This window comes from Hyperoodon ampullatus (genome assembly GCF_949752795.1).
Source record: "Hyperoodon ampullatus genome assembly, chromosome: 10".
Lineage (NCBI taxonomy): Eukaryota > Metazoa > Chordata > Mammalia > Artiodactyla > Ziphiidae > Hyperoodon > Hyperoodon ampullatus.
Genome location: NC_136923.1, coordinates 74,723,421 through 74,794,470, shown reverse-complemented (window position 1 = coordinate 74,794,470; position 71,050 = coordinate 74,723,421). Strand labels below are relative to the sequence as shown.

General features: G+C 53.2%; 1 protein-coding gene across 3 annotated transcripts; it reads right to left on the bottom strand.

The window, feature by feature from the left end:
- Window positions 1-47,535: 47,535 nt before the first annotated feature.
- VEGFA (vascular endothelial growth factor A) lies at window positions 47,536-60,708 on the bottom strand (the record flags this gene model as incomplete). Of its 3 annotated transcripts, XM_079712132.1 has the most annotated exons (7): window positions 47,536-47,557; window positions 49,733-49,864; window positions 52,919-52,948; window positions 53,289-53,365; window positions 54,180-54,376; window positions 57,571-57,619; window positions 60,643-60,708. In XM_079712132.1, the coding sequence occupies 7 exons, from the start codon at window positions 60,706-60,708 to the stop codon at window positions 47,536-47,538; spliced, it is 573 nt and encodes a 190-aa protein (XP_079568258.1). The 3 variants fall into 3 exon arrangements, with proteins under 3 accessions (XP_079568258.1, XP_079568259.1, XP_079568260.1); XM_079712133.1 differs by lacking the exon at window positions 49,733-49,864; XM_079712134.1 differs by lacking the exons at window positions 49,733-49,864; window positions 52,919-52,948.
- Between the last annotated feature and the right edge of the window lie 10,342 nt (window positions 60,709-71,050).

The following is a 71,050-nucleotide window of genomic DNA, read 5'->3' as shown; positions in this document are numbered from 1 at the left end:
ACTGACTCCCTCCAGAACGTGTCACCAGGCCCAAGAGAGCGAACAGCCCTCCGGCTGAAGCATCTTCACCAGGTGCGGGAGGTCAGGGCCAGCATATCCTTGGGAGTGAAGGTCACATGGCAGAGGTCACTTGTCTACCCAGGTACTCACATACGCACACATTCACTAAGTGTGTTTATGGAGTTCTGAGCAACTGTAAACGTGGCTCCCTCCGGCTGCCCCCAGGAGAGGGAAAACCATAAACACCTCCAGCTCTGGCCAGCTCCCCCAGCAAGGCAGGTCACCTCCCAGGACTCGGGCACCTCATCATCACAGGGACTGGCTGTACTCATCTACCTTCTCTTTGGCGAACAACACCTAACCTCCTGTCCCCAACACGGGGAGGGCTGCCTCCCAGGATCCTGCTTGTGCGTCTCCTGAGCCTTTGCCCAGCTGTACCTGCCCCTGGGAATGCCTCACCTCTCTTATTCCTTCCAAACTCACCACCCTGAAAGGCCCACATTAAGTCTCACCTCCTCTAAGACACTTCCACTGATCCCTGTCACATACAGGGAGTACCTTCTGGAAGACGCTTTAGAACCAAAAAAGCATCTGTGGAATAAGACCTACTATTTCACTGTTAGAAATTCACTCCTTTGGCTTGAACATTACTCTCTCCTCAGGAAGGGTCCTTGGGTATTTATGCAGATGTGCCCCATCAGAGGCAATCGGTACATAGGGGGCACTACACTGGAACATGCATTCTGGCTCTAACTCTGTCACTACCTGCTTGAGAGGATCATGGCCCCCTGAATGCACAGTGAGGGGGATGGGCCTGGAGATCTCTCGGGCCCCTCAGCTCCAGGAGACAGTGGTTTCTCCTTCCAATCAAGGCTTTTTATTGGGAAATCACACACTTGACCTTCCCACTTTGAAATGTCGCCATAACTTTAAAGGGGGAGAGAAATCCTACTGGGTCAGGCCTAAAGCGGGACAAAATTAAGTTAGCTATAAGGAAGACTGTGCATCACAAAGCTTAGGGAATGGTCAAAGCAAAACCACAGAATGTTGCAAAATGCAAGAAAGATGCCCCTCACAGTCTGAATCTAAATTTACTAGAGGTTAGGGCCTTTTTATTATTATTATTTTTTTTTTTAAAGGAGAGAGAAGGTGACCTCTGCTTGAGCAAGGGGGTGGGGGGCAGGCCTTGATAGAGTTTCCAGTGCCAAATGATAGAGTGCTGAATGGCCCAGGGCCGCACCCCCGCCTCCTCCATTGTCCCCCATTCTGCTTAATGAAGGCTCAAACCAGAACAGCCAATGAGGCTTGGAAAATCCGCCTGTTGTGTGAGAGGATTTTCCATAAATCTCCCTCATTCAGGCGGCGACAGCCCCGTGCCTACGGAGGGAGGGCTGCCTGGCTCCTGAGGACCCTCCTTAAGAACAGGTGCTTTCTGGCCAGCACCTTGCTTCTCTGGGCCCCTTGGCTCCCTTGGGGGAGGGGGTTCGGGGGTAGGAAACCCACCCAGCTTCCCCAGAGCCATCTCCAAGGAAAATAACCTTGGGTCCCTTCCAGCCTGCCAGGGCGAGGACATGGGCTCTGACTCACCAATGGCATGGCAGTATGGAGGGTTGCTTGGCATAAATTTGCTTGCCACCCGTTGAAGTCCCACCTTGTGAAACTTTATAGACCTGCGTTATGAAGTACAGTAGCCACTAGCCACATGTGGCTATTTAATTTTAAATTAATGAAAATTAGGTTTTACAAATTCAGTAACTCAGAATTTAGTTTAAGTGGATAGATTAAGTGCTCAGAAGCCACATGTGCCCATCTAGAACCTTTTCACCATCTATTCTATTGGACAGCTCTGCCTATAACCACTACTAGGCAGAGTAGCCTTGCAGAGGTGAAGATGGACCCATTCAGGGCAAAATTCTGGCATCAACATCAGGAACAGAAATCTGGTACTGACAATGGAGAAGGCCTCAAGGACTCAGGGAGCCCCATCTGGGGGCAGACAGCCCCTGTCCTCAGGGAGCTCTCAGCCCAAAGAGGGTTAACTAATTCCTTGGCCAGATCTTGTTTTCCCCAAGCAGGTGAGGAGGAAAGGGTCCAGCTGTCACTTAGCAGGCTCATTAGTGATGTCTTCTGGGGCCTTGCCCTCCCCATGGGTAATTATTAACAGGCCTCGGGTGTGAGAGAGCATGCAGCCCGGTCCCCCACCCTCCCATCCAGCTGACTGGGCCAGCTGGGCATCTTGGGGGGCCCAGAGCTGAGAGTCCCACCTGGAGACAGCCCCAGGCTGAGTAAATCGCCCCCCTGCCCCCCACTCTGAGCCAAGCCTTGCTTCATGTTCGATAAGATGAACCTCCATCCAGGTACGGGGCACTGACCAGGAAAGCTGCCGACCACTTCCTGATTAAACAATAGAAACTGTTCAGCAAAACTGTTCCACATTTGCTGAGATTTCTGTTTGCCTTCTCCATTAGCTTAACAAGCATGGATGGAAAGATGACTAAGGTTATTAGTGACTGGCTGTAGCTGGGACAGAAGGGCCAAGAGAGGATGGGGTGGCAGGGGCTGGAGTGTGGCCGAAGAGGCTGTGAGTCAGCCAGAAATTGTGAGTACACGGGGCCTGGGCCAGGCTTGGGAGCCTCAGGCCTGAGGGGAGGGGGCCCAGGAACAGAGATGGCAAGTGATGGCTTCAGCCTTGTTACCGTGGAAACAGCATGAAAGAGTGTGCAAGCCCCTGGGTGGGTCAGTGGGCCTGGGAAGAAAGAGGCCTATCCTGCAGCCACAAACGGTGGCCCAGCCCAAGCCCAGCCCTCAAAGGACCCATGTTCGCACATATTGACAAGGGCCTGGGGATGCTACCAAAGAGCCCCACCTGGACCTCTTACTGGTGGGTGGAAAGGGTGGCAGGAGGAGTGAGTTCTTAGAACCTTCTTCCTGTGGCAGATCCCAAGCAGGCCCCCAGCCATTATCCATTTCAGTAGGTTTCTGATTCTTTCAATCATACACCTCTATCGATAAAAAATCTGTGATGTGTGCCCAACAAATGTATATTTCTTTATAATTTACATGTACTCTCATACTAATAAATTATGTACATGATTGAAAAATACACAAAAACTAGACATTTTAAAAAGATGAAAGAAAAAATAAAGTCGGTTTCCAATTCTTTCCCAAATGTTGATGGATCAGTCTTGTAGCACCCTGTTTTGGAGACCACTGATTTACTTAAAGAGTGTGGGTGACACATTGCTAACTAAGCTCGTTAAACAAGCAAATCTTGTGTTTGCAAATTTGACATCAGCCATTCCCCCCAGGTGAATGTTAAGATTAGTTGCTATCTTGAAATTAGTTTGAACATGAGTGAACCCTTGCGCGAGGGTAGAGATGGTGGCAGAGCCGGTGTTGACAGCTGACAACAGGCTGAGAGGTTCTCCCACACACACCCCATCATCACTTTGCCTGTGTTCTTCCTTCTGTGTGGAAGGCCCTTCCACCTTTCTCCACCTTGACAATCACTCATCCTTCCAAACTCCAAATCTCTGCTCTTTTCCAGGATATCTTCCCTGAATCTCAGTCTGGACAAGGGTCCCACCTCTAAGATCCCACAGCCCAGTGAGATCCCCACTGGGATACCTCCATTCTGGCATTTACTACATTCCCTCTGCTCTCCCTAGACTGTGAACTCCTACAGGGCACTGGGTTGCTCTATTCATCTTTGTATCCCCGGCCACCAGCATACACAGACATGGACATACCCACCCATATGCACCCCTTGACTGGTGTTTCATGGGATCACCTCCCAAATCAGCTACTAGTGCTCAAATCCTTCTCTCGGGGGGAACCAGACCAAGACACTGACATATATTAGGTGCTTAACAAATTCTAATTAATGAGGGTCTATTGAGCAACGTCTATGTCCAAGACACGGAGGGTTCAAAGGGGGAAGATCTCACTGGGCTGGAGCAGTAGCGGAAGGTTCCTGAGGAACCTGTGGATAGAGTTGGGCCATCCAGGATGGGCAGGGTGGAACAAGCAGACAGCAGTGGAGATGGAATTCCCAGAAGAAGGAAGAGCACGAGCAAAGGTGGGGATGCTGGAAAGAAGGCGACCAATCCAGAGGGCAATGAGGAAGTGTTGAGTGACACACCTCACCCTTGCCCCAAGGGGTTTCCCTGTTCCATGCCTAGGTCCTGGGTTCCTCCTTCTCCGAGTCTGGAGTCTCGGCAGCTAGACTTGGGGCTTGGCATCTCAGGGGAGGAGCTTCTCAGAAATTCCACGCACTGGCAAGGAGCAAGCCCCCTCCCTGCCCCCACCCTTTGGAGCATTGCTCCCAAGAGCTTTCCCAAGACAGGCAAAGGGATTAGGCTGACTTCTGGGAAGGCTGATGCCTCCACCTGCCCCCTCTCCCCACGTCTGGAGAAGGGAGGGAGGCAGAAGGAGGGAGCCAGGGGTGCTCTCCTTTTCTCTGTTGATCATTAAATGCAATTAAAAGTAGGCAGGAAACAAATCTGGGCACGCCAAGAGTGCCCTGTAAACCCCCTCGTCCACCTTGGCCTCTGGGGTCCCTGCCTGAGCTGGCAGCCATCCAGGCAGTGGTGGCCACAGCAGCAGCAGTGACGTCCATCCTGGGCAGCCACACTCAGCCAGAAAAGGGCGTCCAGGTTTGCTCTGAGGCTAAGCCCCCACCCCTTAGAATGAAACTCAGAGAGGGCTGGCCGAGGAGTCCAGATACCTCATGCCCAGGCTGGCTCTGCCATCTGCTAGTTGGGGGACCTTGGATAAGTTCCTTAACCTACCTGTGACTCAGTTTCCCCAGCTGTACAATAAAGGAACTGAATACAGAGTCCCTTCAGCTCTGATGTGTTATGTTCTAAGTCTGAGCTGCACTCTGCCCAAGGTTCTTCAGCCCAGATATTCGAGGGACTGACCCACAAATCTCAAACTAAACTCCTCTGGGGTCCCAGGCTGGGGCCAGAGTGCTATTGTAAAGACCATAACAATTCGGAAGGAGGGAAGACGAGCATTTGAACACTCAGGCAGGTTCCAGGGGGTGAGGATCCTTACTGGTCCCTTTCTGAGCCAACCAGGCCCCAGCAATACCAGGCCCACATATTTTAGGGTCAGGTTGCCTCTGGTTTCTCTCCTCTCTTCTCTTTTCTGAGGAGAGAGTGGTCACCTGGAGCAAGAATGGGGTCACAGAGAACAAATCATGAAGTTAATCTTCTTTTCTCCTTCAAGAGGGTCTCGGGTCCTGAGAGACACCATGGATACCATGATTCCAGGGAAACCAAAAGGGGCTTAGCACCCAGTCATTCATTGGCACCTCCCATCTTGTGATTCTCGCATGCCACAGAGGGCCAACATGGAAGAACAGCATGGTCTTTGGTGGAGGAGGTTGAACCTCAAGGAAACTTCCCCACTGATGTGAGGTCCCAGGGACCTGGCCACATCCCGGGAAAGCGCTCTAAATTAATACACACATGGCCCCATCCCACCCATCCACAGGCAAGCCGATGTGGCTTTTCCAGGCACGTGGCTTTTCCAGGCACCTTCAGATATGAAGATGACTTGGGTGGGTCCTGCCATGGTTACAGTCTCTCCCTGGAGCCAGTTGTCCACAGGTTAAAGCAAATAAGGTCAGGAGCAAGGGCCCTTCCTGGACCCCTTAGCCCTGGGAAATACTCCACTCTCCGACAATGCATCCATCTCACCCCAGCCAGACCTTGTAAATAAAAGCATGTCCAAATTAGAACTATATTAGGATACAATTCTTCACCTATGAGATTGGCAAAAATTCCAAAAAAAAAAAAAAACTGAGAGCACGCTTTGTTAGGCCAGGCTGTGGGGAAATAGTCACACGCATCCATTGCTGCAGGAAGTTTAATTGTTACAGCCTCTGGAGAACAATTTGACAATATGTATCAAGATTACAAAAGCATATACCCTTTGACCAACAATTCCAGGTCTGGGAATTGATGCTACAGCTATACCTAATAGTGTGAAATGACGCATGTAGAAGATTATTCACTGCTTCATTGTTTGTAAAAGCTAAAGATGGAAATGACCTAACTCAACGAGGGACTGGTTGAATAAATGACAGATCAGCTGTGCAATGGAATACTATGCAGCTGTAAAGGGATGGGGAGCGGCGTCAAGACATTCTTTATGTGCCATGATCCGAATTCCTCGAAGATAAACTAAACTGGAGAGGTGAGGTACAGAATCATGTGTAACCTCCACCTTTTGTGGAGGAAAGGGAGGAAATAAATAAGAATAGAAACTTAAAGATTCATGCCTTCCCTTGTGGAGACAGGGTAACAGCTTAAGAGCGTTGGAACAACTTGCCCTGCCCATGCCTCCACCTTGGACTGAAGAGTGAATGAGGTAACAGGAGAAAGTCAAGATCTCTGGACCAACCACGGGAAAGTACTGCTAGAGCCTGGCTGCAATTAGTCCTGTCCCCAGGCCTCCCCCTCATCCCCCAGGGTCTTCTCATTTACAAGCTAACCTCAGGAAGTAAGTCTGAGCACACTGCCCCTGGCCTCATTAGGTCCAATTGTCCTGGGCCAATGAGGAAAGAGCAGAGGTGGGGCTTAGTATGTAAATGAGGCATTGTATCTGGTAAAAGCAAGCCGTGCCCAGGTCCCCCTTCAAAGGAACAAAACCTTAAAGTATGTTGGTTGTCGCTGGCACTCTTCACACCACAAGTGATGATTTGGCCTCAGCACTAAAGTGTATGTCCTCCGTTTGAAATTGATTGCTTGTACTCTTTTCTTTGTAGTTAAACTGCAAATTGATTCTGGTTTTTGAATCGTGTAAAAGCTGCTAGTGAAAGGTGTTTTATATGTAGTTGTATGTCTGCCTATATCTAAGCGAACCTGATTGAAGTTAATACTGGGGCCCCCTAAGGATATTTTCCCCTTGAAATGAGGTTCTAGTTGGGGAGAGGGGTATTCTCTTGGGAACACAGTAGGTGCTTAGAAAATGTTTGCTGAAATAATTATCTAATTTAAGTAGGAGTCAGATGGAAGCCAGAAGGTCCTGTCCCCCGCCCCCCCCCCCACCACTCCCATTGATTGCAGTTGGTGAGGAAGCTAGGCCTTCATCAAGGGGAAGCAGGTGCCCACACCTGGCCTGTATCCTCCACACACCTGCCTGGGGCCTCCAGTTTTCTGCCTGATCTTGTGGTGGTGGCAGACCAGGGCAGACCACTGGTGACAAGGGGCGTGGTCTCCCCAAGTCGACTAGAGCGAGTTCCTGAGATAGGGATGCAATGGCAGGAATGTGAGGGGCCAGAGGCAGTGATGGACCACGCCAGCCCTAGAGCTGAACAAATATTGACCCTAAGCAAGGCGGCCTCTTGAAAGCCCTCCACAGGATGCCTCTCGCTGTTCTCCTATCTCCAGCCACCCTCACCTAGTGCCTCCAGCTGTGGGGGAGGGGAGTAAAGGGCTGCTGCTCTCCCTTTGGGACCCAAGGCCCAGAAACCCTGGGCGGGGGACACTGTGTCAGCCTTGCTGGTCCTGGTATGAGGTTCTGGGAGCTTCCAGGCCCAGGTCGCACTGCCCTCTAGGCTCTCCAGCCTGGATGTGGGTGGCACCTAGAATAGGATGTGGGCTTCCCTGGAGCCAGGCTGCCCTTAAAATGCCCCATGAAGGCCCTTGTCCCAGTGCATTCATTAAAAAAAGAAACTCACTACAGGCCATGGACAACTGTGTAGCAGTCAACTGTCTTCCCAGTTACTAATAATAAGTAACATTTATTAAGAATCTTCTGCATACCAGGCACTAAATGCTTTACATGTATTAACTCATTTAATCCTCACCATAACTTTAAGAAATGGGTATTATTTTTTTATCCCCATTTCACTGAAGCAGACAGCAAGGCACAGGGAGAGTGACAAATGCCAAGTAGAAAAAAGTCTCTCAGAGATATCATTCGGCCATTCAGGGTGTGGATGTAGAAATGTGGAGATGGGAGGTACTTTGAGAAGGTTGGGTACCCACCACCTTTTACAGATGTGGAGACTGAGGCCCTGAGGGAGGAATGACTTGCACATAATTACTCGGGGCTGCAGAGCAAGGGCGCTGCTGACTGGTTGACATTCCTAGGAAGCTGACCGCTGAGCCCTAGGGTTACCTGAGGTCTTGTCTTCCAAGAATCCCAAATGCTTTGTTTTCTTTTCCTGCAGGCCTGGTACTCTGGGTAAACACCCCCAGCCCCTGTCCCCATTGGATCTCTTTCTCCTCTCCCACCTCACTCATAGTCACCCTGACATTTTCTCACATCACCCCAGCAAATTGCTTTCCGGGTGCCAGTCCCAGGGCCCTATCTTCTGTGGCTTCTCCAGTATGTTTTGGAAAAACCTCTATGGGTCTCCCTGAGGGCATTGGGCTGGCTGATCCCCAAGAACATGCCCTCTATACCTCTGAGGTGCTAGGAATCTCAGACTCTATTTCTGTATTCCACAGAGTGGCTTCTGTCTCCACCTGGACCCTGCTTGGACCCTGCAGGGAGCTGGGGTCTGCTCTCAGTTTCACAACCAAGTTGGGGGAAGGTCAAGAATGGGGACAGGAAGATAGGAAGGGTGGGGAGCTCGGAGAGGGATATTCAAGAAGGGGTTCACTCATCACCACCCCCCAGTCTCCTAACCAGATTTCATCACTCCATCCCCACATGGCTTGCCAGCCTCCAAGGCCTGGGCTGGACCCCTACGACCCCTCTGCTGGTGGGGGAAGAATTCGAAGAGAATGTAAGCTGGGATGGGGTGAGTTGGGGTCTGCGGCTCACTGGCCTCAGAGGCTGGCCTCCCCTCAAGGATGCTGAGGAGTCCTGGCTGGGGATGGGGATGGGCCCCTCCAGCTCTGCCAAGGACAGCGCCTTCTGCTCAGAAGGAAACACAGCCTGTGTGTGTGTGTGCCCTGGCCTGCCACTCCCCAGGCTCGCCCTTGCCTCCCAGGTCAGTGACCTCTGGAACTCTGAGAATACTCAGGAAATCTCCCATCCTTCTGCTTGTCTTCAGGTCAGAATCACTGAACAAGATCCCCAAGCAGGGAGAAGCCTCCTGGGTGCTCGCCTCAGCTCTCACTGCCCACACGCCGCTTGGGAAAAGGGCAGGGCAGCCCCCCAGAGCCCCACACAGACCTGCAGGTGGCCCATGCTCACCCCAGCCCAGCTGGGGCCTCAGTCTGTGTGGTGGTGTAGAGTCCACATCTTGCAGGGGAGGCTCTCAAAGAGGCACCAGGCTCCCCATGTCCCCAGGACATTCATTCCCAGGCTCCAGGAGAGACTGGAGGCAAGAAAAGATGATGCACAGATACCTTCCAGGGACCAGGGACAAGCACTCAGAGGAAAACAATCTAGCGTTGACACACTGAGCAGGCTGGGAACTAAGGAGGTATCTTGGGATGGGAAGGGGAAGCCAGGCCCAGAGCATAAGTGGGTGCTTCAGAACACAGAGGAATCCCTCCATTTCTTTTACCTGATGCAGATGAGCTGGGCTTGAGAACTCCCTAGGGCAAAGCTGTGTCTCCCCTCAGACCAGGGCTCCCTGAGGACGGGGCTGTGTCTCCCCTCAGACCGGGGATTGTCTGAGTTTTTTTCCTTATCAGACTAGAAGTTTCTAGAACAGGGACTAGGAGCCAAGAATAGAAGTTAAAGAAGACCAATTCCAAGCCATGACCAGAAAGAACTCACTTTTTTTTCCTTGTCATTTAAATTATCTTTATGGAAAATAAAGCCCACATACATGCTGGATATCAAAAAATTTTCAGTTTGGTCATCAAGCTCACCTACTCTGAGAAACACCTCTTCATCTACCAGAAGGAAAAGATGAACAGCTAAAATTTCATCTCACTTGCTTTTTAAATTAGACAATATATCCAGATGGTTCTAATATCGAAATAATACACAAGGATACACCTTGAGAATTCTTACCCCGATACTTCCATTCCTCCCCATTCCGGCCACCATATGTAATCACTCACAGCAGCCTCTATGTATCCTTCCAGGGTCTGTTAATGTAAATACAAGTGAATATTCTTGCTTTCCCCTCCCCAGAGAGAACTTTCTGGTAGCTAGAACTAGTCCAGTCAATAGCCCAGGTTTGTATCTCAGGTGTGATGCTGACCAGACTGACTTTCAGGCCCCTCACCTGGATGGGGGTAACCACCTGTAGCCCCACTTGCTGTGAGGAAGGTGGCAGCCTAGGTAATGGCCCAGCATACAGCAAGTGGTCAATAAGTGAGTGCTTATTGGTTGGGGGGGTGGTTAAAGGAGAAATCATCTGAACTCAATCTGTTCCCTATGCCCTTAAATTGGGCTAAGCTGGGCTTGTGGGCAAGTGGATCTGGAGAGAAGAGCTCTCCAAGTAAAGAGGACGGGGAGGGAGGGGGGACCGAGAGGTGGGGTGAGGCCAGCACAGATGTAGAGCAAGTGGCACTTCTGAGGTTTGTGGGTTCTGAGAATCTCCCCGCCAGGCATCCTGGTCCTGGAACAGAAGTCATGCCCGTGTTTCCCTGGTAGCTCAGGCCCAGCAGCCTCGGAGGCCAGGTCTAGAGCCCTATCTAAGGTACACAGCGTTATCTCCACTCCCCTCGTCCAGGGAACCCAGGCCTCCCAGAGGTCCTGGCTCCCACTGCTTCATTAATGTTTACCATCACTGGAAATCAGCAGGCACACACAGAGCGTGCGGCCCTCCCACCTGGAAATGAACGCACACCGGCGCTTGTGAAAGCCACATGCAGCTGATCGCCTCTGAGGGTCCCTGTGAGCCCCTCCCACAGCCAGGCAGGCACCAACATCAAGTCCCTGCACCCCCCGCTGGCAGCCCTGGCTCCTTCAAGCACAGGGAGGGACAGTGAGACAGATCACCCAGACCTCACTTGTCCAGCCCCCATGTGGCTGGTGCAAATCAAGACGTGCTGTAATAAGTGTAGAATGCATTCAGATTGTGAAGACTTAGCCTGAAAAACGAACATTAATTATCTCGATTAGTTTTCATCTATTGATTACCTGTTGATAATATTTGGGGATATATGAGGTTCAATCAATACATATAAGTATATAAAATCTATTATTAAAATTAATTTCACCTGTTCATTTTACTTTTTTAATGTGGCTACTAGAAAAATTCAAAATACAGACATGACTCATTACAATTCTGTTAAACAGTGCTGACCAAAAGCATTACAGGAAATATATCTTGGAGGCTGTACCCTTTCCCTCCTGTCAGAACCAGGATAGGGTCACACCACCTCTTCTGGCCCCTAGAGCCTGTCCCACCTCCTGCCATCAGATTGGGGTCCTCTGAGGTCAGGGGCCAGGTCTCTGTTCTCTACTAATTTCACCCCAGTGCCTAGACAGCTGGGAGGAGGGAGAGGTGGCAACGTGGGAGCCAACCATCCACACCCTCTGCCAAGTCAGTGAGGGCGTGGCCCAGGGAAGGCCCTGCCCCCAGCCCTGTGGCCTGCCATAATCACAAGTTGCTCATTTCATTCAGCTGGTCTTAAGAGGAGGCATCATTTTCCCAAGACTTTGGATGCAGTCATTCAGCAAGTTGTGGAACACACCTGGCTTAGAAATGGCTTGGAATGTTCACAAATGGCAAAATGTCATGGGGAATCCACAGATAAATGTAGGAGAGGTCATGGCACACAATCTGTCTCCTTTCAGCCTCATTCCACCATTTTCTGACACACAAACCCTTCCTAGGAGGGCTCTTCTTGGAATGGATGATGTCCCCATGTCCACTCTCTCCCAAGCTCAATATTTTAGCTCTTTACCCTCACAAAGCCTCCTTTCCAGGTCCTTACCCTCTATGCGCACCCTGCACACACTCACCATGTCTCCCCCTCCACCCTCCCCAGCTGAACCTGGTTCACTTCGTGTGCTGTGCTCAGCAGGTCAGTCACCTCTCTGGCGCTGAATATGTCCATTAACCCAGCCCATAACTGCCTTGCTCTTCAATCACTACACGTTACTGTTGACACATCATGAGTTGTCAACAAGACTCCAAGTCTTTTCCACTAAGTCCCTCTGCTGCCTCCCACTTAGACAGTTGGTGTTGAGGACCCCAGTGCAGGGCCTGAAAGATGCCATCTTGTACCACTGGATTCCTCGTGGCCACCTGTTGCAGCCCTTCCGGGTCTTGATTCCTTCACTGGTGCTTCACCGCTCTGGTCAATTCTAAGGTGAATCCTCAGACTTCAGCCCGGTTGACTTCTCAGTACCATTTGGCACAGTTGGTCACCCTCTTATCAAAACCTTTTTTTCACTTGATTTTCAAGCCGTCACACTCTCCTGGTTTTCCTCCTTCTCCCCTGGCTGCTCCTTCTCAGCCTCCTCCATTGGTTCTTTCTCAGCTCCCCAGCTCTGTAACATTGGAATTCCCCACAGCTATTCTTTGAACCCCTTCTCGTCCTTATTTTCACTCACTCTCCTGGTGATCTCATCTGGATCAGAGGCTTTAAATATTATTTATAAATTAATGCCTCCCAAATTTAAATCTCCAGCCCAGACCTCTCCTCTGAATCCCAGACTCACACATCCATGTGTACACTGTCATCTCCACCCAGATGTCTAAGGGGCATCTCAGACTTAGCATTCCACACCTGACCTTCTGATTGCCCCACTCCCACCAACATGTCCACCCACAGGCTGCACGATCTCAGAATTTCGGTCCCATCAACTCCATCTTTCCAACGGCTCAGACCAAAAACCTTGCAGTTACATTCAACTCCTCTCTTTCTCTCCCATCCCATATCCAATCTGGCAGCACATCCTGTTGGCTCTATATTGAAAACATATCCAAATCCAACCATTTCTCTGTCACTTCCAATCTGGTTCAACCCACTATCATTTCTCGCTCGGATTTTTGCAAGAGCCTCATGACTTTTGCCCCCGCTCTTTGAATTACTACAGTTTCCCTGCTCTGCCCTCCCCCACTACAGTCTGTTCTCAACCCAGCAGCCAGAATCATCCTATTAAAATCTAATTCAGATCCTAGCCCTCCTCTGCTCAGACACTTCAAGGGCTCCTGCCTCACTTGGAGTAGACGCAGAAGGTCTTCACAGGGGCCCCCAGGCCCTACATGACCCAACTTCCCTTTCCGTTTCCTCCCCATCCCCTCCACACTCCCCCTCATTCTCTCTGCTCCAGCCATGCTGGCTACTTGCAGATCCTCCAACACCTGAGCTTGCTGCAGCTTCCAGGGCTTTGCGACTGCCTCCCTCTCTGGATAGCCTCATGCTCCCTCCCTCCTTCAGGTCTTCCCCCAAATGTCACCTTCTGAGGCCTCCCCTGACCACCGCATCTGGAACTGCCACCCCAGCTTCTGGTACTGTTTATCATTCCTTCCCACTTAATTTTTCTCCCTAGCACTTTTTTTCTTTCTAATATACTATATACGTTTCTTATTTTGTTACTGTCAGTCTCCTACCACTAGAATATAAGCTTCAGTGGCACAGGGGTTTTTGTCTGTTTTGTTCACAGCTGTATCCTTGACTCCTAAAAGAAAACCTGGCACATAGTACATGTTCAATCAATATTTGTTGAATGAACAAGACAGGACTAATAACAGATCCCCTGTCCCGGTTGGCATCCATTGGAAACTGAAAACTGTCCTCTTCTAGACCTATGTGGGTTCATTAAGCAATACCCTTGTCATACGGCCTTCTAACACACTACATAATTTACTTAATTTTTCTGGTATTCATTTATTGTTCATCTTTCTCTGTTGAACATAATCTCCATGAAGGATTTTTTTTTTTTTTTGGTACGCGGGCCTGTCACTGTTGTGGCCTCTTCTGTTGTGGAGCACAGGCTCCGGACACGCAGGCTCAGCGGCCATGGCTCACGGACCCAGCCACTCCGCAGCGTGTGGGATCTGCCCGGACCAGGGCATGAACCCGTGTCCCCTGCATCGGCAGGCGGAGTCTCAACCACTGTGCCACCAGGGAAGCCTCATGAAGGATTTTTTTTTTTTTTGGTCTATTTTCTTCATTGATGTATACCAGTGTCTTAGAGGAAAGCCCAGCAAATAGTAGGCCCTCCAAGAATGTCTGCTGAATGAATGGATGACCATTTATCCAGCTACTGATCCATAAAACCACTTCAGGATCCAGCTCTATTTCCCCATCTTGACCATCAAAGTACTTGAGAGACTTTATCAAGAACTCTGTGGAGTTCCCATACTTCCCACAATTCCCACATCTTCCAGTCTCCAATCTTCCTGAGAGTCAGAAAGTCCATTAGTCAGAAATCTTAATATGAGAAAAGTATATGAAAACTAGAGTTTTCTTCTCTCCGATTACCCAACACCAGTAAGACCTGAATGTTTGAAAACACATTGTTAGCCAAAACACAGGGAAATAGACCCTCTCATATATTCAAGATGGGGACAAAAATTGGCACAACTCCTATGGAATTTGACAACTTGATGATATCTATCAAAACTAAACATGCGCATATTCTTTGGCTCAGCAATTCTACCTCTGAGTGTTTATTCTATAGAAACACATACATATCACATATATCAAACATTCAGGAAGTGACATATATGCAAGGTAATTCGTTGTAGAGATGTTGATGAGAGAGAAAGCCTGGGGACTGTGGGGGACTGGCTGAATAGATGATGGGGCATTTGGACCATGGTTACCCCAGGGCATTAAAAAAAATGAGGTAGCTCCACATGCACGGCTATGTAAAAATCTCCAAGATATATTGTTAGAAGAAGAGAAAGATTTAAAAATGACAAGTGAAATATGCTACAATTTGTCTTTTTAAAAGGATAAGTAGGTAGGTAGGTGGACGGATGGATACATACATGGATAGATAGATTAGATAGATAGATAGATAGATAGATAGATGATAGATAGATAGATAGGTGATAGATGGATAGATAATATGCATCACCAATGGTAACACTGGTTGCCTTTGAGCATAGGAACTGGGAGGCTAGGAGTCGGGGGTAAGAGAGAGACTTTTCACTGTATACTCTTTGGTACTTTTTGAATTTTATTCCATTTTATTCTGATCTATTTCTCAACACTCCTGTTTTTAATTGGCCTGACACACTAGTCGCAGTGAGCCCATGCTGGCTCCTGGCGACCCCTTCCTTTTCTAAGTGCCCACAGACCATTTCTTTCCCAGTCTACAAGGATCCTGGCCCAGGACTGCCCTCCACTGTGTAGCTGCATGTTCTGACCTCCTCCTCTTTTTGAAACTCAGAACCACATTTCCTCTTTACTGCGTACCCATGCCTTAAACTTCTTCCGAAGGGGCCAAATGGACCCAGCAGTCTCATTCACAAGCTTCCTTTGTGCCTGAAATGGCATTTTATGCGGGGAGACCTCTGGCACATCCCAGGAGAAGCTGGTAGGAAGAGCTTGTCCTGCCTCCAGGGCCCCTTGGGCTTCTCTTTCCTCTCCCAGTGTGATCCTGTCCTCTGGGTCTGAAGGCAGGTCTCCTGGTCTCTGGAAGAGGAGCAAACCCCAGGAGTGCCACCCTCTAGCCACACCCTGCCCACATTCTGCCACCAGGCCCAGCTGCAGCCTCTTTCTCCCTTGGTCTCCCCCAGGCTCTGGTCCTGGCCAAAAAAGCTTGAGTGGCCCCTAGTATCTTTCACAAAGTTCTGTCAGTTCTTGTCTTCCAGGCACCAGCTTTACAGGCCTGCGGTCCTGTCTTGTATGTGCCCTTCTCTTTTCTGCTCAAGCCTTCCCAAAACAGCCATCTGGCAAAGCCCATGCTGCCCACTGTCTCTTTGGCCACCTCTCCTCTCCCTTCATCAGTGGAACATAAACCAGCCTGTGTGTGATTGCACAGTCTGATGTACATTTTTGGGAGCTTCCAAGCCCTCTTGAGATATCTTTCCCTCCCAGAGATTCATGCCATGGAATCCTGCCTATCTTGTCACTGAAATATTGTCAGGCTGACTTTTGGAAAGTCTTACTACAGGCCCTCAGCAGCTCTCGTCGGGATGTTTGCAAGAACATTCTCGTTTCAGTCCGAGCTCCTCCCAACCTCTCTCATCCATTCTCCGCACCAGCACTGGGTGACCTTTCTAATGCACAGCTAACCAAGCCCCTGCACTGCTGAAAGCCATTCAAGACCCTACAGGATAAAATCCAGGGTTGCCGCATGACTTACAAAGCCCAGCATGGTGTGGTTTCTGGTCACCTCTCCACCTGCACCTCCCACCTCTCTCTCTCTCTCTCTAACTCCATCCTTTAACTAAATATTTAATTGTGCACACTTTCCTGGACTCACTATATTATTTCACATCTTTACGCTTCTCCTGCTGTTCCTTCAAAAGAGGATGACCTTCCAACTGTTCTCTTTTTTTTGTGTGTGTGTGGTACGCGGGCCTCTCATTGTTGTGGTCTCTCCCGTTGCAGAGCACAGGCTCCGGACGCACAGGCTCAGCGGCCATGGCTCACGGGCCCAGCCGCTCCGCGGCATGTGGGATCTTCCCGGACCGCAGCACGAACCCATGTCCCCTGCATCGGCAGGCAGACTCTCAACCGCTGCACCACCAGGGAAGCCCACCCCCAACTGTTCTTGATAGGGGTACTCAAGACCTCGCTCAGGGGCCACCTTTTCCAGGGAACCTTCCCTGACCCTTCCCTCTCCAGGTAGGGCTAATTCTGCTCCTCTGGTTTCTCTTTGCTTCCTGGGCTTGAACTTGGCTCTTATTACACATGGAAGACACTGCTCATTCTCCCTAACAGCCATACCCCCTACCCCTTCCTCCTTGCCACCAGAGCCCATACCTTTTCAGGTGACGATGTATCCAGGCCCAGAGGATGAATCAAGCTTCATCTAAACTATCATGAGCATCTTGTTCCCAGCCACCTGACCGTCACTTTCCCTGCCTCCCTTGCAGCATCCCCTCTCACTCCCAGCCAATGAGTCATGAGAGGTCATTTTCTAAGGGGGCTTCTGGGGAACACTTTTCTTCCCTGATAAGAATACAGCCTCATTACCTAGAGATTGTCATACTGAGTGAAGTAAGTCAGACAAAGACAAATATCATAAGATATCGCTTATATGTGGAATCTAAAAACAAAAAGGTACAAATGAACTTATTTACAAAACAGAAATAGAGTCACAGATGTAGAAAACAAACTTATGGTTACTGGGGGGGAAGCAGGGGGGTGGGGGGGAAGAGGGATAAATTGGGAGATTGGGATTGACATATACACACTCCTATACATAAAATAGATAACTAATAAGGACCTACTGTATAGCACAGGGAACTCTTTTCAATACTCTGTAATGACCTATAGGGGAATAGAATCTAAAAAAGAGTGGATATGTATATACACATAAATGATTCACTTTGCTATACAGCAGAAACTAGCACAACATTGTAAATCAACTATACTCCAAAAACAAATTTTTTAAAAAAGAATAAACCCTATTTTCTCCTTGGTCTTTTTTTCTGCTTTGAATGTAAATGTAGGAGGCACCATAGCCACCAACTTGCAACTGTGAAGCAACAAGCATGTGGACAAAAAGTTAACATGTTGAGGATGGCAGAGCAGAAAGAAAAAGAGGTTTTTTGGGTTTTTGTTTTTTTAATTAATTTATTTATTTTTGGCTACGTTAGGTCTTTGTTGCTGTGCGCGGGCTTTCTCTGGTTGCGGCGAGCGGGGGCTACTCTTCTTTGTGGTGCGCGGGCTTCTCATTGCGGTGGCTTCTCTTATTGTGGAGCACGGGCTCTAGGTGCTCGGGCTTCAGTAGTTGTGGCACACAGACTCAGTAGTTGTGGCTTGTGGGCTCTAGAGCACAGGCTCAGTCGTTGTGGCACACGGGCTCCGTGGCATGTGGGATCTTCCCGGACCAGGGCTCGAACCTGTGTCCCCTACACTGGCAAGCCGATTCTTAACCACTGTGCCACCAGGGAAGTCCAAAGCCAGAGTTTTTTATAACATGGTTGAGTCCTTCCATCAAGCCTGAAGCCACCTGCCCCCAGACTTCCTGCTGTGTGAGATTGATAAATGTCTTTTTTGCTCAAGCCACTATCCATTGTGTATTCTGTTACTTGAGATCAAATGCACTCCAAACTGCCATAACATGGTATATGAAAATGCTCTTGGGCTTCCCTGGTGGCGCAGTGGTTGGGAGTCCGCCTGCCGATGCAGGGGACACGGGTTCGTGCCCCGGTCCGGGAAGATCCCACATGCCGCGGAGCGGCTGGGTCCATGAGCCATGGCCGCTGAGCCTGTGCGTCTGGAGCCTGTGCTCCGTAACGGGAGAGGCCAGTGCGGTGAGAGGCCCGCGTACTGCAAAAAAAAAAAAGAAAATGCTCTTGTTGGACTCTGTCTCCATGACTAAATGGTATGCTTTTTTTTTTTTAACACCTTTATTGGAGTATAATTACTTTACAAGATGGTATGCTTTTGAGGGCAGGAATGGTGTCATTCCTCTTGGTGTTCCCAGAGCCTAACACAATGATTCAAGAAGTGATGGTTCAACTAAACTGAACCAACCTCCCTTTCCTGACTATTAGGAGTAAGGGACAGGTTCACCTTTATCTCACATTTCCTGTGTCACTGTCACTATGCCAACCCAGTCTGTCAACCAATCCTCCTGCCCCCATTCACCTCCCCCAACCCTGTGAGAGATGAAATGGTCCCCAACACTCGTTAAGAGCTAGTCAGATGCCTGGCGAGTCCTGGCAGATGAGGTCCCCCCACCCCTGTGTCCCGCCCTGGGACAGGTGGGCGCTGTGCATCAAGAAAGCACCATCCCATCCCTGTCCTTCTGCTGCCCCAGAAGCCCCACAGGCAGGACACACCCTGTTAGCCCAACCAGAAGGTTCCTCCTTCCCAGTGTCTGGATCCAGATTCCTACTGCTTCGGGGTATCTCACCTTCACTCTCTTTAGGAATAGACGTTCCTCAAAGTCAGAAACTTGGCCTTCAGGATGGAGCCCAGCCTAGCCAAGTACAGTAGACACCTCAGTAAAAAAGAGGGCACTGCATCAGCCACTCCCAATGGCACTACCTACTGCTGCCTTTCCCAGGGCTTGGCTCGGGAAAATGAGAAGTTCCAGAATGAACTGCCAGCCCTGCCAGCTCATTATTAATAGAGGTGCAAAACATACTTTTTTTTTTTTTTACGGTAGGCGGGCCTCTCACTATTGTGGCCTCTCCCGTTGTGGAGCAAAGGCTCCAGACGCGCAGGCTCAGCGGCCATGGCTCACGGTCCCAGCCGCTCCGCGGCATGTGGGCTCCTCCCAGACCAGGGCACGAACCTGTGTCCCCTGCATCGGCAGGCGGACTCTCAACCACTGCGCCACCAGGGAAGCCCCAAAACATACTTTTTAAACCTAATCATGCTGAGCATTTAAACCACTGATAGCATTTCATATTGATTTCCAAGGGCTCCAAATATGTGTACCCAATACTGAACACAGAATTCACCTTCTGGTTAAATGTAACAGAGTGTCACCCTGGGGACAGCTCTCCCCTTTGCCCACATTCTCACCTGGTGACCAGTCTCACCTGGGGCCTCAGCCGATAACCCTGCACTGCCTCTGTGAAGCCTGCAGACTGATGTCCATGGCAGGGAGGGCCCAAGACAGCCCCCCCGACCCCTGGGGGAGCTCTCCTACATGCCCACCCCTTTCTGCTCCCACCAACCAAGCCACGTGTGTCCCAAGAACTGTTTTGTTTGTCCTTAAATCTGTCTGCCAGCTGTGCTTGTCATTGTAATTATGCAATTTAATCAACTATGACACAAAACTATGAAATATGACTGTGAAAAGAGTTTTCTTTTTTTATTAAAAAAATACAAGTTGAATGCTTTGGAAGCTTTGGTAATAGCAAACCACTGAAAAAATTGCCATTGAGTCAAGTGGGAAAAAGACAGACTGTAAAGAGTGGGACTGGCAGGCCTGGGAGGGAGTGGTGGGGATTCTGGGGGGTCCAAACATCTGGAAGAATCCTGCCCTTGATTGGTTCTTTTTTTTTTTTTTTTAAGATGTGGACCATTTTTAAAGTCTTTATTGAATTTGTTACAATACTGCTTCTGTTGTTTATGGGTTTTTAAAATTTATTTTTGCCACAAGGCATGTGGGATCTTAATTCCCTGACCAGGGATCGAACCCACACCCCCTGCATTGGAAGGCAAAGTATTAACCACTGGACCGCCAGGTAACTCCCCTTGATTGGTTCTTAAGAGGTATGAAGTTCTCGCTCTACTTTAAATAAACCAGAACTGGAGCTCAGAGAAGACAAGAGTGTCAGGGGTAGTTTATGCAAGAAAGACCATTCAGCACTCAGGAGAGCCTGGGCCCAGGGGAGGGGGCCTCAGCCACACACCTAAACGCAGGCAAATGTTAGCGCATCCATGAGTCTCCAGTTAAAATGACATATTTACCCTTCATACGTCTAATTATTTTATGATCCCTATGCTAACCAGCCAACTGCAAGCCTTGATGTTATTAGATAGGAGGGCTTCATTGCTCCAAGTATAAACCCTACAGCAGAGGGCTGATCACTCTGCACCTCCATTTCCTCATGGATTATCATTTGACCTGCCTTGGAGGGCTGTGAAGATTACTTGGGAGAGTGAAATAGTTAGTAGATCGCCCAACACATAGGAAGCACTCAACTCACCAGCCAACCAATTAAGCAAGTCGGAAATTTTGGAACCACTTCCAGCACCTCCCTCTCCCTCACCTCCCAACTCCTTCTACCCAGCCCATCGTCGTAATCCTGCCAAGTCCACTGCTAGAAAACTCCTGACTCTGTCCTAGGAGCTCCATCCTCATGGCAACCACCCCAGGCCAAGTCACCACCTCGCTGGAGGATAGCACCAGGTCCCTACCTAGTCCTGCTGCTTAACCTCTCATCCCAACCCAGAGTCCAGCCTCCTCCAGCAATGAGGGATGTTTTAAAAACACAAATCTGGGGCTTCCCTGGTGGCGCAGTTGAGAGTTGAGAGTCTGCCTGCCGATGTAGGGGACACGGGTTCGTGCCCCGGACCGGGAAGATCCCATGTGCTGCAGAGCGGCTGGGCCCGTGAGCCATGGACACTGAGCCTGCACGTCCGGAGCCTGTGCTCCGCAACGGGAGAGGCCACAAGAGTGAGAGGCCCGTGTACAGCAAAAAAGAAAAAAAAAAAAGCCACAAATCCGATCATGGCACTCCTTTGCTTAAAACTCTTCAACAACTTTTCAAATTCCTTCAAATGGCTGAGAAAGCCCTACACACACACACACACACACACACACACACACTCACACACACACACACACATGCATGCACTCAGAGCATTCCAACTGCGCAAGCCACCTGTCAGCTCCTCAGATTGCACTCTGCCCCGCCTGCCTCAGGACCTTTGTACATACTGTGCCTGTCACCTGGAACAGTCCTTACCCCTTCTTGGCCTGGTAAATGCCTCCTCATCCTTCAGGCCTCTTAAATGCCATTTTCTCAGGAATGCTTTCCCTTTCACTTATACAAAACTTATTTATTCGGTACCTTCTACATGCCAGGCACAGTTCTAGAAACTGGGAATACAACAGCAAGCAAGACAGACAAAATCCCTGCCCTCCTCAAGATTATATTCTAGTGGGAGAGAAAGATAATATACAATTAAATACTATTTTCAGTTGGTTGTAATAAAAGCATCTAATCAAAATACAATTCATTTTATTATTAGAAGAAATAAATTATTAGAAGACATGATTTACATTTTTAATTGTTTAAGAAAATTGTTTCAATAAGGCATTTATTTTGATATATATCAAATATATGATACAAAGTGTGATACATACATGTATACATATATATAACAGGGACTGTTAAAATTTAGTTCTAGAATGTTTTTTGTTTGTGTAATTTGGAAAATATGACTCCAGCATGTTCCCTCAATCAAAAGATAAAATAAAATACAATGGCACTGCTCATGGATATACACACATGAACACACATTCCTCAAAACTGACATACAGAGCCCATTACAGGACACAGGCTCACACATGTACATACACAAAGATATACCAGACTTGAAACGACACCCACACACACAAACTGACAGTCATAAACACACAGAGACCACCCCCCAAAAGCCGGCCCTGCCTGCTGGAGATGTGATTACCAAGGGTGACAAATCTCCCCCCTTCCTAAGTCATCATCATTCAGATGATAATCAGCAGCTGGGGTGGCAACAGGAGGCCCTAAATTCTACCCCCATTCCCAACAGTTACCCAGAAACCTGACTCCCAGGCAGAGGCTGAGGTTAAATTAAAATAAAGAGAGGTCAAGGTACCTTGTAATTTTGTGGTCACTCTCTACACTGACCTCTGCTCAGCCCCCAAGCCCAGCATCAATACCAATCCCGTTCCCAACACAGACCACCCCACTCAAGGCACAGGCACCCACGAGCACACACTCTACCCACACTTCACACCATCCTCATCCTCACGTCCCTGCACACACACTTACAAACCACACACTCCTACACAAGCCCATCCCACTCACATGGAGATGCAGGTCAGCTACCAGGCTTCTCGGGAGATGGGAACATCTGGGGTGTGAACCCGGGCTCCACACCCACACATACCCAGTGCCCATGACCTGCCTTCTCACCATTGCCGGAAAGTTGTGACTCACTGCTCTTATACCCAGAGCCACCCAGGCAAGGCCCAAGCCAGTCTCCAAGCCTCCCCATCGTCCACTGGCACCTGACCCACCAGCCACACTGCTCGCGAGCATCAGAGGAAAGGCCAAAGTCTTCAGGGACAAGGTCCCTCCTGAGTGGGTCAGGGCAAGTCACAGGATCTGAGGTGACGTCAGGGGACTCGGGACATCAGGAACCCAGGGAGGGTTGATCCCTGGGCAGAGGGCACAGCTGACTGCCCAGGTCCATGTGAGCCTGGCACCCTGGGGCTCAGCTGGCCGTGACAGCAGGGCCCAGTGAATAGACGGCAGTGGGACAGCCCACAGAGGAGCCTGTCTGATTGCCACTGGGGAGTCATCAGGGATGTCCCTCCACCCTCACGCTAGGGCTTGGTTCCCAGGTGCCTCTGGAAGTAACAACAGTGCCAAGGAGATGATCACAAGAGTCATCTCTTAGAGTCTCTGGAAGGAGACAAGACCAAGACCCTTTCAGAACGTCTTCTCTCTGATTCCCTGGTTCCAAGAGAGAACCAGGCAGCTGGGAAGCCATAAGGAGAGCAGGTACAGAATGGTTCACGCCCTTCCATGGGAATAGAACAGCCCTGAGACTCTGTGATTCTAGGACTTGGCGCAGGGGATACAGAGGAGAAAGAAAATGGAGAGAAACAGCCCTCTTCCAGCTCCCACTCTCCTGAACTGTCACCTAGCCCACCCAGCCCCTGTGCCAGCCCAGCCCCAGGCTCCCCTTTAGGAAGTACTGAGAACCAGTAGTTTTCCTTCCTAGAGGTCCATTCCAGAGTGACAGGAGACCAAGACCCAGCTGTACATCAGGACAATGGAGAACAGGACCAAAAGTGTCAGGAAGATGCAGCAGGAGAAACTAAGGTCGGAGTAAGGAAGGACTGCCTGGTTGACAAAAGACAATTTAATTCAGTTAATAAATACTATATGAGCAATAGCTCTGCATCGGGCACTGTGCGAGGTGCTGGGGCCACAGTGATGTAGGGAGTGTGTTCTCTGCCCTCAAAGAACTGAGACTATAATGAAGTAATAAGAACATCCAGCACCTATATAATGTGTATGATATGCTAAGCGCTATCCTCAGGGTTTTTACACATCATAAGACTCTCATAATCAGTCTTCTAAACTAGATACTATTTTTACTCCCATTTCAAAGATGGCAAAGAAACTGAAGCATAGAAGGGTTAACTAACTTGCCCAAGGCTGCACAGCCAACAAGAGAGGATTCGAACTGGGCACCCTGGCTCCAAAGTCCGTGCTCCTCACCGTCTTGCTCTCCTCCTCCTGGTGTCAGTAGCAGGCTGTCTTGTGCCCATTTCTCCATAGCGCTGGGGCTCCTCATCTTTCCCAACCCCCCACCCCAGCCTGAATCATCTGTCATCACACTTAGGTCATCTTCACCCAATCACCAAACACACACTGAACACCTGCTATGTGCCAGGCCTTGTGCTGGTGCGGGGAATGCAGCCCTCAACCAGGCTGGAGTCTGGCCCCGGGGAGCTCTCTGTCCCTGGGTGAGGTCAGCCAGGTAAACAGAGCATCAATGTGGGGAGACAGGTCTAGAGGCAGCGTAGATATGAGCCACTCTGGAACCCCGTGTGAAGGAACCACAATGACAGCAGCAAGAACTACCGGCATTCATGGAAGTTTAAAATCCTTTGTGTATCAAAAGATACTATCAACAGAGTAAAAAGGTGACCCACAGAATGGGAGAAAATATCTGCAAGTCATATATCTGAGAAGGGATTAATACCCAGAATATATATACAGAACTCCCAAAACTCAACAACAACAACAAAAACAAACAACCCAATTTAAAAATGAGCAAAGGACTTGAACAGATATTTCTTCAAAGAAGATATACAAATGGCCAATAAACACATGAAAAAGTGCTCAACATCACATATGATTAGAGAAACACAGATCAGAGCTACAATAAGATACCACCTCATACCCATTAAGATGGCTGCTATCCAAAAACCCCAGATCACAAGTGTTGGGGAGGATGTGGAGAAACTGGAAATTCGTGCACCGTTGGTGAGAATGTAAAATGGTGTAGCTGCTGTGGAAAGCAGTTTGGCGGTTCCTCAAAATGTTTAAAAAAAAGAATTACCGGGCTTCCCTGGTGGCGCAGTGGTTGAGAGTCCGCCTGCCAATGCAGGGGACACGGGTTCGCGCCCCCGTCCGGGAAGATCCCACATGCCGTGGAGTGGCTGGGCCCGTGAGCCATGGCCGTTGAGCCTGCACGTCCAGACCCTGTGTTCCGCAACGGGAGAGGCCACAACAGTGAGAGGCCCACGTACCGCAAAAAAAAAAAAAAAAAAAAAAAAAAAAAAGAATTACCATACAATCCAGCAATCACACTTCTGTGTATATACCCAAAAGGATTGAAAGCAGAGTCTTCAAGAGATATTTGTTCACCCATGTTCATAGCAACATTATTCATAAGAGCTAAATCATGGAGGCAACCCAAGTGTACATGGATGGATGAATAGATAAGCAAAATGTGGTCTATACATACAATGGAATATTATTCAGCCTTAAAAAGAAAGGAAGCTCTAACATATGCTACAACAGGGATACACCTTGAGGACATTTTATTAAGTGACATAAGCCAGTCACAAAAAGACAAACGCTGTATGATTCTACTTACTTGAGGTATTCAGCATAGTAAAAATCATAGAGATAGAAAGTAGAATGGTGGTTGCCAGGGGCTGGGGGAGGGGTAACGGAGAGTCATTCAGCGGGTCCTGAGTTTCAGTTGGAACAGATGAAAAAGTTCTATAGATGGATGGGGGTGATAGTTGTGCAGCAATATGAATGTTCTTCATATCACTGAACTGTACACTTTAAAATGGTTAAGACAGTAAATTTTATGTTACGTGTATCTTACCACAATAAAAATAATTAAGTAAAAGAACTAGAGGCGGGGCTTCCCTGGTGGCGCAGTGGTTAACAGGCCGCCTGCCGATGCAGGGGATATGGGTTCATGCCCCGGTCCGGGAAGATTCCACATGCCGCGGAGTGGCTGGGCCCGTGAGCCATGGCCGCTGAGCCTGCGCGTCCGGAGCCTGTGCTCCGCAACGGGAGAGACCACAACAGTGAGAGGCCCGCGTACCGCAAAAAAGAAAAAAAAGAACTAGAGGCAAATCATAACTGCAATGCCAGCCAGTCCAAGGTAAGAAAGTTTGCCCGAGGCATGGACAGGAGAGAGGCCACAGAGAAAGCAGCAAGAGGGAAATCTGGGTGTGTGTGAGGACACAGCTGGCCTCTGCCACCAAACCTCATTATGTCCTGTCACTTACTCGCTCGAGGGCTGTTTCCTCATCTGTCTAATGGGATTGAAAAAAACCTGCTCTGCCAAACCCATAGGAAATCACATGTGCAAAGGGCTTGGGAAACGATAAATGGGCAGCTTGCTGTATTTGAGACAGGTGACAACAGTTGAAAGCCACAGCCGGGGATCTAGTGGAAGGCATTAGATTTATACACCTGGAGAAAAAGCATTCCTGAAGAACTCTGTGAATAAATGTAGGACAGGAGCGCGAGCTTGAGACAGAGCCTTCCCAGAGGCAGGGACAGGCCTTTCCACGGAGGGTTTTCCTGTGAGGGTCTTCTTGTCCATCCCTCTGCCTCCTCCAGGCCTGTCCTACTCTACAAGCCCCTCAGAGCCCCTGCCCCTGCCCCTGGGGAGCCCCCGGGGCTGCAGGGAGGCCACAGTCACTTGCAGCCATGGAGCCCAAGGCAGTGACGGGAGGATCCAGCCAGGCTGAGCGCAGGGTTCCCCACCCCCCTCCCCCCGGGGAGGACAAGAAAGAGAGACATGGGCTGGATGGGTAAATCTCGAAAGCTTTCCGGAAGCCTGGCTGAAACAGCCTGGCAAGGAAATAGCAGGGCCACAGCCCATCACCCACAGTGGCAAAAAACACAACCCAGGCCAGGGGTCAAGCCCCACTCTGCTCCTTGCTCTCTGTGCGATCTTAAAGCTTTCTAGCTTTCATTTTCTACTCTGGTAAAAACGGGGGTGACATTTGTATCCTTCTCACGGGATTGTTGTACGGAATACAGGTGAATCTATATATATTGTCCCCAGGGCCCCATGAAGTTATCATTATTATGACTTGTACTCTGCTTCCTAAGGCTGGGGGGTGGGGTGGGACAGAGATGAGAACGGAGGGACTTAGGGTGTTGCTGGGTCAGGACGGGGCGATGCTGGGGCACCTTCACGTGTCTGAGGGTGAGGGTGAGGGGCCCAGGGGCCTGCCCAGCTAAGGCCTGACCTCCTAAGTCCCAGACATGCCCCTCCCTTCGGTTTGGCTAGGAGCCCCCTCCCACCTATGGGAATCCCAAGCCTGGCATGTTTTTTCCTCTCCCAAAAAATTGCTCTCCTGTCAGTGCCGAGGGGCAGCACCCTGGACTTTACCCTCCCTTTGGGGCTCACAAGTTCCCTGGGCTGTTTGCCCTTAAAGACCCACGTCCCTCCTCATGGCCCATGGCCAGACAGGAGAGGAAGCAGCCCCAAGAGGAGGTATTCAAAGGAGCCATCATCTTCCTCTTTGGGTCTCTTCTTAGCCCCGCCCTGGGCCACCCCTCGGTCCCCACCTCCTACTCAACCCCACACACATTGACATCTGAGTCTGTTGGTGACCCAACAGGTAATCATTAACCTCAGGGAGAAGTGCTGGCCCTTTAAGGCTGCCCTGGGAAGAGATGACAAAATCACCCCACTGGACTTTGTGCCCTGAGGCAGCTGTAGAAAACAAGGCCTGGGAGCTACGTGCAGCCTGCCCAGGCAGGCCCACAGCCGGGCAGTCCAGCCTGGAGAGCAGCTTTTCCTGGCCCCTTTCCCTTTCCCTCTCTCTCCCCCTGATAAGCTTGCCCTGCCAGTGAATAATGGAGCCAGGCTGTGCACTCAGGTCTCCAGGAGTCATACTCTTGAAGATGGGCATCCTTCTGTCTGAATTGTGAGGCTTGGTTCATACCCCACCTTCTTCCAATAGGTGTCTCAGCCTGGATCATCCTTTCGATGTCCATCTGTCACTGTGCGAGAAGGGGAGCCCTGGTTAGGGTCACCCATCTGTGCCCAGCACCCAGCCCAGAGCCCAAGGTGCCAACCCAGCAAAGGCACTGGCCTAGCGAAGACAAGGGCAGGTGGTGATCTATTGGGGAGGAGCCAGGACACTTGGGTTCTGGACCCAGCTCTGCCCTGAGCCATCAGAGGCCTCGGGAGTGTCTCTGCCCATCTCTGAGTCCAGTGTGTCTGCCTGCAGGCGTTGGGCCTTCTCATTGCCAGCCAGTGGCCGTGGCTCTGCAGCCCTCGAATGGCGATGATGGAGCAGGTGGTGCTGATGCAGGGGGTGGCCTCCACCCTCCTCTTCCCTGTGAACCAGGACCACAGGTGGGTCACAGGCATATCTTGGGCTAAACAAGATGGGCAAAAGCTCTCTTAAATGGCTTACACCAGATGTATGGCTGTGTGAGAATCTTTCAGACTTCTTCAGGGAAACTTTCTCTGACAGCCCCAGCATTCGGCCCCAAAGCTGAGGCACTGCTCTGGTCAATATCTCACCTCCGTGAATGCTTTGTACCTCCTTGAGGCCGGGAACTGTATCACCTCTGACTCTGAGAGCCAGAGTAAGCCCAGTGCCTGGCGCATCAAGGGCCCTGGGCAAATATCTTTTGAGTGAATAAATGAATAAATGTCAATGGTTTTAAAATATCAGCACTGCATGCAGGGGGAGCCCCAGATCTGAGTGATGATGTGCAGGTTGGGCCAGGCTGGGCCCAAGCTCTTTCATCAAAAAGCTAAGTGAGCTTGAGAAATAATCTGAGCTTCCTGGCCCAACTCTTGACCAGATTCTACAGGCCACTTAGTTGGTGAGCATCCATTAGGGGCCACATGGGAGAATCAGAAGACATGATCTCTGCCTTTGCAGAGCTCACTTGTGGTCAAATGCACCCCTCTGAAATAATCTGAGAGCAACAGCAAGGAGAAGTCAGGATGGGATAGATAGACCAAAGGTAGGAATGGGAGGGTGATAGAACAGGGTGGAAGAAATGCCAGGAGGCTTCCCAGAGGAAGTGAGTTTGGAACTACAGTACAGACCCAGGACATGAGTCTCATTCATCCATTCATCCAACCATTGAAACAGACATAGTTAATAGCCAGGCCCTGATGATACAATAGCAAATGAGCATAGCCTTTACCTCAAGGAGCTTACAGCCTCACCGGGAAGCTGGCATCTAAACTCAGATGACCACACAGTCTGAGATATGACCTGAGATAGATAGACCATGTACCCGAAACTGGGGGAATGGGGAGCCTCTTGGGAAGGTCAACTGTGAAGAAATCCCCACCAAAATCTGCCCAGTGGATCTGAGCTTCAAAGGGAGCAGGAGACGCAGGTAATGAGAAGGGGCGGGAGGAACCTTGTAAGGCAACAGGTACCTGGCAGGTAAATGAGGATAATGAGGACCTCCTGTTTCTCCAGGCTCTTGGTGACCCCACCTTTGACCAACAATTTCCTGGCACTGGCTCAGGCTGCCAAGGCAGACAGAGGGGGAGGAAGAGGATGGTAAACAGCAGGTGAGGTCAAAGGTGGCTCTGGAAGGCAAGGGGCACATTCCAAAAAATCTCCCCAGCCTCAGGCCTGCAGCAGAGCCCAAAGTCCGATAGCAAACCCACACCTGCATTCCAGACATCCAAAGAGGCCATAAATACCTGAGAACCCACCAGAAAGGATGCTTTTGGCTGCCTGGGCATTCCTCCCTTTCCCCACTCCACAGCTCAGTTCCCCTAAGCACCACTTTCTCCAGGAGGCCTTCTGGATTCACTGGAAGGAGCTGAGGATTCCCCCCCTCCCCGGGCGTGACCACCTCCTCCTCTTCTCCCCTCTCTTCACTCCCCTTGGCCCAGACTGGCCGGTGGGAACCCTAGAGAGCTTACTGTATGCAACCCTCCTGGGCAGTGCAAGGAAGCCCTGAAATTTCTCAGCCAGCAGCCAGATCTGGGACCCACTCTGACCCTCACAGGCTGTGTGACCTTGGGCAAGTTACCAAACCTCACCAAACCTTGGTTTTATCATCTGGAAAATGGGGATGCTGACAGGAAACCCCTTCCCAGGGCTTTTGGAAAGAGTAAATGAGAGAAAGTATGTGAAATAAAATTAGGCATTATTGTTCTAAAGGCTGGATGTAACTAGAGTTCACCCAAACTTCTAATGTGACTGATGAAGAAACTGAGGTCCAGAAAAGACCTGAAAAAACCGAAGGACTGGCTATTCTCCCCTCCCCCTCTTTCTCCTGTGATTCATCTTCTTAGTTCAACCTGGTCTTCTAAACATGGGTTCCTAAACTTTAGGGGCACAAGTTCCTTAGAGAAAGCAATGAAAGCAAGGACTTTCTCTCCCCAAAAGGCATTCATCGACATACCCCCAACTCTGTGCAGGCAGTTACAGGGGGTTCACTTCCCCAGATTGGAGATCCTTGCTCTATTACAGAGCAGAACAAAGAGAGGCTGTCACAGCCCCCAGGGAAGCAGAAAATGACAAGGGACAAATCCTGAACTTTGGGGAGCAAACCTCACCCAAGGGTCCTCTAAAGCTGATCCTCAAGGCCCCGGGAAGAAAGTCCTGCCTGAGCCCCCCTCCAAATCGCTCATCACCATGTCCCTTACCCCAACCCATTCATTCCCTCTCAATCCACTAAAACCTCCTGAACTGGTCAATTCTGGTCCTTGAAATTCAAGCCGAATCTTAGAGACCATCTGTGCAAACCTCTTTATCTCTCCAGTGAGGACTACAGACAACAGCATGTATACCGACTTGCTTGAAGTCACCCAGATAATCGGTACAGGGGCCAGGCTGCCTTAACCAACTCAGTCCCACGAGCAGGCGCCAAGGACCTACTTTGGGTTCTGTGCCCTGCTGGCAGGGGTGGGGCAGCCAAGAATTGATGAGTTGTAACTTGATTGGCCAAGCAGGCCTAAAATCCTTGGAATGAGAGTGCAAACAGGTTACCAGGCTCCTGATTGTGTAAGAGAGCTTGCAAAATCTCTAGAAGTTCAGCAAAGGCAGAGTTGGAGCATTCATCCATTCGACAAATATGTATCGAACCCCAAGCACTAGACATGAACATACAGTGGTAAATCACCTGGACAAGGTTCCTGCTTTCCTGGACTCCTAGAGAGGGACAAAGATGATAAACAAGTAAACACATCAAATTAATTCAACTAGAGATAAATGCTATAGAGAAAGTAAATACGGTGAGAGTCGAACAGCTCAGCGATGTAATTTACACATTGTGGGAGGAGAGGTGTTCAAGGAAGGCCTCTCGGAGGAGGTGACATTCATCTGCATCCCGAAAGGTGAGGAGAAGGCATCCACACAAAGGTGTGGAACCAGAATGTTCCAGAAGGAAGGAACAGCAAGAGCAAAGTCCCTAAGGTGGACACGAATCTGATATGTTCAGGAACAGAGAAGGTCAGTGTGTGCAGGGGGTGAGGGGCCCTCTCGGGGAGGTTGTCAGGAGGCAGATGAAGAGGACAGGCTTTATGGTGCACAGGGAGGCTTTAAGCAGAGACAGCATGATGCCATGTGTGTGGTGTCAAAGCTCATCCTGGCTGCTGGGAGGGGCAAGAATTGGAGGGGCTGGAGGGGGACCAAGAAAGCCATGGAGCCCAGGCCAGATGGTGGGAAAGGGCGAGCAAGGGATGGAAATAGTTTTGAAGTAGAACAGGCCCCAGGATTGCTGATGGATTTGGATGTGGGAGATAAAGCAAAAGCGCTGATCAAATATGAATGCCAGGCTTCAGGCCTGGGCAATGGTGGTGATGGAGGCACCATTTACAGGTACAGAATGAGGTTCCAAGGGAACCAAGGGTTATGAGTTGTAGACCTGGGAAAAAGCTCAATGTCCTTTGCTCACAAAACCTGTCGTGTTTGCAGATGTAGAGAAAAAACGTATGGACACCAAGGAGGGAAAGTGGCAGGTGGGGTGGTGGGGGTGTGTGAATTGGGAGATTGGGATTAACATATATACACTAATATGTATGAAATAACTAATAAGAACCTGCTGTATAAAAAATAAATAAAATTCAAAAATTCAGAAAAAGAAACAAAAACAAAACAACCTGTCCCGTTTGAATGTGCTTTATAACAGTGTGTCCACGTGACAACAAAAGATAGAGCCTTTTAAAAAATTCAGACGAGGTTGTGACAGATGGGAGAAGCAGAGGCCGGGCTCTGACAATGGCCAAAAATGTCCAGAAATGTATCAATCATGAGTAGAATTTCAAAATTGCTTTCCTTCTGGGTTTTCCACACAGTGAGGCAGACGGCCAGGCTTCTCCCCTGGGGCCAAAGGAGAGCGGTCAGGGACAGTGGGGTTGGCAGGGAGGCCTCGTGCCCAGTGTTTGTGGTTCTTTAACTCTTGCTCACTCTCTCATCCCATCTTCATATTATGGGAACAGTGATCATTGGATTTTGACTTTTTTTAAAAAATAAGAGTTCCTTTTTATTGGAAAAAAAGTATCAGCTGGAATCATATACAAAACCACACTCTGGGTACCACGTTCTGAGGGAAACATGGGCATGGGCCCTGCAGCCAGAGCTCCCACTGGAAGCCTCCCGGATTACAGGGTTCCACTGACCACTGCCCCTGTGCCTATCACTGCAAACCCCAGAGAAAGACCCGGCAAATTCCTTCCTCCAGGGATTCTAGTTGGGAAACTCAGCCTCTTCCAACTGTGTATCCCTCAACGCCCCACTGAACCCCCAAACCCACAGCCTTACCCAGCCACCGTCTCAGGCCCAGGCTCATCCCGGCCTCTCTCCTGGGCCTCTGCTGACCTCAGCCACATCCTTCCTCTTTCTCCCCAATCCCAGTCCCTCTTCCATGTGATCCTTCTTTCCTTCTGACTGAAGCTGTCAGATGTCTTCCCTCCTGGCTGGTCTAGCACCAGGCGACCTCCTCTAGAAAGCCCCCAGGGGTTAAGCCTGCTGCTGCCACCACCATCCACCTAGATGTAGGGTTTCCAGCCCTCCTTTCCCTTCTGCTCTGTACGCTGATGTGTGATGACCCTGGAGAGTGTGTGTGTGAGAGACAAGCCTGGAAGAACACATCTCCTACTCAGGATGGGGGATCTTAAGGGGTCTTGAAGCGACCAGTGAACCCCCTACCACCCTCTCCCTCCAGAACCCCCCCTTTAGGAGCCTGTTCCTGGCCCTGCCTCTCACTCTCCCGAGGCTCTGCCTCAAGTCCCTTCCATGTAGCTGACAAATATTTACCAAGTGCCTATTCTTTGCCAAGCATGTGCTGGGAGGGCACCAATGCATGGGGGCGTGGGGAGTAGGTAAGTAGTAGAGATGGAGAAAGACAAAATCTCTCCAACAGGGATGGGTGCTGTTCACTCACTCGACAAATTGAACACCTGTGATGTTTTGGGTGCTGTTCCAGGAACTTAAGATACGGCAGCGATCAAAACAAAGATACCTGTCCTTGTGGGACTTAAACCCTAGCAGGGGAGAGAGACAATAAACAAGGCACATAACGAATGAATGCCATTTTATAATGTGAGAAAATTAGAAAGTGGTTGTGCTTAGAAGAAAGAGTAGAGTAAGAGAGATGAGGGTGTGGGGAGCATGTTGCCCTTTTAAATAAGACACTCAGGGTAGGCCTCCATGAGAAGGTGATGTCTGAGCAAAAACTTGAAGAAGGTGAGGTAGGGAGTCCTGCAGATATCTGGAGAAAGACTATTCCAGGCAGAGGAGAAAAGCTGTGCAAAATCCTGGGCCAGGAGCAGGCCTGATATGTTTGAAGAATAGCAAGGAGGCCAGTGGGGTTAAGGCAGTGAGGAGGAGAGGAACTGAAGGTGGAGTCAGGGAGGCAACCAGGTTGGGAAGGGTCATGTAGGACCTTGAAGGCCATGGTGAGGTATTTGGTTTTTACTCTGAGGAAAATGAAGAGCCATTGCAGGGCTTTGACGCACACTTTCCACATTAAATGGTGTAATTGATAGACAGTGATTGGGGCGGGGGTGTGTGTGTGTTATTTATTTCTTTATTAGCTAATGAGGTCAGGGAGGTCTCTCTGAGGAGGAGCATCTAAGCTGGGGGCTGAGGGGTAGAGCGTGGACACGCCACCCCTTCTATCCCCTCCTCTTCCTCAGCCTGTCAACCAGCGAAAAGCCTTCTGTGGTCCAACTACCCCTCCCTCTCCTTTCTGCCCCCTCATCCTCTTTCCCTCCCTCCCTCTCTCTCCCATCCCGTTGCTGACCCTCCTTCCTCTCACCTCTTTTTGTTTTCAGCTTTACCCCATGGAGATAAGGGCCTCTTCCTTCCCACAGTTCTTAGAAGACAGTTGTAAAAAGCAGAAGGAAACCCTGTAGCAGGCCCTTGGCAGAAGGGAGGGCAGCAGATTACAACGTCTGGTGCTGGCCGCTCACCCTGTAATCATCAGAGTGTCTCGGGTGCACAGGGACCCTGGGGCATGTGCCTGCCAGGCCAGGACTTCCCAGCCCCTCCCCAGGCCCCCACCTCAGGCATGGGGTGGGGGGCATCTTTTGGGCCCTGGCCTCAGTCCGGCCTTCAAGCCCCGACAGGGCAGAAGCTAAGAGGAACCACCAAGCTTTCAAACACAACCCCTCATGGTACAGAGGGTGAGACGGAGGCCCTGAGAAAAAATCATGCAGCTCTAGGTCACATAGTAAGAGTCAAACCCAGGACACTGTCCACACCCCAGACTGTCTCATCCTGCAGCCCAGGCCTTGGGCTCAAGAAGCCAGTCTTTGGCACTCCCTGTCTCAGACAAAGAAGGGAGGGCTGCCATGGGCAGACAGTGTGCTCTAAGGGCAGGGCAGGGAGGCGCACTGCTGGACACCAGCTCCAGGTGGCTGGGAAAACTCTTTCCCATTGAGAGTGACGCTAACCCCACAGTTCTGGGAGAACAGGGATGGCTCTGCCCAGCTCGGCTCCCACCCCACTGGAGGAACATGGCCAGCCAGTGGGTTAAAGGCTCAGGAGGAAAAGAAAGCCAGTGGGCCCTCTTGTCATCCCCAGCACAGGGGCCTGGGTTCGAGGCCTGAATGAGAGCCTCCTGTCGTCCAGGAAAGGGGACTCGCAGTGTCAGCCTCCTGGGTCATCTGTCTGTCTGAGAACAGGCCCGGATCTTCTTGGTTGTCACGTGCCATGCGTGGCTGTGGCCTCCAGCACCTGAGTCATCTGTAACTCATTGCCCTCTGCTCTTGGTCTAAAGAGGTCTGGGCCAAGTGGACTTGGCATGGGGATGGTAAGACCTGTCTGGTATCCCTGGTCCCAGCCTGTCCCTCCCCCTCCCTCCACCCTGTTCGGAGATACAGGAAGGGCCAGACCACAGGCAGAGGACATGGTGTGAACACACAGCTCTGCTCACAGAGGACCCAGAGCGGCTCGTACCAGATCCCTCCCCAGTTCACACACACACACACACACACACACACACACACATGCATGCACACGCACACACACGCACTCGTGCTGGGTGGCCCCACATCCCCCAGAGTCTCCATCTGGCTCAGAGCCTGGGCCTGGGACTTGGGCTCTGCTGTTACTCCCTAGGTGAACTCAGGAAGGATTCCTCCCCTTTCTAGGCCTCAGTTGCCTCCTCTGATTCTGGAGCTCCCCGATCTCCAAGATCTCTTCCAGTCTGTAATCTAAGAGGCGACTTTCATGAAGTGATTTCAGACCTGTGGTCAGCCAACAAAGGGAGAGCTGGGAGGGTGATGGTGGCCACGGCTAAGGGGGAGGACTCCTTCCTGGTACCTTCCAGATCCCACCACACCTAAGGCTACGGGCAAGCAGGGGAAGGGATGGTAATGCCCTGGCAGACTCTTCCCAAACAAGCTGGCTGAGGGCCTCCAGGGCCCCTCTGCAGCCGCCATCCCCAGGCCCAGGAAGGAGCCTTCCACAGGGCTCCCCCTCAGACTGGGGCTTCCCGAGGACGGGGCCGCGTCTCCCCTCAGACCGGGGCTCCCTGAAGAAAGTAAGGCTGTGTCTCCCCCTCAGTTGAGAGCCCCACAGGTCAAGAGCTTTTGGTTCCACTTTTTTTTTCCAAACCAAATCTTCCCCTTCTTGCATGATCCTGACCCAACACCAGAGCCAGTTCCCCTTTCTGCCTGTTTTACGATACGTGACCTGGATCCCAGGGTGACAGCTCCCACAGGAATAGAGATGAGCAGTGATGTAGCAATCTGAATAGCGATCTACCAGGCCTTTTGCATCTTCCACCTGTTTTACCTCAAATCATTCCAGGAATGTGGGTCACACCTAGATCACATTCCCCAGAGGAAAGACAGGGCAGAGTTTCAGAAAGCCAGGGATTTTCCAGGTCACACAGCATGGGGTCCCTAGCTCCTCACCCTCTATATGTAGTGTCCACACACCCAGACCCTGCAACTCCTGCTGACGGCCACCTCTCCCACCCCCAGGAAGGGGTTAATGAGCACTAGGCCTCGCAGGGTGGAGGGCAGTTGGGAAAGTTAGGGAGGGAGCAGTGTTTCTCCACTTGGCCAGAGCTTCAGTTTCCCAACCCAGTGTTACTGTGGGGCAGAGACAGGAGCCAGGCAGGCGGGGCACCACCAGGCTGCAGATCCCAGCACTGTCTCCTGTCTGAGTGGCAGAGGAACCGGACTAGCCCCTGAGGGCTCTTGGCCCGGAGAGGCCTGGCCTCTGGGGATGGGGGCCCAGGCCCAGCTGAGGCTTCTACTTAAGAGAGTGAAAAGGAGCCCCAGAGAGCAGGCTGCTGGCAGGGCTGGCATCCATGAGGTGGAGAAGTAGCAGACACCCTCTTCTGGGTCTCCAGTTGCCCATCCCACCCTTCTGTCACAGCCTCTAAGATATTGCCTTCCCGACATTCTTGTTTTACCATAACCCATGTGAAAAAAATACATCCTTCATGGGACTCCCTGAACACCTATGCACACACACATACCCCAAGAGTTTCAAGAAACAGTACTTACCCTTATTACGTGCAAGCTTCTCTGAATATTGTCTACCCTGTTCTCTTTCATATTTTAGAAAAAGCATCCTGCTGGTTGCAAACCATCCCACTGACCTCATGACCCATTGATAGATGACAAGTTGCAGTTTGGAAAACACTTCTGCAAGCTCACCAAGCTAGATCCATCGCCATTGCACAGATGGGGACACTGAGGCCCAGAGGGGAACCAAGGCCTTCCCAAGGTCACCGGGCTGGTCAATGAGAGAGCCCCAGCTGGAGTTCAGGTGGCTCCCAGGGAAAATTTTCCTCTGTAAGTTTCCAGAGCCTGGGGGACTTCTTGAGATAGCTGCCTGCAGAAACAAGGCCGGGGGCAGGCAGGATTCCCGGAGATAGATGTTTGTTAACCAGCAGGCTCCCCTAGACCTCCCCCAGGTCACAGCGCTCAAGGCCATATTGAGCCTATGTAAAGGTCGGGCTTGGGGGGGTGGTCAGAATTCAGTGCCTCCAGAAAGGTCCCAGCAATGAGGGAGAGGTGAAAGGGAGGCTCCCAGTCTGAGGAGGGAGACACAAAGCCCCTCCCTCCTGGAGCCCCCATCTGAGCGGGGAGACCCTATCTCTGCTGCAGGCAGAGATTGAAGACATATGCAGAATGAGGGCCCGAATTCCATGTCTACACTGGGAACCCCTCTGGCAAAGCAGCGAGAAGGGTGAGGAGGAAGAAGGGAAGCATGGAAGCACCTGAAGGAATCGCCTGAATGGAAAGGCCGGCCACTCCCTCCAGGCAGCGTTGCCAGATTAAGTATAGGATGCCCAGTTACATTTGAATTTCAGATAAACAATGAAAGTGAAAATTTAACCTGTGTTTTCATTTGCTGTATCTGGCAACCCGCCTCCAGGACTGTTCCTCCTCAGACCCAATGGATCAGGTTGACCAGGGGCCATGAGGCCCACCTGGGACTAACAGCAGGAGAAACTCAGGGCTCTAGGTATCCGGTACTGATCAGGGCATCCCGTCAGTCTCCAGCAGGCAGTCCTCGAAACCCACAGACACTCCCGGCCTGAGCAGCTGCCTCCCCCAGCACCCGCTCCCGGAAGTGTGGCTGGGATGGGGAAGGCCCCGGACGGCCTCTGGGGTGGGCATGTGGTGGTGGCCAAGCGAGAGCCAGCAGCTCCCTTTGCCCCTTCTCTGCAGCCCCACCAGGCCAGTCAAGATAAGACGGTCTTCAGGGAAACTTCCTGTTAGGCAAACGCCAACGGCCGGGCCTGGCACACCACCGGCATCTGGAGGCCGTTTCTCTAAAGTCATGGGCCCTGGGGTGGGGGGAGGGTTTTACCAGCCCTGAGTCAAGTTCTCTCCCCCACCCTCACGTTTCTTCTGCCCTCCTTCCTCCCTGCACCCCCCAACACGCCACCCACATTTGTGGCTGTTAGTGTGGCCACTGGGGGCAGGCAGTGCCAAGGGTATGGCTGGGGTGGTCCCACTGGCCTCACCGGGAGGGCTTTCCCTGAGCTCCCATAGCCTTTGTGGCCAAAAACATCCCTTTCCCCAGACCTAGGAGGGGAGCTAAGTGCTGGATCCCCGGCCCTGCCGGCACCTTATTACTGGGAGGAAAGGAAAAGTTGTTTCTATTTCCCTGTGGGTTTTTACACTGGCTGTTTCCACATTCCACACCAACCAAGGGAATAAACTACCTAAACTGCTGAGCCTTCTTTGGGTACTATAGATCAGCCTCAAGGAAGCAAGCCCAGAGTGGCACCCCCATCCTTAGGGAGCACCCAGGCTGATACGAGAGAATCCATCCCTGCCCTTGGGGACACTGACAGAGTGACGTGACTAATATCCATTCATTCATTCATTAAACAAGTACTCTATTGATTGAGCCCCTCTTAAGTAGAAATTACTTTATATTCATTACCTAATTTAATCCACAGTAACACCTGGGAGATAGATTTTACCATGCCCATGTGAGAGACCACGACAATGAGGCCCAGAGAGGTCAAGCGACTTGCACGGGGTCACAGAGCCAGAAAACACTATCAGTGTCAAAAGTACAGCCCAGCTCTGTCTGATCCCAAATCCTCTTCTCCTACACCCTGTGGCCAGTCACAACAGCGACGATAGCTGACCCTTTGGGAGAACTCGCTACATGCCAGTCACCGCCCTCAGTCCGTCCACATTTCTCCAGGCCTCAGGTATCATGGTACCTGTTTAATAGACAACAACTGAGTCTCAAAAAAGTAATTTTGCCCCAAAACACGTCTAGAAATTGTCAGGGTTGGGCCTGTGTTTAGGGTTTGGGTTTTGGACATCAGGGACCCAGAATTACCCGTCGGGATTTGAACCCAGGCAGTCAGGCCAGGCTAGGCCAGAAGTGACCCAGTGTTATCACTTCTGTGGCTGCCAGATAGCAGGTTATTAATAGCTGTGAGGTGTTTATTATTGCTGAGGAGTCAGCAGCTCCTGGAGGGGAGCGCAGGGTCATGGGGCTCCAGCCAGGTCAGCCCCCCTCTCACCAGCCCCATGGGGGCTCGTCCTGAGAAGGCGGAGCGCTCAGCTGGGTCCCACAGCCCCGGGAAGCCTTACCCAACCAGGCGGCCGCCCCGTGACTAGGAGTGGTGACCCCTGTCACACTTGTGAGTGTGCGAGCTGTGGGGATGGTTCGTGCGGAAGGAGACCTGTGACCTGGCGTCTTGCTCCGGGGGAGAGGAGGCGGTGAGGGTGTCTGCCAGGGGCTGGCCTCCCCACGGTTCCCAGACTCAGGAGCCCAGCAGGCCCTGAATCCAGGCCCAGCATCCTCTCTCTTTCTCAAGCTGGACAGAGAGGAGCAAGGATGGAGCAGCTGGGAGGGAAACCATGGGGAATGAAGCAGAGACACCTGGGGTGGAGGTGGAGCTTCTTCTGGAAACCAAAAGCAAACAGATATGCAAACACCCTCTCTGAATTATTTCCCCGGAAGTCATCTTCCTGCTGCCTCCCCAGGAGATGGCAGCTCACAGCTCTCAAAGTCCCGGGGAAAGCATTCTTCTCCCTGCCCCATCCCAGAGCGCTGCTCCCACCCCACCTGTACCACAGACCTTTCCCCCGGAGATCCTGGAACCCTCCTGGGAGGGCTTCTGCGATGGACACTCCTGAGGGCCTGGCTTGCCCGAGTCCTCAGCAGGGGAGCAAGGATGTACACTTGCAAAGGTGGGTATAAAACCCAGTCATGGTATTTTGGTTTAAAAATTAAAAAGTGAGGAGGGAGAAAAACAACCAAATTATACTAAAGTAAGAGAAGAAAAAGGCATTGACGTGGGCACTAGAAATAACAACCTAATTATAGTGACCATTGTGAGCACACCCTACATACCAGGCACTGTACTGGGTACCTTCACACGTCAACATCACTTCCTCCCCTCAAGCTCAAGGGCAGGTATGATTGTCCCCATTTTGGAGATGAGAAAGTCGAGGCCCAGAGAAGTAATTTGGCCAGCAACAGACCCAGGATTCCAACCTAGATCTGTCAGAAGTCCTGGTGGGGCTTAGGGCAGCCCAGATCAGGCTCTGCAGAGGCAGCAGGCAGGGTGTTTGAGGAGAGGTCCCTAAGGGCTGGCCTCAAAGGCCATCACCCCACCTCCTGGGGACTTCTGGCCTCCGGATGGCTGCACCAGCTGCAAATGGGGTGGGAAGTGGGGACACAGTCTCCCCACAGGGAGCCCAGGAGCCCAAGGAGGTGATAGAATGGGGTTCTCAGAGGAGACAGGCAGAGCCCCAGGAGGGAGGTACGTGCTGGCATCTGCCCCACTTGGAGCCAGACCTAGGGAGCATCAGGGGATGCGTGGGGAAACATCACGGCCCAGCCACGCTTGGCTCATAACAAATACAGAGAAAAGTCGAGTGGGGACTGCAAACGTGTACTGGGAGGTGAGGGAAGGTTGCAGGCCCCAAAAGGGCTCATCAGGCGCCAATATCCCATGATTCCAAACATCTACAGCAGCCGAATGAAGGCGAGGGAGTGCCTTCCTGAGAATGGTGTCCATCTTAATCAACAAAGAAATGTCTGATGGCAGGGATTCTGTCTCCTCCCTCAAACTAGAAACTCTGGGAGGGCAGGGAGCACCCTGAAGGCAAGGACCATGTCAGCCGCCTCAGACTGGGAGCTCCCTGAGGGTAGTACTTATACTTTCTTCACTAACAGACTAACCACCCAAAGGCAAATGCAACCTTTTAAAATCTGTTTCAGCTCTCGGTCCTCTGGTCCTGAGGGGACCCAGGCCCGGTCTTCCTCCTGTAGGCCCCTAGGCCTGACGGGTCCTTTTCCTTTGAATCCCTGTTCCCCTCGGTTCTAGCTCATCCTCCTTTGGAGTCACTCCCGTCTCCTCCTCTGCAGATGCTCAGCCAGGCCCTATCTTTGCCTTGCATTTTCCCTTTCCAGGCAGATTGTAAATATTCACTGATTCCTTCCCTGCCCTCCCCTGTTCCCCATGTCCTGATGGATAATGTCCTGTGGATGCAGCTGAATTATCTTCCCCCAAGAACTCTGAGGCCAACCTGGTGGGGCCTCCCAGAGATCATCTCGTCTGGCCCCCATCTTTAGGCTGGTACGTGCTAAAGCCAGCCCCGGTAAGTGAGAGCCCATTCTGCACCAGGGCATAGCCCACATGGCTGCTATTCCATAAATTCTGGAGGTTGCGAGGGAGGAAGGGAGGAAGGGAAGGACAGGATTCCATAGCCTTTTCCTCCAAATCCCTTGTGCTTCTCTCTCTGCCAGTTCTTCTCAGCCTCTAGCCTCTCTCCCTCATGCTATAGATGAGGCCCACTTTCTTTTGGTGAGACTTCAATAAAACTGAGTGGCTCTCCTCATTCTAGAAATTTGGACAATACTTTGTCCTGCCTGGGTCAGCCCTTGCCCTGAGTCTTCCCACCAAGGCAGACTGCTGCTGGTCTCTGACTGCTTTATAAATATCCTTCCTTCCTGGAACCTCCCTCCACCCCCTGAGACCATTATGCATCCAGCTAAGACTTATGGATGGGAAGGGACAAAGGTCCTAGCCCCAAAGAAATGACCATTTAGTTAGATGGTTCAGATATGATTGGTGAGTAACAACTACCCCAAAACATCATAGTCTGAAACCACAACAGCCATGTATTTACTCACAACCCTGTACATTTGGGCAGGAGATTGCTTCCCTCCTTTTTGTGTTGTGCAAGAGTGGCTCACCTGGGGCTAGAGAATCCAAAATGACCTCCCTCACATGTCTGGGGCCTCAGCTTGGGGTGGTTGGAACAGTTGGGGGCTGCCTGAGCCCCTCTCTTTCTCTCTACATGGCCTCTCTCTCCAGCAGGGTAGTTGAACTTCCTTACAGCATGGCAGCTGCCTGCTAAGAGGGAAAAAATGGAAACTGCAATCTCCCTCAAGGCCGAGGCCCGAAAGTCCCAGAACATCTGTTCTGCCACATCCTCTTAGTCAAAGCAAGTCATAAGGCCAGCCCAGATTCAACAGAGGAAAAGTAGACTCTTTTTCTTGCAGCATGCAGACGTAGGGGTGGAAAGCGCTGCTGGCAGCCATATTTGGACCCAGGCCACCACAATGGCACTAACGCGTGAAACTGATCCAGAATCACCAAGTTCTGTATGGATCCATCCAGCCTCCTTACAGGAGGAAAGAGTAGGCTGTCAGGTTCCTTGGAGAAGAAGTACCCAAAGGCCTTTGGGGCTGTGGCCAGGGTAGGTTGCCCCTTAGGAAAAGGGGAAAGGGGCTCAGGCTGGGCAGAGCAGTTGAGAAGGAGCGCTATGTCTCCAGGGAAAACAGTGGCCAGACCAGAGGGGAGGGTGTGAGTCCCACAGAGGGGAGAAAGGCTGGGACAGCTTGGCACTGAGCCTTGAGAGGTCCTTTGGGAAGGCTGCAGGGGGTATATGAGCAGGTCTTATACAACTGGGGGATGCAGCATGTTCGTTTTATCCTCCTTTTTCTCCAGAGTCTATTTAAAGACTGTTTCTGTCTTCCAAGGCTGCGTGTTGCAATCTCTTCCATCTTAGGTTTCAGATCTTCTTCTGACGAGCCCAGCCCCTGGAGACATCTCTTGCCTTGCCACGCTCGGGGAAATATGGATTTCAGCCCTGGGTTTGGCCACTACCACATCCTCCCCCGTCCCACTTTTCTTCTGCCTGTTTGTATTCAGTCTAGACGATTCATTTTTATTTGTTGATGTTCTGCCCTAGCCTGGGGCAACTGTGGTGAGGTGGGAAGAGCACTGGAGTCGGAGTCAGGAAAGCTGGTTTAAATTCTGGCTTGGCCATTTACTGGCTGTGAGTCGATTCAAGCAAGTTATTTACCCTCTCTGACCCTCATCTACCAAGTAGAAATAATGAGCCCCATCTCCAGGGTGGCTAAAAGGAGGAAACAGGGCCTGGCACAGGGGAGGAGGCCTCTCTGTTCCACATCCCCACCACCGACTCTGAGTTCCCCTCTCCTCACCCAGCCCTGCTCAAGTCCCCACCTGTCAAAAAGCCTGTCTACCTACCACTCCCACCAGTGCCAGCCATTACCTACCTCCATAGTCTTGGGATAAAACAAACCCTCAGTCACCAGGCTTCAGTTTCAACAATGTCAGTCAGATAACAAATGTTTATTGAGCATGTCCCAGGCACGTTCTAGGAGCTGGAGATACAATGTACAACATTGAACAAAACAGATAAAAATCTCTGCCCTCACATTGCTTGCATTCTAGTAGTGGGGGAAATAAGAGGAGGGGTAAGTTTTAAAGCTACACTGTCCAAAACGGTAGGCACAAGCCTCATATGTATACTGCAATACTTGACATGTTGCTACTCCCAATTGAGAAGTTTGATAAAAGCAAAATACACATCAGATTTGAAGACTTAGTACCGAAAAACATAAAATCTCTCATTAATCATTTTTATATTGATTCGATGTTGGGATGATATTTTAGATATGCTGGGGTTAAGTAAAATATATGATTAAATTAAACGTCACCTGTTTCTTTTTACCTTTTAACCTCTGGCTCAGAGAACACTTTAAATTACATACATGGTTCATTCACATCATAGTTCTATTGGACAGACCTGTTCTAGAGTATGTTCGATGGTGGCATCTGCTATGGGAAAAAAAGAAGGATGGTGAAAAGAGGACCCCGAGTGCAGAGGACCCCGAGTGCAGGGTGTTGATTGTAAATGCAATAGTCGAGCAGCCTTGCTGAGACGGTAACAAAACTTGAAGGTGAGAGAGCCACGCATGCCACATCTGGGGGAAGAGGACTCTAGGAAGAGAGGACCGCACGTGCAAAGTCCCTGAGGTGGGAGCGCACCCGCGAGGAACAGAGAAGCCAGTGTGGCTGGAGCTGAGCGGCCAAGGTGGGGTCAGAGGTCATTGAGTTGGGGAGATCAAGGCAACACAGATGGTGCACGGCCTTTTAAGGCCATTGTATGGACTTTGGCTTCTTTCGCCGAATAAAACGGAGTCTGCAGAGTTTTGAGCCAAAAGGTAATATGATTCAGCTCACATTTTAACAGGCTCACTCTGGCTGATGAGAATGCAGGAGAGAGAAGAATCTGGGAGGCCACTTGGAGGCTCAGGCAAATATCCACTTGGGATGACAAGAGCCCCGACCTCACAGGTCTTGTGGATTGTGTTAACCAGCGGAAGAGCCACAGGTGGAAAGCGCTTGGAAAATGAGCACTTAACTAGAACCAAAGCTGCACGAGGGCAGGAACCTCGCCTCCCTTGTCCCCCCCACCCAGTGTGGCCAGGAGAGGCAGGTGGTGCCCTCCCTGATCAGCCACCAAAGTCACCGCTACCCTCCTCAGGGTGTCTCCCACAGGAGGATTACAACAGCCTCCCTGCAGGGGTGTCCCTGTTTAAAACCCATCAACCGCTGCTCATCCCCAGGTCATAGGCTCTTGGCACCATGGGTGCGGCAGGCAAGGGCTATTCGTGCCTCTCTCTCCCACCTTCATCCCCTCCCCCACTCCCTGCCCGAGTCCTCCCTCCATGCCTTTGCTCACACTGCCCCTTCTGCCTGGGAAGTCGGCTTCAACCCTTCCACCCGCCCCTCCATGTTCTGTCTTCCCCTTCACACTCTTTAAGGGGCAGCCTAAAGGTAATATAATGAGCAGACCTCCCAGACTCTACCACCCCCAATCCATCCCCACTCCCAAGCTGGATCAAATGCCCCCATCAGAATTTATGTATTTTTCTATGTGTGGATTTATAGTTCTGTGTCTCCTCACCCACCCTCACCAGATCCTTGAGGGGTGGAATTGTGTCTTATTCATAACAGCATCCCTTGCCCTGGCACGATGGCTGGTGGCCCAATAAATATGGTTTGAAGGAATAAAAGAGGCTAGAGAAGTGGACTTGGAAGCACTGTTCATAAATGCCAAAGACCCAGACAGCTTCCACCTTCCCCAGGCCTGCAGGAGAGCTGGGCCTACACAGCAAGGCAGGGCAGGGAGTCCCCTCAGGGGCAAGTGGAACTGTGGGCCCACCTTCCAGAGGCTCAAGGAACTCCAGGACTACTATGTAAAACTAATTTACACCCTGAGGGTACAGGCCCCACACAAGCACCCCCTTCCCATTCCCAGCCTGTTGCAGCCAAGGCTCCAGAGCCAAACCCAGCCCCCTCCTGTCCTCTGGGAAACAAGCTCAGAGACGTGGCCAGTTCCTTCCCTGACAAGGGACATTGCCTGGATCACATGACTCCTGAAGGCAGCTCTACTCCTTGCAGGGCCCTTGGCTCCTATCTAAGGAGCTATCTCTCCCTCCCCCACTTCCACAGATGGCAGAAGATGAACGAGCTCCCCCAGGACGGGCCCAGCCAGAATGGAAAGACTCTGGCCCCCGGCACAATGAGGTGGGTCACCCCATATCCTACACACTTGGAACCCCTTTCCCAGACCTCAGGCAAATGCCATGTTTCCCACGGGAGGAGGGAAAGGGGGCAGGAGGAAGTCTGGAACAAAGATTCAATGGAGAAGGAGAAACCAGGAGGAGCTTTGAGATCAGAATTAAATTCTTTAATACAAAATGCTTTTTTTTTTAAAGATATATCTGTATTTCTTTGTTGTTGTTTAAAAATAAATATGTACTACGGAATATCTCGAAAAACTGCACTAGAGACAAAGATGTGATGTTAATATCTTTTTCCCCCACAATTATTACGGATAAACAGTAGCACCAATAAATAAATGATAACAAATATTAAAATTAAAAAAGGAGAGAGATTTAGTATGTAGAATTCTCTATTTTTTCTTGTTTTGTTTTTACATATAAAAAACAGAATAGCAATGTCTATCAGAATCATATATACATAAACATATATATATATATATATTATATATATATACACAAACACAAGTTGCCAAATATATATATAGTATGTAGATGTATATTGAAACCTTATTTCAAAGGAATGTGTGGTGGGGAGCCAAGGGAAAGGGGAGGGCAGAGCTGAGTGTTAGCAAAATTAAATATCTGTTCAGGACAAGCTAGTGACTGTCACCGATCAGAGCAAGAGAGATTGGAAACAGGAATTTTATACACAAAGACCAGTACAAATAAGAGAGAGTGAGACAGCAAGAGATGGATCTCATAAATAGTTGAAATTAAATATTAACCAAGAATACTGAAAAAAACCCTACTCTTTAATTAAATTAACTGTTTTAATTTCTAATTAAAAGGGCATATTAAATAAGTACCATATATAAAACACTTCTCTTTTCTCTGCCTCCAGGGTGGGCACGGGGACCCTGCCCTGTCTCTCTATGCCGCAGGAAGGGTCGGGTTGGGGGATGGAGGTGGGTTAACCACTCACACACACACAGCCAGGTCTCCTGGGGGGACAGAACTAGTGGTTTCAATGGTCTGAGGACATTGGGCCCTCCTGGGCTGCGCCCGGGAAGCGAAGCTGGGAGAGGCCCAAGGCAGGAGGCCCTTCCCTCGGAGGACGAGCTGCCACTGGGTGGCCCTTCCTCCACCAACGTCTCTCTTCTCTTCGCCAAGGCATGTCAGTGGCCTCCTGGGCATCTCGGAAGCGGGTGAGAGGAGGTGAAGGCTGCCCAGACTCCTGAATCTTCCAGGCAGTGCCCCTGGGGGCACGATGCCCGTGCAGCACGTGGAGGGGTTCTCCAAAGCACAGCAGTGTCCCGAGGCTCCCCCAAACTCCTGGTCAGAGCCAGCGTCCTCGTGCCCTGTACCTGTTGCCTGTCTTTCTGTCCGTTTGACTCGGGATAGAGGCTCGGGGCCAGGGCTGGGTTTGTCGGTGTTTCCAAAAGCAGGCCAAATTTGCCCCCGTGCCCTGGCCTTGCGCGTTCCCAGGCAGGGGAGGGGACCCTGGCTTCCCTAAGAGGGATAAAAAGATGATGCCAGAGTCTCTCCTTCCATCCTCTTCCCTGTCAGGATCTGGGTGGGGACATTCTCCTCCCAACTCAAGTCCACAGCAGTCAAATACATCCAGTGAAGACACCAATAACATTAGCAATGTTAATTTAAAAAAAAGAATATATATATTTTATATATATATATAAAATATATATATTTATTTTTATATATTTTATATATATATATAAACGTATGTATGTGGGTGGGTGTGTCTACAGGAATCCCAGAAATAAAACTCTCTAATCTTCCGGGCTCGGTGATTTAGCAGCAAGAGAAATAAAATGGCGATCCAATTCCAAGAGGGACCGTGCTGGGTCACCCGCCCGGGAACGCTTCTGCCGGAGTCTTGTGCTCCGGACCCAAAGTGCTCTGCGCACAGCCTCCTCTTCCTTCATGTCAGGTTTCTGGATTCAGGACTGTTCTGTTGATGGTGGTGGTGGTGCGGGGGCAGCGGCTATGGGTCATTCTGTGTCAGTCTTCCCTGGTGAGACGTCTCGTTCCCAAAACCCTGAGGGAGGCTCCTTCCTCCCACCCAGCTCACCGCCTTGGCTTGTCACATCTGCAGAGAACGGGAAACAGAGGCTGGGGGTTAGGGCCAGGGGAGGAGCCCCGGTGGGGAGGCTGCAGCCTCCCCTTCCTGCAGCCCGAGGCCAGCAGGGGAGAGGACAGAGAAAGCACGGTCCTGCCTCTGGGAGAGTGGCAGCTACGTCCGGGGCTCCCAGTCTGCCCTCTGGAGTTTACAGTCTAGTTGAGACAAGACAAAGACAGAATGACATCTCATCACAAGCAACAAATAAACATGTCCCAAAGAACAGTCCCTAGTTGACATTTAAGAGCTGATAGGTGAGCAAAGTTGGACCAAGTTAATCAGCAAAGCCTCCCTGCAGAAGGAGATGTTTCAGTGCAGTCCCTATGGTGCTGGTTTGGGGGAGCGAGTTGGGAGAGCAAAGGATACGGCCTGTGCAGAGGCCAAGCAGGCCAGGAAGCTGGGGAAGTGAGGCTCCCAAGAGAGGCGGAGCCAGCAGGGCTTGGGGCCCTGGGAGGGTGAGGGACACACCTCCCCTCGCCATGCCCACCGTCCTGGCCTCAGGTGCAGGCCCCAGGTACCAGGCTGCCTTACCTTTCCCATATGCTATTTAACTTAGGGTCGTGGAGGCAGAGGGGACTCCTAGAACTTTCCCATCATGCCCCTGCACCTGGGCTGCTCGCCTTTTACCCTCCCCACTTGAAGAGAGGTCAGAGCAGGCCCTGCCCTTCTGAGAGCCTAGGAATGGGGATCCTAAGCCTCCTATTTGAGGACTGAAATTCCCCCATACAGCCAGGTGAGAGGATGGGTTCGGGTAACTTCAGTTAGCCCCCAAGTCACTGCAGACATCCCCCTATCCCATCTCTGCAGAATGATCACCGTGGTAACCCTAAAATGGCAAATCCCTTATCTTCTCGGAGGCCCCTGGGAGATGTGGAGGCCCCTCAACCAGCCCTGGGGTGAGGCAGAGCCCCCAGCCCAGCACTCGTGTACACTTCCTGCCTTCACGTACCGCCAAGGCAGACAGAACCCACGGTAACACCCCCAGGGCCTGGTCCCCAGCCTCCCTGACACTCACAGGCCACAGGAACACGGGAGACGGGGGAGAGAGCTACACTCCAAGGACCCTGTTAACCAATGAGGCATCTGGACTACCTGGGGGCACCCTGGCCCTGCCCGGGAATCCCCATAAAAGCCTCTCCTTCCTGGGTGAAGCTTACGCTGGCCCAGAGGGCTCCTTGCCTTTGAGTACAGGCCAGACGGGTATAAACACCAGTGAGGCATCAAAAGATTGCCAGCCACCTGTCACGGCCCCGTGCTCTTGCCCTCACCCCTGAACTCGGTCATGTATTCACTCACGCACTTGACACTTCCTTGGTCCCTGGTGTGAACAAGGGACAGAGGCACAGATGCCTGGGGGGGGGGGTCATACAGATGAATAAAACCTATAGGCCCAGGTGTGAGGAGCTCACAGCCTAATATTAGGAGAATGGGTGTGGCTCCCTCCCTCCACCCATCCTAGGGGCATTTGGAAATAGGTGGGCTGTTTGGGGTTGTTGCCGTGATGACTGGAGTATTAAGGTATCTAGCGTCCCCTGATGTTAAATCTCCTATCTGCCCTAAACCAACAGGCAGAGCCCACGCCCTCCAGGACCCCAGTCTGAGGATGAACTCAAGCCCTGTCCCCAAGGAGAGACACTGAGGGGATGAGAAACCCAGCGGTGCAGACCTCAGAGGCGGTGGTGAGGCCCCGAAGTGTTTGCGCTTTGTAGAGGCAGCATCCCCCCACACCGGGAAGGGCCCTCCCTATTAGCAGCAGAGGTAGGAATCACGACGTCAGAACCAACAGCCACTACGAGCAGGACCACAGGACACAACACTCAGCCTGCGTCCACACCACCACAGGAAGCCACACTGGCCTGCCCACTCACGCAACCAGGGCAAGCTCTGAACTGGCCCCGGCGGGCCGGCCAGCACCTGCTGCCCAGCGCAGGGGCCCCGCGAGCAGAGAAGGCGGCAGTCACCAGGCAAGCAGCTAGAAGCTGAGCAAGCAGCTGGCCCCTTTCAGGTGCGCGTTCGCTCGCTCTCGCTCGCGCTCTCTCTCGCTCTCTCGCTCTCTCTCGCTCTCTCTCTCTCTCCCTCCCCCTCTCTCTCTCCCCATCTCTGTGCAAAGCCCCTCTCTGACTTGCTCGCCCTCTGGGAACCAACCTGCAAGTACGTTCGTTTAACTCAAGCTGCCTCGCCTTGCAACGCGAGTCTGTGTTTTTGCAGGAACATTTACACGTCTGCGGATCTTGTACAAACAAATGCTTTCTCCGCTCTGAGCAAGGCCCACAGGGACTGCAAAAGGCAAAAGGAAAGACATCTAAGCTAGAGCGTCAGCAGAGAGAGAGAAAAAAATCCATGCAACACCCCCTACCACGTCAGCAGCTGCACCCCACCCCGCTCACGGGCCCCACACCCTTCCACGCCCTGGAAGGGTCCGACGCCACAGCGGAAGACAAGAGAGAGCGGCGGAAAGAGGCAGCACTGGCTAGGAAGCCTGCCTGCAGGAAGAGGCGGACGCACACGGGCAGAATGCACGGACAGGGGTGCTGTAAGGGGCAGCGCTGTCCCACGGGCACAAGTGCAAGTCTCGGGCCACAGGGCCCCAACGGCTACCACCCCCGAAAAAGCACACCTTGACTCTCCACCTACTGGGGACGGCAATGGGGGCCACCTCCTCCCTGTGTGAAGGCTCATGCCCAGGCCCCTCCACCAAAGGGGGGCTGAAGCAGGGAGTGACGGCGGGCTAGGCCCAGAGGCGGGGTCCACAGGCCAGGCCACTGGTGGCCAAAGGGTGCCCCACAGCCTCAAACCCAGAGGAAGAGGCCACCCTACGGGAAGGCTTCTGTGGGTGCCATGGGTTGGGCTGGAATGGGGGCTCTCCTCCAGAGGCCCCAAGTCCACAGGGAGGGGCCGCAGTGGTGTTTGACGCCACATCCTCCTTCAGCCAACAACAAGCTGCCTCACCTCATCCGCGCCCCTTCCTCACGCCACGTCTGCCCTCCCCACCCCCACCCCCCAGCTTCCAGAGAAGTGCGGAAGCCTAGAGCAGTGGAAACCAGTTGGGTGAGCAGGCATCAGCGCCCGGCACCCGTGCCAACATGGGCCCGCCACCAGTGCCCAGTGGGTGAGGGGAAGGCGGTGGGTGCCCAGCCAAGCCAGAGGCCCCTCCCTGAGTCCTCCGGGCCCACTCTGCCCACCCTCCCACCCCCAACCCTGGACCAGCGATGCCACCACCACATCTACCCATCGGTGCCAATTAGTGGAGTGAGAGTGAGAGAGAGACACTAGGGAAGAGGGAGGATAGGAGCCAGGGAAGGGAGCAGGGGGGAGGCAGGGTTCCAGGGTCCTGCAGGCGTGAGTTTGATTGGGGGCTGGGGAGGCTCCAGGACACGGGGCAGCCGTGGCACCACGTACGCGCTCCAGGATTTATACCGGGATTTCTTGCGCTTTCTCTTTTGCCCCTTTCCCTTTCCTCGAACTGATTTTCTGGAAAATAAAAAAACAGAGACAGACAGAGAGAAAGCAAGGGGGTAGGGGAGAGGAAAGGAAGCAGTGAGGAGGGCAGGACACAGGACACGCTCCGAGGCACGAGGAAGATCTCGCACACGTGCACGCACGCGGGATGGGCCAGCGCGGCAAGCACTCAATGGTGCCTTCTTCTCACTTCACCCTCGGGCGGGGCGGCGGGGTCGGGGGCGGGTGGCAAACCCAGCTCCTAGCAAGGCTGTGTGTGTGGTGGGGGGAGCAGAGGCTGGGTGGAAGGCACTGGACCCAAAGGCCTCCGCGCTCATGGTGTCTCCTGGTCCCAGGCAGGGGGCAAAGCCTAGAGGGCAGGCTCTCTTCCCAGCATCCCGGAACAAGTCTGACGCTGAAGGGCAGGGGCCATAAGAGGCCAGAGTTTGGGGAGAAGGTCAGAGACCTGACTCGATGGGGGCCGAGGGAAGGGAGTGCAGGCTGTACTCCAGGCACCTTCTGCCTTCATTTCCAAGTACCAGAGCGAGGGGTCCCTCCAGGGGCCCTGCCTCTGTGAATCCCAATGTAGGGGAGCAGCTATCTTGGGAGCTGGCGCAAAACCAAGGGTGGCACATGAAAGGCGCCAGCCAGCCCAGCCGTAACCTGGGCTGAGAGGCGGGGCCCCAGGCAGGCAGCAGGGTGGGGTGGGAGTTAGGGAGGCGTGGGGAGGGGAGCCTGGGCGGCACTTGGCGAAGCGTCCTCTCCCCAGCCTGTCAAAGCCTCTGCTACACCATCTCACCAGACTCCTTTCGGAGACCAGGCGAAACCCCACTCTCCCTGTGGGCAAGGCAGGTGTTTGGGGAACAGGCAAGGGCGGCAAGCTGAAGCCTGTCCCTCTCAAGGGAACCAGCCCTCTCCACACCTGCCCGGCCCCAGAGAATGCCCCTCAGGATGGCTGCCACATGGGAGAAATGAAGGGGAAGGGATGGAGGAGAGGGGCAAGTCTGTTTCCTCTCGGGAGAAAGTTCTGGAGGAAGGAAGGTCTTCATTCACACGCGCACACACACTCTCTCTGTCTCTGAGCCTCCTGTCCCCAATCACTGCTCAGCAATCCTGAAGCTGGGGACTTAGGGAAGAGGCAAGGGGTTGAGGCCTAGGGGGCTTCAATGTCACCAGAGCGTTGGGGGCAGACAGGATGATGGGTGGGGGAAGGGCAGAGGTGCTCTCTCTCTCAGTCTCTTCCCCTGCGGGCTCTCTCCCATGCCAGCCACTCGCCCTGTCTTGAAGGATCACGGCTGCCAGACCTCACCCCCTGCTCTATCCTGACCTGACCCTCCACACTGAGCAACTGAAAGCCTCAGGAAATGGCCAACATTCACCTCTTTCTCCCTGGCCAAGGGGGCTGAGCGTCTCTGGCCTGCCTCACTCCCGCAGGAGGGCATGCACCAAGAAAACACCCCAGCTGGCCCCAAATCCAACCGCACCACCACTGCAGCCACCAAAAGAGGCCATTTCCTCTAACACACAAAAGCTGGCCTCTCTGCCACCCACTCCCTCTCCCTGCCATGGGTGACAGGAGGCTAGAGCAGGCCCGGGAGCCAGCATCCACAACGGCCCCCAACACACCAAGACCGCAAGTTCTGGCCGGGAATGGCCCGGAGATGCATCGTCCCTTCCAAAGGAAGTTCCAGGCACCAGGCTGGGTTTTGTCAGTTGTTCCATAGCCATAATCCTGGAGTTTGCTCCATCCCATTGCTGCCACCACAAGTCCCCATGAAACCAACTCTCAGACCCAGTGAAGCCATCAGACCCCCCTGAGAGAGGAAGCCAAGAGCCCCAAACCAAGACAACCAGCCAAGTAGAGGGAGAAGAGCGAAAGTCATGGCCACTTACTTTTCTTGCCTTGCTCTATCTTTCTTTGGTCTGCAGTGGGTAGAGAAAAAGAAAAGAACAAAACGGAGAGGAGTTCAGATGGTGATGGTAATGAGAACAATAATAATAAAAACTTAACATAGTATTTACGATACATCAGTACAGTTTTAAACTCTTGACATATAATAACTCATTTAATCCTTATAACAACACTAGGCAGTACATACTATTATTGTGCCCATTTTACAGATGTGGAAACTGAGGCACATTGAAGTTGGAAGGTGGAAATGGGCTAACAAGTGGAACGTACTTAACCCTGGCCTAGAGTGGGCCCCCTGAATTCGTTCAGCAGCCATTCACTGAACAAATGACTCCGTGACTCCATCCTTACCTGCATTCACATTTGTTGTGCTGTAGGAAGCTCATCTCTCCTATGTGCTGGCCTTGGTGAGGTTTGATCCGCATAATCTGGAGGGAAAGGAAGCAGATCACAGCAGTTAGTGACCCAGCCAGCCATACCCAGGTGGGAGACCCCACGGCTCCTGCCGCTCGGCACCCAGGGGTTCTACAGAGCAGGGAAGGGTGGTGGAAGTACGGGGGGACCAGGGGCTCTACCAGAAAGAGCCTCAGGCCCACCCCAACTCCCCCCGCCCCGCTGACCTCGAGGAGCCCCTGCTTCTCTTGAGGGCAGACATGGCTTCAGGGTTGGCCAGGCTGGGAATTTGGGTCCTGGGTTCTTGCCACTCCCCATCCCTCCCCTCCTCTTATCCCCTCCAGGCTTCACCCTACCCCCAGTAACTACCCAAGAGCCACCCACTCCTCCCTGGGGTCTCAGAGTTCCCTCCAGCCCCATCCAGGCTGAGATGTGCCCCATCACCAGGCAGTACCAAACGACTGGCTTTTTAAACTCTCCACAGACCAGGCTCATCCAGCTTCCCAAACAGAGCCCCCAGGGAGGGAGGGCTCTCTCCCTCCTAGAGAGAAAGGGAGGGGCTCCTGTCACAGGTGTCAGCCCCCTCCTGAGCTCAGGGGACAGAGATCAGGGAGGAGGAGGAGGTGGTCGGGGCTTGCTGGAAACCTGGGCTCAAAAATGCAAGCATCTCTTTCTCCAAAGAGGGTAAGACCTCCATATTTCCCCTTGACTGACCCAGGGGCGAGAGCTGGGCAAGGCAAGCCTGGCTCCTCCCTTCGAGAGCTGCCCAGGAGAGGGCCGGGGACCACCTGTTGGCAAAGCCTAATGCCCCCCCACGCAGCCCCTCCCCCACTCCCCACAGGTGCCCACCTGCATGGTGATGTTGAACTCTTCAGTGGGCACACACTCCAGACCCTCGTCATTGCAGCAGCCTCCACACCGCATCAGGGGCACACAGGACGGCTTGAAGATGTACTCGATCTCATCGGGGTACTCCTGGAAGATGTCCACCAGGGTCTCAATTGGACGGCAGTAGCTGCGCTGGTAGACGTCCATGAACTTCACCACTGCATGGCAGGGGGTGACACATGAGCCCAGCAGGTCACTTTAGAGGTGGCCGGCCCTTCTTTCCACCCAGCTCTGTAAGGCCACTCCTTTCTGTGAGAGGTACTCACTATAGTCCTTCTGAAAATCTAACTTAAGTCTCTTGGCTGCGGTTGAAGTCCTTTCCTAGCTTTCCACCACCAACACTGATAAAGGCCTGTTTTTATGCCAAAGATCACATGGCACTGATGTCAGGTGCTAAGGGAGTCGGCCTGCACATCTGATCCCCTTGCCTCGCCATGACAGCCAAGCCAATCCCTAGGTCAACCTTGATGCCAGAGGACAGTCTGAGTATGAGTATACCTGTTGGGGGTCTCTAAGCTTCCCGTGAAAGGAGGAGCAGCCAGCTTGGCAAACCCACTCTCCATTTCCCTCCAGCTCCCCACAATAACTGCCATACCATTAACCAACAACCACTTACTGAGCACTTCTTATGTGCTGGGCACTGTGTACAGGAGTCCATAGGTGTCACCCCAAACAATTCTCCCCCCCATGGTACTCTGAGGTTCTAGTAGGACCCCCCATTTTACAAATGGGGAACTAGAGGCTTACAGAGGCTGAGTAACTGGCTCCAAGGCCACACTGCCAGTAAGTAACAGAGTTAAAGTCAACTCTGACATCAAAGCCTTCCCAAGCCAACATCCTATGAAACAGAGGGGAAGCATCAGGGGGCACTTTGCCACCTGCCAGACCCCCTCCCCAAACTCGGGCTGAGGAGGTGGTGGGCATTGGCACAGGGGTTGGGTCTGCCTGGAAACAGCAGGTGGCTATGGGCGGGAACACTGTGCTGGACCTGCCAGCCACCGATAACCCCACCCAGGAGGGCAAACTGCTTGCATCATGGAAAAAACGGTGCCGCCACTGCAGTCACGGAGCGTTTCTAGAAGCTGATCTGGAGGGAGACCAGGGTAAAGACAACTTCCCAGGCTGGCCGTGGAGCCTGGGGTGCACCGGAGCATGAAGGGGTAATTCTGGGCCACAGAGGTAGGGCCCCTGAGAATAAATAAAGTCAGAACTCTGAATGACTACTCCAAATTGTGGCCTGGCCTGCCACTCCCCATCACCCCTCCACCACCACCACAGAGCAATCCTGTCCCTGAAATGAGTTTCCCCTGAATAGAAGGGAAGAAGCAGCACCCAGCCAGCGAGGAAGCCCGGGCTCTGGCCAGGACTTGGTGTGACCTTGGGACAGTTCCTCCCTCTCTAGGGCTCAGACTCTGCACATCTGTGTAAGCGGGTTGGGCTGATCTCTAAAGACACTGAAACAGAGGTTGAAGTATAGGGTTTTGCCTTCCATCTCCAGCCCTAAGAACAAGCGCCCTTTTCTCAGCCCAGGTGACACAAGGTTAGAACCCCACCAAGACATCTGAAGGGCATACCCCCAGCTGCCTCTTCCCAGAGGCCATAGCTGAGCCTCTCCTCACTCCTCCCTCCAGAGTGGTGAAGGAAGATGAGCCTGGGTGCTGGGGAGGGGGGTATATATAGTGGATTAGGGAGAATGTGAGGAACTGAGGGGAAGTGGGGAGGCTATACGTGTGAAAACAGGAAGGAAAACAGTGGGGGCTCCCAAGCCAGTCCTTGGCCTTGCCTGAGGTCTCTGCTTCCCCATCCAGACAATGGGCACAGAATTCCCCACCGCTACAAGGGTTAGGATCAAGCGTCATCAAAAAGAGTATAAACAAGACCAGGGATCTGAAAAAGTCCTTTTGTAAGCCAAGTCTATATTGAAGAAGATGACTAATCAAGAATTCTTGCCCTGACACTTCGTCGTGGCTGGGGATAGAGGTGGCCAAGACTTCAGGGCCACAAGGACAGGACGGCAGAACAGTCTGGCCTGGGTCATGGCAGTTGGTAGCTGATGGTAAAAAGATCCAGGGTGGAAATTCCTTGGAAAAGCTCCCTGGAATCCTCAAGGCCCACAGGAGGTAGAGGGGGGTGACTTCACCACACCCTTCGCACCCCAGCCAATACCTCCAAGGAAAGCTGCCCTGCTTTTGCTCAGGCATGGGTGCACATACACTCCAACTTCAGGCTTCGTGGTTTTCCTTATTTCTCTAAGACAACCTTTACCCCAGCAAACAAAGACCATTTGTCTTGCCTCTCCCAGACCTCAGAGAGAGACCAGTGGAGGCTGAGGCGGGGTGGGTGCACCCTGGGAGCGGAGGCCTGTCAGTGGCACAGGTGCAGAAGCCAGGCCCTGGGTCAAGGAAAGGGCTCCTGAGTGAGGAAGGAGGCAGAACTGGCCAGGCATCACCACCAGCCTGGGGAGTAGAAACACTGCCCCTGGCCACCATCCGGGCCACTGGATTTGGGTCAGGGAAACTCGCCTGGAGGAAGAGCCCAGGGCCTTCCCTTCTCAGAGGTGGGGAGCTGGGGGAGTGGCACATCAGGCTGCAGCAGAGGCCACATTCAGTAGTGGGGAGAGCCAGGGCATCCCTAGAGAAATGGGAGGATCTGTACTCCAAACCGCAGCAAACAAAAGGCAGGCAGACTCAGGCTGGGCAGAGGGGCGGGGCTCCTGGGAGCTACAGCCAGCCCTCTGCTGGACCAAGAGGGAAGTTCACAAGCACCCAAACCTACTCCCCAGGAGGGCAGGGGGAGGCTATAGGGCTTTCTCTCTCCACCCCCAAAGGAATGCCAAGGTGGGGAGGGAGTTCCATGAGCCTGGGCCCTCTGCACCTCCAGCTCGTACACAGCCAGCAATCTAGACAGCAGGGGTCACAGCCTCTGCCACACAGACCCCACAGGTGGAATCTGGCTGGGTTGTAAGTGACATGGAGTATCCATCCTCCCCGGGGAGCAGGGGGGACAAGGGACACCTCCCCTGACACCTGGGATCCTTGAACACTATTTGTCTTCCTGGTCTGTGCTCGCAACTCCCTCTCCAAATAAAATTGTACTGGAAAGAGCAGAAGAAAAAGACCACAAGTCCTATTTCTAGCCGTGGTCTGAGTAGTACAGACAGAGTCCTCCAGAATGGAAGGGTTAATCTCCCGGAGCTCACCTTTTCCTTTCTAGATCCCCAGATTCCTGTGCCCCTTCCCCACCCAAACCCCAACAGACCTGAGAAGGAACCGGGCCTTCCCACCCATGCCCTGGGGGATCAAGCGACGCCCCCCCATCCATGTGCAGGGGTGGGCGTTGGGGGAGGACTTACCTTCGTGAGGTTTCTGCTCTCCTTCTGCCATGGGTGCAGCCTGGGACCACTGAAGACAAAACAAAGAACGAAGAATGGGCATGGGCAGAAGCGGGGATGCACAGACCCAGCCACCCCGCCCCTGCTCCCTCCTTAAGTCCCTCCCAACCCGCAGCCTCTGGCTTCTCCGGGGCTTCTGAATGGAGCAGGGCACCCCCGGGGGCTTCTCCACAGCACAAAGCACCACCCCTGGACTGCTCCAGTTCTGAAGCCAAGGAAGATAAAGACTGACCAGATATTGGGGGGGGGGGAGCTCAAAACACAGGAGGAAAACACCAGAATGCTGTGCTGCCCAGGTCCCTGCCCCTCCCCCACATTGCCCATTCCCAGCCCTCACCGGCCCCTTGCTGAGCTAAAAGAAGTGAAGTCTCTCAGCCCCCCTGACTCCCTGGTCCAAAGCCACGGGTAAGTATTAAGGTCAAACAGGAGGACAAATTTGGACTGGGGCAGGAAGGAAGGACTGGGGGTGAGAAAAACAACATGGTGACCTTCTCCTGCTGACATAACAAATACCAGGGTGCGCTGGTGCTGGGGGGGGGCGGTACAGAGGACCGAAGGGCACCAAGCACCCTCCCCCATCCAAACTCTTCTATTCTCAGGAATACTTAGCAAAGCCACAGGTTGCCTAGAGGGTAAAACATGGGAGGAAACCCTGGGGGAGGGGAGGGCCCCATTTTCCCTGCGCACCCATCTCCCTAGAGCCTGAATTTATCTCCAAAGCCCCGAGCCTCGCGCTCCCACCTTGTTCCCTGGTTTCCTCTCCCTCCCAGACTGAGGGGGGTCCCAAGTCCCTCTCACCTGCTGGGCACCTTCCTCAAAGGCAACCAGGGAAGCCTTTTATGCCCTAGCACTGCCCAACCCCTAGGGGGCCCCCTGCACTACCTAGGCCTGAGGCCTCTCATCCCTCCCCACCCCCACCAGATCATTCCTCCCCTCCCCAGAAGCTGTGAAGGTCAACTAGCCCAACCATGTGGACCTGACAGCACCCCACAGGCAAAGGCTTCTCCCAGCCCTTCCAGAGGGTCTCCAGTTGTCACCAACTGCCCACCCCACCTGCCCCTCTTTTGGGGCAGATCCCGAGCAGCAGAGCTGCGCTCTAGCCCACAGAACTGCAGACTCTGCAGAGACTCTGACTGTCTGTCTGTCTCTCTCCTTCCCACACCACCCCCCAATACACCCCAGACCCCCAGCCTTGCCTCCAGGGCCAAGGTCAGATAACAGTTTCCAGGATCCCAGCTGGAGCCTCCCCCTACAGTTCCCTCAGGGACCCCCCTGGAGTCTCTGCCTCAGCCCCTCACCCATCTCCACGGCAGCCCCTGGCTTCCCTCTGCCAACATTCTGCCTATGCCCTCCACTCCTCCTGGGCCCCAAAGAGCAAAGGGGTCAGAAACTTCATACCCCCTCCAAGTCCAGGGGGCACTGGGAGGGGCAGTTCTGGGCGGGGAGGGGCCAGGTGCCCTTCTCTGGGGGCCTCTGAAGGTCACACTGTGGCCAGGCGGCCTCTCCTCCCCCTCCCCCCCCCTTGGAGGCCTGGAGCCAAGGCCTTTGTGCCAGGGTCTGAGGAACTCCGGGAGGCAGCAGGGACCCCAGCCCATTTTCTTCCTTCTGCCACTCTCTAAGGGGATTCTGTGGCTAAAGGAAGAGCGGAAAAGGATCTCTTAGGTGGTTTGGGGAAGCAAGGTGGGTGGGCAAGTTTGGAGTTCCGAAAAAACCACCTGCTCCTGCTCCAACGCCCATTTCACCAGAACAAAGTGTGTTTGCAAGGCTGGCAGGAGCTCCCTCCAAAGGTTCGGGGAGGGCTAGTCCCACACGGCCCATGTCACAGCAAATTTCAAACCATTTTTCCAAAAAGTGTAAAGTGGGATGAGGACCCTCTAAACCCTCCCTTAGGCCACCCCCATGAAAGCTAAAGCACAGCTCACTCGGAAGTGTGGGGGAGGGGAGGGAAGCAGACTGTCACCAAGTCGGGACTTTAGGTTGAGTCTCGACAAAGCACCCGGCTGGGCCCAGGCAGCCCGACTCCTGACAGCGATCATTCTTTTCCCGGACTCTGGGGCCGGAGAGAGGTTAGATGGGTCTTCTCAGCAGAGGGGAATAAAAAATAAAGAGGTGGCAGGGGCTTCTCTTCGAGCAGAGAGGAAATGGGGAAGGGACGTTAGGAAATTCCTCCTAGGAGGGGGTTAAGGGCTGGGGACAGCGGGAAGGAATAGGGGTGGTTCTCCGGGTCCTCTGCATGGGACTACCTCGAGAGGTCACCTTCCCGCGGAGGGCAGGCGGGGGGAGGGGCGCCGCTCGCCGCCCCGGGTTCCCCGCTCGGGCCGCCGCGGCTCCGGGAACACGCGGCCGGCCAGGCCCGGGCTGATGTAATCGGCTCCGCGCCGCGCGCGCCCGGCCGGGCGGGGGAGGGCGGGCACCGAGCGGGACGCGAGCTGGGACGGGCGGGGGTGGTGCGGCGCAGGTGGCCCGGCGGAGAGGGGGGGTCCCAGCAGCAATCCACCCCAAAACTTTTCCCCAACTCGAGACGAGGGCCGCAGAGATCGAGAGGCAGTGACAGCAAGCCCCTCTCTCGCCTGCACCCTGCCTCCTCCACGCTCTCTGCCCTCCCCCGGTCCAAGGTCCGAGCACCCCCACCCCCGCCCGCTGGGCTCCGGCTCCCGCCCCCGCTGCCCGGACTTCCAGTTCGTCGGGGACCAGCGGCCGGGAGCAAACTTCAGCCGCCAGCGGCAGCGCAAGCCCAGCCCCCTCAGCTGCCTCCTCCGGCTCCCGCCCTCCGCTGGTCGGCCCAGATCCTACGTGCGGTAACTCTGGTGGGTGGGCAGGGCCCGCGTGGGCGGTGAGACTGTGTCCCGGTGTCCTCCCACCTAGCGCGCGCCCCCTCCCCCTACACGTATGAAGATAGAGGCGAAGCCGCGCGCCTGGTGCCCAAGGACCCGCGTGGGGCACTGAGCCCCCACGCGCGCACTCGCATGCACGTCCCCAGCCGGGAGAGGCGCTCGCAGCGGCTCGCGGCGCCAGGCGGGCACGGCGGCTTACCTTGGCATGGTGGAGGTAGAGCAGCAAGGCAAGGCTCCAATGCACCCAAGAGAGCAGAAAGTTCATGGTTTCGGAGGCCCGGCCGGGGCCGGCGCGGCTCGCGCTCCCTCTCCGGCTCGGGCTGCGGGGCGGCCCGCTCTCCTCGGCGCCCAGGCGGGGGCCTCTTCCTCCCGGAGCCGAGGCCCGGGCCAGGGCCTGAGGCGCGCGCGCGGCTGGAGCACTGTCTGTGCACACAGCCGCGTCACCCGTCCATGAGCCCGGCTTCCGAGAGCCGAGTCGCCACCGCGGCCCCCTCTCCTCTTCCTTCTCTTCTTCCTCCTCCCCCTCCTCGGACTGCGGCTCCTCCCGGCCCGAGCTAGCACTTCTCCCGGTTCCGCTCGGCTCGGCTGCCCCGGCGCGGACCACGGCTCCTCCGGAGCGAGAACAGCCCAGAAGTTGGACGAAAAGTTTCAGTGCAACGCCGCGAGCCCCGACCCCCTCCACCCCGCCTCCGGGCGCGGGCTCCGGCTCCTGCCCGCGGCTAGCCGCCGCGTCCACCGTCGGCCGCCGGCCGGGGAGGAGGTGGGCGCTGGGGCAGGGGGCGGTGTCTGTCTGTCTGTCCGTCAGCGCTGCTGGTCCGACGTGGGATCCCGAGGGGGAGGGCTCGCGCCGCGCTCTGGCGGTCACCCCCAAAATCAGGTCACTCACTTTGCCCCTGTCCCTCTCGTTTCTCGCTCGCCAGCGCGCGCTCTCTGACCCGGTCTCTCTATCTTCCTCCACTTCTTTGGAGCTCTTGCTACCTCTTGCTTCTCTGCTGGTTTCCAAAATCCGAAGTGATTTGGGGGAGTAAGGAGCAATCTCCCCAAACGGTCGGCCCGATTTAGCGGGGAATGGGAAGCAAAAATAAATTAAAAGGGGGAAAGAATACGGTTTAAAAAAAAATGTTTCAGAATAAAAGGAGGAGGGTAAACCCTGAATAAATGAATATCAAATTCCAGTGCGGAGACTCCTGGCTGGTGACCCCGCTGGTTCGTCCGCCTCCCCGATGCGTCTCCCGACCGAGCGCCGCTGCCGCCGGCTCCACTCGCCCCCCGCGCTGCGGCCTCCTTGCAGCCCGGCTGCCCCAAGCCTCTGCGCTCCTCACCGCTCCGAGCCGACTAAAAAGAAGGCCTGGCCCCGCCCCGACACGCCCAGGGGCGGGAACAGGCCCAGCCTCGGCTCCTTGAGTCCGTCCCCTCCGCGCGTCTTCGGCCCCTGGCGCTGCCTTCGCCAGGGGACCCCAAGCGAAGCCTGGGCCCCCACCGACACCAGCGAAGCGAAACCTCGACCCCCCCCCCAAGGTTCACAGCCTGAAAATTACCTATGCGCCCCCCTTTGCCCGGAGACACACACGCCCGCGCGGTATTTGGGGGGAGGGTACAGGAAAGTGAGGTTATGTGCGGACAGGACTTGAGAGCTATTCCCTCTATGCTGGGAATATTGGAGAGGTCAGGGGTTTGGGGGAGTCGGAAGGGGACTGGTGTAAAGAGGGACACACAGATTTACTGGAATCCTGGGGTGACCCCTGGCCTTCTCCCCCGCTCCAACACTCTCAGCAACCCCCCCCAACACACTCAAACGCGTCCTCACTCTCACGCAGATGCTGCTCTCCCTCTCCCAAGTTCACCCAGCTTCCCTGTGGTGGCTGAGCGCCCCCTAGTGACTACCGTCTGCACACCCCACCTCCGGTTCGAGAGGCCTCAGGAAGAGGGTTGAGGGAGATTACCCCTGATATCCCCATTTCTGACCTCTCAAACAGTGGCATGTTTGGGACTCAAATGGCCCCATGTGCACAGAGCCCAGTGCTGGGCACAGAGGGCATGATGTATCCATCTGGACACTGTGCCCTTCTGGAGACCTCATCTGGCCTGTTGCAGCCAACAGGCTGGGGTGACTGGGGTCCTTTGGGAAGTGTTCAGGGAGTCTCCCCTGGGGAGAAGTATTTGGCACCATGTTCGTGGGGCTGAGAACAGGAAGCCGTGTGGTTCTGGGGTTAGTCAGTGGCGCAGAGGGAAGAGGACCTGTTGGAGCCCACGTATGCACTGTGGAGTCTGGCAGAGCCCAAAGGGAGAGGCAGCTGGGCAGACAGAGGCCCTTGTTCCTGCTTCCCGCCCCCCCCCCCCGAGATGCTGCCAGGGAACTGAGGCCAGGGGGCTGGTGGGGGCGGATGGAGGCCAGGGCCTGAGTGATGATTCAAACCTACTCACCAGCACTAAGGAACGTCTGTAGGCCAGCTGCCCAGAGCTCCCACCAGGCCGGAGGCCAAGGCTTCTATCAGCCCCAGAGTCCAGGCTCACAGCTCATCTTCTGAACAGAGTTGGGGAGTTCTCCTCAGCAGCCCCCAGACCTCCAGGATCCCTTGCCTACTTCTCGCAGCTGGCAGTCTCTTCTCCCTTTACCTCAGTCACCCCCGTTCCTTCAAAGCCTCCCTCTCCCCCAACTCCTCATGTCTTCCCTAAGTGCTCCCCAAGGCCCCCCAACTCACCCTTGCATACAGGAACCAGCCTGGAAAAATTCCTGGTTGGGCTTTGACCCAGCAGCTCCCAGGCTCCCCCAGGGAACAAGGAGTGGGGGTGATACCTGTGGGAAGAGAGGGACTAACTGGTCTTATTATTCATCCATATCTGGCCAGGGCCTGGCCTGGGGCTGATGTAGCCTCTGTGAAGGCCCGGGCTGAGAATGGGAGCTAGGCTGAGAACACAGCAACTCCTCAGCTCATGGCGCTGTGGTTTGGTGGGGGTGGTAGTTTACCCCTTTACTACCCCAGTTCCACAGGAGTGGTGTCCTGAGGCCCTTACAAGCAGAGGGGCTGGCTCAGCCGCCACCCTATCGCACCCTCTCCACCCTCTCCATCGTTCATGCCTCCAGTCCCATCTCCACCACCTGGCAGGCTCCCCAGCAGCAGGGACAAGGTCTTTTTACCATTAGTCTCCACCTCCCAGGCAGGGCTCCTCACCAAGGCTCCACCCTCCAAGACGCCACGTGGGACATGGAAGCGAAGCCACTAGACTTCCTCCTTGCCCAACCTGGTCCTTGTCTAGCACCCCCAGAACACAAGATGTGGGCACCTTGGCAGGGATCCCCTGCCTTATCCCTACCCTGGGGCCGGCAGAGCCCAGGACAGAGGCTCCCCGCTTCACCACTGGGGGTCACTCTGGCCCCCTCCTCTGCATCCCTTCTCATCCCAGCCTTCCTTGGCCCCCCGGAGAGGCCTGAAGAGGTCTTAATAAAGGACCCGGAAGTTGAGAGGAAGACGGAGGGGTTCCAAGGAGGAATGGCCATCAGTTGTCACTTAATAGCCACAAGTCTCTCCCCAGCCTGAGCCAACCATTTCCCATTCAGCAAAGTGTGTTACAGCAACCTCTGTGAGCTCTGCTCAGGAAACCAGGGGAATGAGGGAGCAGGATTGCGGCCTTGCCTGAAGGGTCCTGAGCACCCTTCACTAGGGTGAGGAGGGGTCTCCCATCTCCACCCTTCATTTCAGAGCCACAGCCTTGTGGTGACTTGGGGGTGGGGGGTTGACTCTGGGTCCCATCCCCCAATGTGATGTCACCAGCTTTCACAATAATACACTGTCATGGATCCAACCCCATGAGTTATCATCAAACTGAGAGCCCCATGCTCCAGGGTCTTCAAAAATGGGGGCCAGAAACATACAGAACAAGAACACAAGTCAACAGCCATAAGACCGCATCACATCTCTATAGCATCTTCTCCTTCCATGGACTTAATCCCCTCCAACAAACTTGATTCCACTTATCCTCCCTCTGCAGGCTGCTTCAGGACAGGGACTATCAGGGCAGACTTTCCCCCAGAGAATTCCAAGGGTACAGAGGGACCCAAGGTCACCCAGCAACATGGCAAGGAGGGGTGGGGGCATGTGGAGCAGCGAGCAACCCGGACAGAGGTCACGCTGGGCCCCCTCAGCGGCAACCTCAGCCCCACTCGGAGGGCCCCACCTCACGGCCAGGGCAGCCTCGGCCTGCAGCTCTGTAGTAGTTCAGAAGGAGCCAAAGAGGAAGGGGAAGGTGTTCCAGGTGAGGGCGAAGGGGAGAGAAGGGCAGAGGTGGGTGGAGAAGGGCATGAAAGGTGTCCAGAAGCCAGCAGTGGCCCCAGACAAAGGGAGTAGCGATCGGGCCCAAGGCACAATAGCTGTACTTTGTCCTGATGTCTTGACACCTCTGATGTTCAGGGTCGCTCCCCCTGTGTGCGTGGAGGCTGTTCCCTGCGTGGGTAAAGGGGCAGAGCCTCTCTGAAGCTAGAAGGGAGATGGGGGAGAGAGGCGCTGAGTCTCACTGTTGTCTAAACATTTCTCCAAGTGGTTTCTCTGTGATGGAAGAAAGGTGTCTCACTCACTCCATCCCCCAACCCCCAGGTGCCTAGCAGGACACAGAGCTGATCCACAGCAAGGGTAAGAATAGAATCTGTTGAATGGAAGGAGAGAGAATTGGTTTGGTTTCCCTCAACTCTCTCTCTCTCTCTCTCTCACTAGGTCTTTACAATAAAGCAATGGGAAGATGAAGCAAAAGCAAGGAAGAAGGCCCTCTTTTTCCAGTGCCAATATCATATTCCCATCTGGTTTTGGAGGTCTGACTTGGAGTAATGATGCCAACTGGGGAACAAGATTAGAGTAGAGGAAGCCCAAGAAGAGGAGCCAGTCAGGAAAAGGGAGGGCAGAGGGAGAGGAAGCAGAAGGGGCAGCGTAGGGTCACTGTCTGAGGGAGCACCCCTACCCACAGCAGCCCCAGACCCATCAGCCACATCTCTGCCCCTCCTTCACGGGCCTCAGTTTCATCCCCGAACACCAGGCTGTCTCTCTGGATCGCTTCTCCCCAACAGCCCCAGGCATGTCCACTTCCTGACACCCCAATCTTTGCCATCCCTCAAAGTCTGACCCCCATCCTGCCCACTGCTGCCCCTGTTCACACCCTCACCCAGTCTTGGAGGGAATCCCTCCGCTGGGAACAAGGTGGTGGCAGAGGTGGCAGCTAAGGACCTAAAGCTGCATTCTCCCTCCCCACCTCGGCCATGCCTGGGAGCCGAGCTTTGTTCCAATTTGTGGATCTTTCCCAAAGCCTGGCAGGTACCAGACACTGTGCTAATATTATAGAAGATACAGGGACACCTAAGTAGAGCAGTGGAAAGCACAAGGACTCTGGATCCAAATGGACACAAGTGGTACTGCCACTCCTTAACTGTGTGACCTTAGGCAAGTTAATCAACCTCTCTGACCCACTGTTCCCCTCATCTGTAAAACAAGAGTGAAAACACCCGCCTTAGGGAGTTGCTGCACACAGGCAGCTGCCCACAGCTACCCAAGAAGGTAGGATGGGAAAGAGGCCCTGAGAGAGGGACAAGGTGTCAGGAAGGTACTGAGGCAGAGCAGCCAGACCGGCTGGAATGGGCATCAGGAGGGGCTTTCTGTGGGACGTAGCTCCGGACATTTATTCCACAAGCAAAAAAAAAATTTTTTGGCCACACCTTGCAGCTTGCAGGATCTCAATTCCCCAACTAGTGATCGAACTCAGGTCCCTGGCAGTGAGAGTGCCGAGTCCTAACCAGTGGACTGCCAGGGAGCTCCCTCCGCAAGCAAATATTAAACTCAGCCTATGAGCCCTGTTTTGGGCTGGGCCCTGGGGCTACAACAATGTAGAAGGGGCTTCCTGTGTGCAGGAGAACCGAAGAGTACACTGAAAATAGAAACTCTCCGAAGGGGCACATATTGCTGGGAGTGGGAGAAGGCTTCCTGGAGGAGGGGACACTAGAGTCTTGCAGGAAGAGCAGGAGTCTAGTTCGCTGAGTGGAGTGGGGACAGGCAACAGGCAGGGAAGTGAGGTCTGGGAAACGCTGCTGGCTCACCCAGCTCTCCCACTGCTCCCCTGGGTGACAGAGACTTTGAGGCTAGGCAGAGTAGGGAATTAAGGCTTCTTCAGAAACATTCCCAGCCAAAGCGCAAAGGGACAATGCTGCTCCCTCAGGGGGTGAGCCCACACTGGTTTCCCCGCCTTCTGGGACAGCATGCCTCTGCCAGAGTATTTAAACAAACAAGCAGACACTAGAGGTAGGTCCAGCTCACACGCTGAGCACTGCTGTTGTTTGCCCCAGGGGCGAGAGGAAGAGGGCAGAGGACACCAGCCTGTGACAAGCGCAGGGCCACTCAGCTGGGGCAGAGCTCAAAGCACAAAGACCTTTCCTCCAGCTCTGCCCCCTTCCTATCCCCACCTGGTGCCCAGAGCTCTGCTGTCTGCCTGCCACAGACGTGTGGAGACTGGAAACAGCCCTGGGCAAAAAACTCAAATGTGCTGCGTGCTGTGTGACCTTGACCAAGTCAGTCCCCCCTTCTGGACCTCAGGCTTCTCCTAGGTGAAAGCGTGAGGTTGCACTCCCTAAGCTTTAGGGCTCTGTAACAGCTCCATCAGATACTTCAACTGAGATCACTGATACAAAATGTCATATCTTCCAGGGGTCTGTGTGTTTCTGAAGGCTCCTAGGGAGGGCAATGCTTAACTCAAAGAAATCCAGCACGAATGGTGAAATCTGGAGCACAGCACCAAGTGGTGGAGGGGAGATATGATTCCAAGGACCCCCTCAAATCCTAGCAGGTAGAGAACTGCTTCCTCTCTCGCCCGACAGGCCAGGACCTCTGTCCTTTTTGAAAAGGCTTGGTGAACCCTCACTGTGAAACGCCCCCACCAGCCCCCCTGCCCCACCCTCCTCCCCCGTCGCATGCAATGGAAAAAGCCAGACAGGCTGGGCTCAATCTTCATTCACCACATCCAAGCCATGAGACTTTGGACAAGTCACTTCATCTGCCTGAGCCACAGTTTCCTCATCTGTAAAATGAGAGTCACTGCACTTACCTCCCAGGGTTGTAGGGAGATATATGGAGACAGTGGATAGAAGCAAAGCTCCTGGCCTAGAGTTAAGCGTCACATAATGTGACTTCGCTTCCCCTTCTCCCGTCCCTACCCCTATGTGTGAGCAAACTCTCAGAGAATGCAAACCTACTATCATTTGGCTAAAGTCAAACAGAAAGGAATAGGGAAATGGGTTTATCCCATCCCTCTGTGGGGGGAGAGGGAGAAGAAAAGAAAGAAAGAAAGGAAAGAAAGAAATCACACAGTGCATGCCAAAGATGACTAGGGGTGGGGGATATGTTGGCTTAGTTCCTGCTTTAGCCTTTCTTTGGAGCAACTGTGTCACCAGGTTGTCACTGAGTTGGCTACAATGTAGGTTCCTTCAGGGAAATCCTAGGGAGAAAAAAAAAAAGAAAGCAAGGACTCAAAGTGGCCCCCACCTCTTAGCAAGAAGGGTCCCTTCTCTCCTCCCCCAGTGACCCCCTGGGCCTGGGCCGGAAGTCTGGCCCATGACCCAGGCCCCCCAGGACGGTTCACAAAGATAAAGCCGGTTAATGATTGGCCCCCTGAGAGGAGTCGCCCCACCATCCTGCCTGCCTTTGCAGACCCAGAAGTGCAGGGCGGGCCATGGGGAGTGCGGGAGACTTCCCCTCAGCTTCCAGGAGCAGCCTGCCCTAACATCCTCGAGACAATCAATGAAACACACAATTAGTCAAGGGGTATCCATGTCAGGAGAACATCAGACCGATTCCTGGAAGCCCTGGGCGTCCTTAGAGGTGGGGCAGCTGCGGGAGGGTGTGGGAGTGGGCAGATACAGCACACCCAGTTTTATCTGCCTCGTTGATTGGAATTTCGTTTGGGATTTCGTTTGAAGAAAAGGCTCCACTGCTGAAGAAGTATGAAAATCCCTTCACTGGCCAGATGAGCTGAAGGAGGCCCAGGGCTGTCTGAAGCCAGCCAGATCTCTTGACTCATAGCTCAGCCTCATGGCTGCCTCTCCAAGGGCCCCTTAAACACTTAATCAGGACCCAGCCTTGAGCCAGGCACCTTTGGGATACATAGGGCTTCAGCCCTCTGGGGATCCAGGCAGTGCCAGGGAAGGGTGCTGGCACTAGGTGCCTTATGCATCTGGAGCAGGTCAGCTTCCGGGCCCAGGACTCCATCGTTTGCTCCCCCTTCCCACGTAGAGGGACTCAGTACTTCCTCATTCCATGTAGTGCCCTCCAGAGGGCACAGCTTGTGTGAACCATGCCCCACTGGGGTCCCCTGGAGAGATGGCTCTTTCCACATTTCCCCATATGCCAGCATACTCATTCAGACCCATCTCCTTCCAGAACACAGCTGGAAGCATCAGGAAAAGTAAAGTAGGGCAGCTCCAGGCTGCTGGGCCTGCTGCCAGTTTCCCCAGGTCCTAAGACCTGGCCCTGGTCTGCTCCAGCTTTGGGACACCAGCCCCCTCAGTTGAGGGTGATGGCCAAAATATTTAACAACCATTATGGCCCAGGTACAGTTTACATGGAGCTGGGGGCATATGCTGAGCCAGACATAAACCCCTCATTTCTGGATTGTGGGGAGGGGCAGGGGACTTAGGAAGGGACTAGGGTGGCCAGAGAGGCATATGGGGGACTCAGGGGCTGGAACAGCAGCTATTTACCAATCAGGTGACCGTGCCGGGCTGTACCAGCTGAGCGCCTGCCCTGCCCCAGTCTCCTCTCAACTCTAGGCTGGAATGTGCAATTCCCAGCCTAGAATGAGGACTGTCTGGGGCCCTGATCTGCATGCCTCCATATCTCCTCCGCTCCTGGGAAGATCAGGGCATGGTTCCCCCCATGCTCCATCCACAAGTGTAGCCCACACCCAACATAGCAGGGACCTCACCATTCATGGGTTCCAGCCACTATTGAAAAAAGGGCAGGTACGGCCAGCCAGAATTCCCAAGTGCCCAGATCATGGACAGTTATGAGTAATCAGAGCATCTTCCTTTCCCTCCTTGTCTCTCTTTGCTTGCATATCTCATCTCTCCTCATCTCCTTCTCTCTCCAACCTTTCCGCTCCCATTGTCCCAGGGGACCTCCTGGCCAGTCCTGTTAGCTGAGTGCTCCTCTGGCCTGTCAGAAGCCTCAGCTTCTCAGAGCCCCCTGGGAGGTGACTGTTCCCCACTTCCCATTCACTGGTGGGGGGCAGGCTGGGCAGTGGGGGACAAGCTAGGGGAAAGGATGGTCTTCACATCACCCCAGTTCCCACTGGCCCTCCAGGGACTATGGGAGAACTGCAGAAGGGACATTTCTGAGGAGATAGGAATGTGCCCCTGCCCATCAGGCACCCTGGTTGGTGGGGTGGCAACTCTAGGGGCCAGACCCGCTCCGCCAAGCCCCTGGTGTGACCTGAGGCTTTAAAGAGGACAGGTGTAGGCGTGGTGAGTCTGCCCTTCACCAGCCCCCGGCCGTTGCCCTGGGGGAGCCGCCCCACCCCTCCCCCACCTCGTGACCCTCTCCCCACCACTCATCCGCCAACCTCCTCCTCTCCATCTCCTCGGATCTCCAGGCTGAAGGCTGCAGGGACTAATAAACCGCGTGCAGGCACGCGCGTGCACACACACACACACACACGCACACGCACACACACACCACCGCCCATGACAGAGCCCCACAGAGAAGAGAGGAGTATTCCCAGAAATCCAGCTGTTCCAGGCAAGCCAACCTGGGTCACGGCGCCCTTCCTACAGGGGCTGTGGGGAGAGACTGGGCGTCCCCGAGCAGCCCCTCTCAATACCACCACAGGAATTACCTTGAAAGCCCCTCACACAGAGAGTGTCTCTGAGGCCCTGCCAATAAATACTGCTGCTTTTCCAGAGCAGTTCCTCAGAGACCAGGTGTGGGGCTGCGACTGGAGGTCAGGACACCTGAGTTGAAAACCAGGAACTGTTGCTGCCTGGCTGGGTGACCTGGAGCAAGGCCCTGCCCACCTGTGACCTCAGTGTCTTCTCTGTAGAGTGAAGCCAAAGACTGATTTCTAAAGCCCTGTTAGGGATCCCACGCCATGGCTGTGGGGAATGGGGAGGAAGCAGTAAGGATGAGAGCTGTGTACACACTGGCGTGTGGCCTGGCAGACTGAAAGAGGTGGAGATAGGACCAGGAGTACCACGCCAGCACCACCTCTTAGAGACGCTGTGAAGATCACAGAAGCATAGGTGGATGGGAGGCAGAGAAGGGCATACTCTCTTCAGTCCGCTGTCTGACCAGCATCTGGGTTTGCCTGTTGCCATCAACCAGAACAGCTGGTACTGCAGCCAGAAGGATTTGAGTTAGATACGCAGAAGCCTAGCAAACTCATCTTCTCTGCAGGGACTTATGGGATGATGGCAGCGGCATGTTTATCTAGAGACTTCTAGGCCCATTTGTGGCGTGGATGAAATGTCAGGGAGTGGGAGAGAAGGGGAGAGAAAGGAGAGGGAAAGACAAGGTGTTAGCTCCCCCCACCCCCTTTTAGGGGAGGAGGTGGGTGGGGTGCCCGCGCCTCCAGTCTAGGAGCTG